Source organism: Cetorhinus maximus, chromosome 19 (genome assembly GCF_964194155.1).
Source record: "Cetorhinus maximus chromosome 19, sCetMax3.hap1.1, whole genome shotgun sequence".
Classification (NCBI taxonomy): domain Eukaryota; kingdom Metazoa; phylum Chordata; class Chondrichthyes; order Lamniformes; family Cetorhinidae; genus Cetorhinus; species Cetorhinus maximus.
In genome coordinates this window covers 47,323,161-47,395,249 of record NC_135897.1, presented here as the reverse complement: position 1 = coordinate 47,395,249, position 72,089 = coordinate 47,323,161, and the positions used below count along the sequence as shown (strand labels likewise).

The window sequence follows — 72,089 nt, the reverse complement described above, 5'->3', positions numbered from 1 at the left end:
TATTGGCTCACAAAGGACCTTAACTGCAATTCACTCAAAACTTGGCACAGAAGGAGAATTTGCTGCCCTTTGTAAATTACAGCCATTCTCATTTTCATCCTACCATATCAAACTTTTGATCAAGTACCCCATTAAATATGGCAAACTACAAGCACTAAGTATGCTTCCAAAACAAGGAATCTTAAAATAAAGAGGTATTATCAGATATATTTTCTTCTAGTCACTAATATGAGCAAAAAAGTCAATGCAGAAAGAATAATGCAAGAAAGTTAGTTTTCCTGTTATATACTTGTACCATTGCAGTTTGGGTACCACCAACATCACTCAGCTCCAGATCTCATTTCAGCCTTGGTGAAAACATGGACACAAGAGTTGAATTCCAGAAACGAGGTGAGAGCGACTACCCTTGACATCAAGCAGCATTCGACACATTGTGGAAACAAGAAGCCTTAGTAAAATTGAAATCAATGAAGATTAGGAGGATAACTTTCCACTGGTTGGACTCATACCTAGCTTAAAGGAAGACTGTCGTACTTGTTGGAGGCCAATCACCTCAGCCCCAGGACATCACAGCAGAAGTTCTCAGGGCAGTGCCCTAGGCCCAACAATCTTCCAATGTTTCATAAATAACCTTCACCATTATGTCAGAAGGGAGGATGTTTGCTGTTGATTGTACAATATTCAGCTCCATTCACAATTCCTCAGATAATGAAGCAGTCCATACAGGTATGCAGTAAAACCTGGATAACATCCAGACTTGGCTGATAGGCGGCACGTAAAATTCAAGCCACCTAAGTGCCAGGCAATGACTATCTCCAACAAGAAGGAGGCTAACCATCTCCTCATAACATTCAATGTCATTATCTACCTACCATCAACATCTGGGGAGGGGGTCACGATTGACTAGTTAATTAAATACTGTTGCTACTGGAGTAGGTCAGATTTTGTATATTCTCCATCAAATAGCTCACTTCATCCTCCCCAGTGCCTCTCCACTACCTACATTGCACAAGTTAGGAGTTTGAGAGAATAAAAAATCAATCAGGAAGCTCAACATCATACAGGACAAAGCAAGATGCTTAATTCTCACTTCATCCAATAGCCTAAACATCCACTATTGGTGTACTGTGGCTACAATGTATACAATCTACAATCTGCACTGCAAAAGGCTTCTTTAGCAGCAAATCCAAGACACGCAACTTCCACCCCCTGGAAAGACAATGACAGCAAGTCACATAGAAACATAGAAAATAGGAGCAGGAGTAGGTCATTCGGCCCTTCGGGCATGCTCCACGATTCAATATGATCATGGCTGACCTTCTAGCTCAATGCTGTACTCCCGTGATCTCCCCATACCCCTTGACACCTTTAGAGTTCAGAAATCTAGTTAGTTCTTAAATATATTCAGTGACTTGGCCTCCACAGCCTTCTGTGTTTGAGTACTCCAGACGTTCACCACCCTCTGGGTGGTTTCTCCTCATCTCAGCCCTGAATAGACTACCCCGTATCCTGAGACTGTGACCCCTTGTTCTAGACCCTCTAGCCAGAGGAAATATCATCCTTACACCCAGTCTGCCCATCACTGTCAGAATTTTATATGTTTCAATGAGACCCCCTCTCATTCTTCTAATGAATATAGGCCTAGTTGGCCCAATCTCTCCTCATACGACAATCTTGCCATCCCAGGAATCAGTCTGCTGAGCATTCGCTGCACTCCCTCTATGGCAAGTATATACTTTCTTAGGTAAGGAGACGATAAGTGTGAAGTTATCCACTTCGGTGGGAAAAACAGAATGGCAGAGTATTATTTAAATGATGATAGATTGGGAAATATTGATATACAAAGAGACCTGGGTGTCCTTGTATACCAATCATTGAAAGCAAGCATGCATGCAGCAAGCAGTTAAGATGGCAAATGGTGTGTTGGCCTTAAATTGCGAGAGGACTTGAGTACAGGAGCAAGGATGTCTTACTCCAGCTGTACAGGACCTTGGTGAGACCACACCTGGAGTATTGTGTGCATTGGAGAGTGCGGTGGTTCAAGACGAAGGTCCATCACCACTTTCTTAGGGCCTATTATGGACAGACAATTAATGCTGTCTTTGCTAGCCATGTTCACATGCTTAAGATGATTATCATTTTCTTTAAATTTCCCTTTTGACTTTTACTAACAATCAGAAAAAATATACTTATATAACAATTATGATTAATCAGAAACCACAATGTCCTTTAAACAGATACATAAAAGGAATTGTTTTTTTTAGAGAAATATATTCTTGGCAAAGTAAATTAGAAAAAAGAAGAGTATGTAAGTTCACAGAAACAAAGTCTGATGAGCAAACGTTTTGTGAGAACACCAACCGTTTTACTGTGTTAAATTAAATGATAAATGACCTGGATTTTCCAATTGCTTTTATTTTAACACTGGCGCCAACACATTAAAATAATGGGTCACTGCAAGCATTAAAGTAATGTTGATCGAAAATTCCTTGTCAATATCACTTACTAAGCTATTTTACAAACATTTTAATACAGAGTAGCATCACATTGAGTACAATGTGTGCACCTTTATATTGTAATCACCCACATGCTGTTCCTTATTTGCATACATTCAATTGGGTGTGTTCTTCAGTCAGTCACGTATAGTTCCCCCTTAGCCCAGGCTTGTTTTACTGCCTGTAGAGCTTGTTTTTTGAGAAAAGAATATCAGTTCAACCTGAAGGATTAAAGTTTTGCTTTTGAATTGAAAATCTATTTCTTAACCCTTCTGCTACTGAACTTAAAAATATATAAAACCTACCATCGCATATAATGGTCTGGAATATATTAATGCTCTTTGTTGCTAAAATGTTCCATTGTCTAATGGCTCAGTGGGTGACAGATCAGCAAGACCTTGGGTTTGATCCCAGGCTGTGCTAAATTAGCTGATCTCACTTAGAGTAGTAGTGACAACTTGCTAATTGATGCACCTTGGCTGAAAAAGGACAAAAAGCCAGGCAGCTTTCCTATTCCTGACCACTATCCAGTCAACCCTGCTACAAATTGCTTATTTATGAATGCCAAGCAGGGTAGGATGAGGTTTGGCCGTTGGTACCACACCTCCCCTCACCACCACACCACACCACCCCCACCCCCCCAACCCCTGCCATACTACCCATTGGAGCGGCCAATGCTGCTCAGCATTTAGGGTCATAGCTCAGACATCAGGAATGATCACTTGGATGAAATACCAGAAGGTTGTTAGCATTGAAGAAACTGTACCTCATCATGAAGCAGTGCCCTGCTTTTGATCTCTGTGCTGCACCGTTTCCATTGAGAATGAGTGGGGGGAGGGGATTGTTGGGGTCTAGTTGTGAGATCAAAGTTGGAACGTACCACTTAACATCATCTTGCCATTTGAGGCCCACCTGCTGCTATTTTTGAGCAGGCCTTGATATAGGCAGCCAGCAATCCCATTGAAAACATGCAAGAGCCTCATTAGCCAGGCAAATTGGCCATTTTTGTCTGAGAATGCTACAGTGCCCTACAGTAGGTGACCTGCCCATTTCTTTCCAACTGAAAACACTCACAATCCACGTTCCTTAAAGGGATCATTGGATGCTGTATGTGGAGACTTAGGTGGGGATTTTGAGTAGCCGAATAAGCATCATTGCTGTTCCTGAGACCAAAAGATCTTCAACAAATTTATTATTTGCTCTTCCTACAAATTGCTAAAAATCCCCTCAGCTGTTAACTTCGCTGTCTATCATGCTTTTCCCTTCGCTCTTCCACATCCATCAGCTTGGCCCTACCCTATAATTAGCTGCTGCCAAATTGGCTTTGCAGATGGGCCACTGGATTTCCTGCTCCATAATGGCAGCTTGCCACTTCCATGGAAATGATTCGGGACTCCTACAAGCTACTTCAGGCATGCATCACAGTTGGTCAACCCTCTGCCTGCCCAAAATTTACATTGCTTCAAAGTGGCCCCCAGGACAGGAGAAAATGAAGGCAACAAAACAGGGGAATGTTCACAGCTACACATCTTGCTTCACTTGCAAGGTTAACTGTAGAAAACAATATTGTTTGAATTACTTTTAGCGTAATTTTAAAATTATTCTTTCACAGGATGTGGGGGTCGTTGGCAAGGCTATAATTTATTGTCCATTATTAATTGCCCTTGAGAAGGTGCTGGTGAGCTGCCTTCTTGAAACGTTGCTGTCCTTGATGTGTAGGTACACCCACAGTGCTGTCAAGAAGGGAGTTTTAGGATTTTGACCAGTAACAGTGAAGGAATGCCGATATAGTTCTAAGTTAGGATGTTGTGTGGCTTAATGGATGGGAACTTGCAAGTGGTGGTGTTTCCATGATTCTGTTGCCCTTGTCCTTCTAGGTGGTAGACATTGTGGGTTTGGAAGGTGTTGCTGAAGGAGCCTTGTTGAATTGCTGTAGTGCATCTTGTAGATGGTACACATTACTGCCACTGTGCATTGATGTTGGAAGGAGTGAATATTTAAGGTGTGGATAGGATGCCAATCAAGCAGGCTGCATTGTCCTGGATAGTGCTGAGCTTGTTGACTGTTGTTGGAGCTGCACTCTTTCAGGAAGGTGGAGAATATTCCATTGCACTTCTGACCTGTACCTCGTAGATGGTGGACAGGCTTTGGGGAGTCAGGAGGTAAGTTACTCTCCACAGAATTTCCAGCCCCTGACCTGCTTTTGTAGCCACAGTATTTATATGGCTAGTCCAGTTCAGTTTCTGGTCAATGGTAATCCCCAGTGTTATAGACTTGATTTTCCAGACAGGTTTCTCATAAGAAACAGTGAACTTTATTTACAGGGCTTCAGCAGCAGTTACATGCTTCCATCAAGATCCACAACTAGGCACAAAAAACACCCCTAAGGTTCCCCGTGCTTAGGGCTGATTCATTCATGCTGGCATGTGATACTCCACAGTACAACAAGTCTTAAATCTACAGTCACTACATTCCTTAAAGCTACAGTTACTACACCCAGGATGTTGATCGTGGTGGGTAATGCCACTGAATATCAAGGGCTGATGTTGGATTCTCTATTGTCAGAGATTGTCAATGCCTGGCGATTGTGTGGAGTGAATGTTACTTGCCACTTATCAGCCCAAGCCTGAATGTTGTTCAGGTCTTGCTGCATATGGACACGGACTGCTTCAGTATCTGAGGCATAGTGAATGGTACTGAACACTGCGCAATCATCAACGAACATCCCCACTTCAGACCTTATAATGGAAGGAAGGTCATTGTTGAAGCAACTAAAGATGGTTGGGCCTAGGATACAACCCTGAAGAACTCCTGCAGTGATGTCCTGGGACTGAGATGATTGCCCTCCCACAATCATCTTCTTCTGTGCTACATATGACTCCAAGCAGTGAAGAATTTTCCTAGGTCCCCTTTGATGTCACATTCAGTCAAATGCTGCACTGATTCAAAGGCAGTCACTCTCATCTCACCTCTTGAGTTCAGCCCTTTTGCCCATGTTTGGACCAAGGCTATAATGAGATCAGGAGCTGGGTGGCATTGGCAGAATCCAAACAGAGCAGACAGGAAACAGAGAGTAGAAATAAATGGGTCTTTTTCGGAGTGGCAGGCCGTGACTAGTGGTGTACCACAGGGAGCAGTGCTCGGGCCCCAGCTATTCACAATATATATCAATGATTTGGATGAGGGAACCAAATGTAATATTTCCAAGTTTACTGACGACACAAAACCTGGTGGGAATGTGAGTGATGAGGAGGGTGTTAAGAGGTTTCAAGGCGATTTAGACAGGTTGAGTGAGTGAGCAAATACATGGCAGATGCAGTACAATGTGGATAAGTGTGAAGTTATTCACTTAGGTAGGAAAAACAGAATGGCAGAGTATTATTTAAATGGTGATGTACAAAGGGGCCTGGGTATCCTTGTCCACCAATCATTGAAAGCAAGCGTGCAGATGCTGTAAGCAGTTAAGATGGCAAATGGGTGTTGGCCTTCATTGCAAGAGGGCTTGAGCACAGGAGCAAGGATGTCTTACTGCAGCTGTACAGGGCCTTGGTGAGACCACACCTGGAGCATTGTGTGCAGTTTTGGTCTCCTTACCTAAGAAAGGATATACTTTCCATAGAGGAAGTGCAGCAAAGGTTCACAAGACTGATTTCTGGGATGGCAGGATTGTCATATGAGGAGAGATTGGGCCAACTTCACTGGAGTTCAGAAGAATCAGAGGAGATCTCATTGGAACGTATAAAATTCTGACAGGGATGGACAGACTGGGTGCAGGGATATTTCCTCTGGCTGGGTGGCCTAGGATAAGGGGTCACAGTCTCAGGATACAGAGTAGACCATTTAAGACTGAGATGAGGAGAAACTTCTTCACTCAGAGGACAGTGAACCTATGGAATTCTCTGCCACAGAGGGCTGAGGAGGCCAAGTCACTCAATATATTTAAAAAGGAAATAGATTTCTGGAGTTTAAAGGTGTCAAGGGGTATGGGGAGAGCACGGGAGTATGGTGTTGAGATAGGGGATCAGCCATGATTACACTGAATGGTGGAGCAGGCTCGAAAGGCTGAATGACCTACTCCTGCTCCTATTTTCTATGTTTCTATATTTCTACATTAGGACCACTGTCTTAATTTAAAAAAAACATTCTAAGGTAGCAATCAGAACTAATTGCAATGACAGGCCATTTAGAGATCAAAGAACTGAGTCCCACTTTACCTGCTATTCACCGTGCCTCCAGTTACCTGATATGGAACATCAGTGGAGGGCTGATGTAGAAGGCTATGACCCAGGCGGTTTTGACTTCCTGACTAAAAGAAGGCAGCATCTAGTAGAAACTCAGTAAAATGGATAACGTAAAATAAATTCTATTCACATCCTGTGTGATGCACAGAAGTTGAAGTTTGTGATTAAAGGATTGGTAGATTAGTGCAAAAACCATGGAACTGCACTTGTTCTTCAAACTTATTGAACAGACCCCTGGGAGTTGGATAGTTCCAAATTAGGTCCAGACAAGGTTCACCAACCAATGAGTGAAGAAGCAAAGATTTTCCAATGTGCAACAGCAGAGACAGACCAATACTGATTTCAGCAAGACCACCTGTGAAACACATGGAAATGAGATCATACACTGGTTCAAGTACATACCACAGAATCCCAGATGTAAATGTATTTGCATGACTAGTAATGAAAATCAAAGGGAGTTGATGTACATGAAAACATTTGCATAAGAGTTTCCTAAAAACAAAGTTTGCTTTCAAATAAGAATATAAATAACCTTCAATTTTAATGAAACAACCTGTGAATCACAGCTGTTGAGCTGTTTCACTCTGACTGAATTATTCATTGCCTTGATCTCATGGAATTGTAGTAAAATATAGCATTCTATGCAAATCAAGTGCGAGAATTGTCAGACTTTACAGTTTAACTGTAACTGATGATACATGGTATGAATGTCCAATATTATTTAAATTTGATAATGACACTGCAAAGAATAATTTCTTTTCCACTGAGGTGAGTAAGCATCAGTGCTAGACTATACATTATGCAGACATACTGGAATCATCTATATAAACCTGACATTGCTTAAGTTTAGCCCCCTCAAGGTGCTCTTTGCAATCCTGTTTATTTTGCAATAATTGTGGAGAAAATTTTTCTCCATATATTTTCACAATGTTTACAGGAAAAATAGAGAAAAAACATTCTTCCAATGTTATGACAAACAGCCTTTAGGTTTTTAATTTTTTTTTGCTGCTTTCTTTATCGAGCTGTTGTGTTTCTTTGTACATGTAACAGCAAATTTTCACAGCTCAGTGACACTGATCAATAAATGAATTGCAAAAAGTTTCACTTTCTATTTTTATCTTAAGAAATTTGGTTTATCCAGAAGTTTTGTGAATCAGTTAATTCCCAACTTGCGACTGGGATAAAGTTTAAAGTTAATTAATAAACAATCATAGTCATTTTTGGAATTCATGCCACCCTCAGTCCCTTTCCCTTCACTGTACTGGAATGTAATTCATCTCTTTTTGGTCCCAAAACTGAAGGTTTTTTCTGCATTTGTCTTTGGGCACTGTTATGTTTTTATAATGATATAAAGGCACCAATCACTCATAAAGGATTGTGTAACCATGTTGTGGGCTCATCCATTTAAACTAGGCACATGAAAACATATATATTTATGGATAGAAAGCTTGAAGACATCAGCAGCAAGGCTATGTGCCCTGTGCTCTGCTTAAAAGCAAAAGTGAAACTGAGGCTGGATCACATAACACACTTCCCTTCTCGTGAGGACATGCTGCCATCCCTTAAAGGCATATTTAAACAGGTGCTTCAGGTACAGTTTATTTGTAGTCACTCCACATTGTTTAAGGACAGCAGTCTCTTCGCTGTCGTTTAAACATGGGTTAATTTTTCCAGACAAATTTTAATCATTTATACTCTCCTTACTTTGTGTTTCCATAGTTGGGACTACCAACATCATTGATGGAGGGAACAATACTGAACAATCACCCAATAAGGGCTCCTGCTTCTTAAACAGATAGTATTAAATAGGCAAGGATTACTTACACTTTAAATAAAACTTTTAGGATTGATCCTGGTGGTGGATGGGGTATTAATATTAGGTAAGATATTTGGGTGTCACCATGAGGCATGTTGAGTCCCCAGTGTTGCTCATAACAAATGAAGTGGCAATTGGAAAATAGGCATGTTCCCTTGGGAGGGAGACAAAAATCAGAACGGAATTTGAAACAAAAGCTGGACTTTCCTGTGGGCTTTGGAATCCCAATGCCAGAACCAAATGGAGCTCAAATCGAGAGTCTACAGTAGCCAGCAGTGGACCCAGAATGGTGATTTTACCAAAGGCAGCCTCCTAATTGGCCACCTCCAGGCACACCATCCAATTAAGGACAGTGGGTGGGCTCCTGATGTTGATGGCCCAATCAAAGGGTTGGCAGCTTTGAAGTTTGGAAGAGATGGTCACTGCTGAGGTAGGCAGGAGACTGAGAGGGGTGCTCAAATCTGCGTCACACAGATAATTTGAAATTAAAAAAATCAGGTGGCTGAGTGCAGTAGGCCCTGCCATCGGGAGGAGGTGTTGTGGGGTGGGGGTTGGAGTGGGGTAAAGCCCTCCAATGGAGGAGCATTGAGGCGGTGGGGGTTGCCTTTTCTCCCCACAGTTCCCTTTTTGGGCAATGGTGCCACTGGCAGGCTCCAAATATGAATGGGGGGTGGGGTGGGTTTGGGGGGGAGCGGTGCTCTGCCACTGGCAAAATGCTAGCAGCCCTAATTTGGCCTGTAGTTGCAGCCTTAAATTCTTAAATTGGCTGCTCACCCTTATAGGGTGAGCAGCCAATCCGGCACACAGCCCTTCACTGGAAAACTTTCCTGGCAGTGGGACTGCATCAGTGAGCCATCCCAATGTGGGTTCCTCACATTTTAGTTGCCCCACCTCTTCTGAGCTCCTGTCACCCAGGGGCCAGTAAAATTCAACCCATGGAAACATAGAAAGGTTTATGGTATAGAAAGAAGATCTTCAGCCTTTCATGGCCGTGTCTGCTGAAAAAGGCCTTTACAACCTAATCTCACCTTCCAGCTCTTGGTCCAAAGCTCTGTAGTGCTTCAAGAGTGCATCAAAGTATTTTCAAGTAGGTTAAGGATTGTTAAAAATTCATTCAGGGGATGGCGGCTTCGCTGGCTGGATGAGCATTTATTGCCCATCCCTAGTTGCCCTTGAGAAGGTGGTGGTGAGGTGCCTTCTTGAACCACTGCAGTCCATGTGGTGTAGGCACACCCTCAGTGCTGTTAGGAAGGGAGTTCCAGCATTTTGACCCAGCGACAGTGAATGAACGATATATTTCCAAGTCAGGATGGTGAGTTACTTGGAGGGGAACATCCAGGTGGTGGTGTTCCCATCTATCTGCTGCCCTTGTCCTTCCAGATGGTAGTGGTCGTGGGTTTGGAAGGTGCTGTCAAAGGAGCCTTAGCGAATTTCTGCAGGGCATCTTGTAGATGGTCACACTGCTGGTCCTGTGCGTCAGTGGTGGAGGGAGTGAATGTTTGTGGATGTGGTGCCAATCAAGTGGGCTGCTTTGTCCTGGTCTGTGTCGACCTTCTTGAGTGTTGTGGGAGCTGCACTCATCCAGGCAAGTGGGGAGTATTCCATCACACTCCTGACTTGTGCCTTGAAGATGGAGGACAGGCTTTGGGGGGTCACGAGTTGAGTTACTCGTCGCAAAATTCCTAGCCTCTGACCTGCTCTTGTAGCCACAGTATTTATATGGTTAGTCCAGTTCAGTTTCTGATCAATGGTAACCCCCAGGACATTGATAGTGGAGGATTTAGTCATGGTAATGCCATTGAACAACAAGGGGCGATGGTTGGATTCTATATTGTTGGAGATGGTCATTGCTGGCACTTGTGTGGAACGAATGTTACTTGCCACTTGTCAGCTCAAGACTGGATATTGTCCAGGTCTTGTTGCATTTGGACATGGACTGCTTCAGTATCTGAGGAGTCGCAAATGGTGCTGAACATTGTGCAATCATCAATGAACATCCCCACTTCTGATCTTATGATGGGAGGAAGGCCATTGATGAAACAGCTGAAGATGGCTAGGCCTAGGACACTACCCTGAGGAACTCCTGCGGTGATGTCCTGGAGCTGAGATGACTGACCTCCAGCAACCACAACCATCTTCCTTTGTGCTAGGTATGACTTAATTCCTTATAAAAACAAACATTTTCTTCAAGTACTTAATCCTTTATAAAACAAGTGTTTTTATTCATAGCTGCAGCTATCAATCAAACCATGAACTTACAGGCCCACACTGTGGTAATGCTAGGCTGTGGACGCGGTCAAAATAGCAGAAATAATACAATAATGATAGCACTCAGGCTTATGTAAACAACAGCTAGTGAAATTTTAAGTTCTGATTTTTTTCAACTGTAGGCTGGCTGATTTTTTTTCAAAATTTAAAGGGCAAAGAATTTAAATGACTTCTCAGCTTGACAGTTCCATAGAGCTTATCCATTTTGTACACGCATTCATGTCTACTCTTAACAATCCCAAAGGGCACCCAACCTCTCCCAAAGGGGTAGCCATATAATCATATAAATACTGTGGCTACAAGAGCAGGTCAGAGGCTAAGAATCCTTTTTTAAAATTCATTTTACAGATTTGGGCTTCGCTGGCTAGGCCAGCATTTATTGCCTATCCCTAATCGCCCTTGAGAAGGTGGTGGTGAGCTGCCTTCTTGAACATCTGCAGTTTGATCTATCTTTATCCTTTTCCTTAACTACCCCCTAGACTCCTTCCTGACTTTAGATTCCTTACATTTGGCTTCATCAGCTCCCATTTCTCATTCTATCTTAGTTTCATCCTAAATTTATCTGTTTTCACTTTCCTCCAAGTCCTCCTCCATCCCTGGACCCTAATGAAGACATCTTGGAGGAGGACAATATTCCTGAGGATGCACTGTAAAACATTCCATCCTTCTCGGGCACCAGTACAGACATTGATTCTCCATGTAGCATAGACAGGTAGATGTGTCTGCACGTGGTGAAACACCCAGCATGAGTGAACAATAGCCGGTTCTGGTGGCAGAGTCATCCCAGGAGAGAGCTTGCTAGTGGGAAAGATTTTCCCCCATCTCTGTTCAGCAGGCCTGACCTGATGCCTTTGAAAGAAAAATGTAGAGATGCAACCTCCTTATATATGAACTAGATCCAAGAAACTGACTTGACCTGAATAGCAAGCGTGCTTAGTATGGTCTCCTACCAGCAGCCCTCTCATTTGCTGTCTTCTAATATGCCAAGCTGCTGTTTGGTTGCTGAGGCTGTTGCTCCTTTTCTCTACTCTTCTCCCATCAACATTAAGCTAGCCACAAAAGCATCCATGATAAGCAGATAAACTTTAGTGAGAGCACATGAGTTGCCTATTCCTCCTTGCTGTTTAGCATTGTGCGCAGACTCACTGGCGGGCAATCTAGTGCACTCTTCTTCAACTCAGTCATCAGTCTTCTTCAACATGCTGGGCCCTGAAAATCAGTAGCGGTGCCCTCTGGAGCAGGGCCAGACTGAGAGTTCATCCTCAGGCAAGTGGGCCACTCGGCCCTTCGAGCCTGCTCTGACATTCCATAAGATCATGGCTGATCTGATTGTAACCTCAACCCACATTCCCGCCTACCCTTAGTAATTTATCACCCCGTTGCTTGTGAAAATTCTATCTACCTCTGCCTTAAAAATATTCAAAGACCCTGTTTCCACTGCCTTTTGAGGAAGAGAGTTCCAAAGACTCACAACCCTCTGAAAGAAAAAAATTCTCCTCATCTTTGTCCTAAATGGGTGACCCCTTATTTTTAAACAGTGGCCCCAGTACTAGATTCTCCCAAAAGAGGAAACATCCTCTCCACATCGACCCTGTCAAGAATATTCAGGGTCTTATATGTTTCAATCATATGTTTCAGTCACCTCTAACTCTTCTAAACTCCAGCAGTTACCTGGTTTTAGAGTGGAGAATTTAACTTGCCCACATTATTTATAAAGTATAAACCAATCCAGATAAAAGAACCTTTATTCTGTCACACTGTTCATGAATAAACATGCATCATATCCTTGTTGAAGAACTGAAGGGTGGAATATTACATAGAATTGCATAGCAGGTACACAGCACAGACCATTCAAACACAAAAACAAAATACTGCTGGAAATCTGAAATAAAAACAGAAAATACTAGAAATACTCAGCAAGTCAGGCAGCATCTATGGAGAGAAACAGAGTTATTGTTTCGGGTCAAAAACCTTTCTTGTTTCTGCTGGTGTTTATGCTCCAGATGAGCTTCCTCCCAAGCTACTTCACCTCACCCTATCAGCATACCCCTCTATTCCTTTCTCCCTCATGTATTATCTAACTTCTCCTTAATTGCATTTTGATATTAAATTGTGTAATTATTGTTTGTGGCTTGCATTGACAACAATAGCCTGGGTTAGAAATAATCCTTACATTATATTTCTAAAGTGTGCAGTGATGGATTTCTTTCATTGCTGATTTTTACCTAAGTTAAATGTCTCACCTTTAGTGATGTGATGACAACGCCACAGGATGAAAGATCCTATGGATCTCAGATTTCTGATGTAAGAATTTAGACTAATCCTTGATTGTGCTCACAAAGTTTGCTGGTTTGGAAATTGTAGGCTGACAATGCCTGGTTTCCCACCTATTATTTCAATGAACAAAAACTTAACTACTACTGGCTTGTTTCCCAACCAATGCTCTTTGGAAGTATTTCTTGCGGGAAACAGCTGATTGGGAAGTCAGTTAACAACTGCTTCTCCGCAATTCAGGAACAATTGATTTTAAGATCACCCAGAAGAGTCTTGTGCACCTCATTGTGCTTCAATGGCTAGATTTGATCCTAAGTGGCCTTCCCCTTGTGTGATAGCAGCAGTGCTCTAGCCTTCACCTCCTGCTCCATAGTGTATGCTTAATTGCTGCTTTCCTGGAACTCCCCACCCTTTTCTAGCCCTACCCTCTTCTCTCTCCTCAGTCAAATTGTTATTTCTAAACTCCTTCAATTCTTCCAACTCTCTGCCACACTGGAAAGCATAACCAGTGTGGAAAGTACAAGAGGAAGAAGAGACTGTTGATGATGAAACACCATCAGGATCTGCATATGGTGACCAACTGTGCATGAGTGGCCTACAGCCATGGTAAGGGGAAAGCATGACCATCACAGCCAGGTTGTGCAGATTCTGTTGCAGAGTTCTTAGATGAGGACTTTGATAGGTGGCATACAGAAAAGGACTGCTGGGTATGCACAAAGAAATGTTTTGGTGTATTGGCAGGCCTACCAGAAAGCCAGCTGTGACTTTCGAGTACTATGGAAGAGACTGTCACCAACTTGACACAGGCCTTTAAGCAGAACTTGGAGCCCATTTTTTCCAGTGTGGAGGTGGCGGCCAGCTCCATGAGAACATGTGCTTCACTAGGACAGGCAAAGGTGCACAGATGACAAGTGCTGAGGAATGCACAAGGGTGATTAGTTGACTTATGTATGGAATATTTGATGGTTTGTTTGATAAAGTTGGTTTGGAATCATTGTTTTGTGGTTGCTTTTATTTCAGCTTTGTGGCCAAGAGAATGCTGGTCAATGATGGTCAGTGACAGAAGAAAAAGGACTGCTGTTGAATGGAGGATTTGGTTAGTGTTCATTGGTATCACAGACAGGTAACTGGATTGCAGACGGTCCAGCAGGGAAGGGATGTGGTTGCCTCATTCTCCTCAGTAACTCGCCGTATGCCTTGGTGGCAGGGGTTGTGACCTAATGAAGGTGAGGTTGTGTAGGATACAGCAGACCATGATGAATTGTGACACACACTCTGAAGAGTACTACAGGGCTCCTCCAAAATGGTGCAGGGAGTGGAAGCATTGCTTAAGCACCTCAATGGCCTGCTCAATATTTGGTGTGGCAGTATGATTCTTATTATATGCATACTGTTCACGTGTGTTGGGGTTGCACCCCAGAGTCATCCACCAGGTGGTTAGCAGATAATCCTTGTCACCCAGTAACCACCCCAGGGTTTGATGTAGTGGCTCAAATACTGATGGTACAGCAAACTGGTGCAGAATAATAGCACCATTGAAGATGCCAGGATACTGGACATTCACTTCTAAGTATGTATTGAGCATGATCACACAGCAACTACACATTCATTGAGTGGCTGCGGTACATCGCTGAATTTAGATGTGGCGCCTGCAAAGCCACGTGGGCGGTCGATGCCACCTGCACAATGCAGAAGCCCACTATCTTGACGAAGCCACATGTACACTCTGCCTGCTTCTCTCTGGCCAGAGGGAGTGAAATATACTCCCCTCTCCTGGCATAGTGTCAGTAGACAGCAAATTGAGGGATGTTAGTGATCTCTCCTTCTCCAGGCTGGAAGGACCGCAAAACAAAGAAGTTCATGGTCTTCTTCATATCCACCGGCAACGCCATCCTCACCCTGCTCTGAGGCTGCAAGTCTCTCTGCAATAGGTGGTAGATTTTAGTGAACACCTCCTTAGTGAAACAAAAACAGAATTACCTGGAAAAACTCAGCAGGTCTGGCAGCATCGGCGGAGAAGAGTTGACGTTTCGAGTCCTCATGACCCTTCAACAGCACTGAGTAATATTAGGAGAGGGGTGAAATATAAGCTGGTTTAAGGTGGGGGGGTGGGGGGAGACCTTAAACCAGCTTATATTTCACCCCTCTCCTAATATTACTTAGTTCTGTTGAAGGGTCATGAGGACTCGAAACGTCAACTCTTTTCTTCTCCACCGATGCTGCCACTTATATTTCACCCCTCTCCTAATATTACTCAGTTCTGTTGAAGGGTCATGAGGACTCGAAACGTCAGCTCTTTTCTTCTCCGCTGATGCTGCCAGACCTGCTGGGTTTTTCCAGGTAATTCTGTTTTTGTTTTGGATTTCCAGCATCCGCAGTTTTTTGTTTTAACCTCCTTAGTGAAATGGAAATTTTGCACCATAGCCTCGCTGAAGATCCTGGGAGAATAAGGTCTCCTTCTGAGAGATCTTCTCTGCCTCCTCCTCCTCTTGTGTTGCTTCTGCTCAATCTCCCTCTAGGCCAAGGGTGATGGTAACTAGAGTATTCGTGACTGGGAGCAAGTGGTCTGAAGTCAGAACCAAGGCCTTCACCATGTGCAACAGCACTCTCTGCAGACATTCCCAACTTTAAACAGCAGTAGAAAATTCACAGCATTTCTACAAACTCAGCAACAGCCAGTAGAAATCAATCAGCAACTGATTTGGAAATAGTTGATGATCCCTTTAAATAGCACTGCTGGTGGGGTCTTTCCTGCTGCTGAACACATGTTCAGCTGTTTCTGTTTAAGAGAAGGCATTAGTTGGAGCATTGAGGTCAAAACTAGCACTGCTGGCCTCCTCAGGATTAAACAATGACCAATATCACGAACTGCCTACTCTACTTACTTCCAGGGCATGCTCCTACTGTCCGCACTGATGCCCTCAACAAGATGACGCCCAACTCAGGTTTCATTGGAAGTGTGCATGTGCACATTGACACCATTTTGCACTCAAAACGACATCCATAGTGCCTAAAATGCGGGTGTGATAGAGCCAAATTTTGTGGCCTTTGTGATGCATTCAATGTTAAGTGCAGCTTTCTCCATCATACCTTCTTCCAACTTCACATCATGCCCCCTCCTTCCATTCTATTTTTCACTTCTCATACTGAAACCCTAGTCCGTGCCTTTGTCACTCAACAATCAAAAAGAAAATTGGGTAGCCTATAAAAGGCTACTGCTTCATTATCATTCATTTTGCACGACTGCCCCATACCAACCTCACCCCTTTATTTTGTTTAGAAGAATTGCTGGGTACTGAATAATGGATGACAATGAATATTTTCCTCTGACTACAACCAATTTGCTGATACTTTCACTGACACATTTGTAAGTCATTATCATGTTGTTTGCCCATTATATATCTGTGAAAGAGTGTGATTCCTGATCAAAGTTGCAAAGAATAAAAGAGCACACTGCCACCTGGTGAAATATTGCAGTGGTTCTCTGGCTGTTGTTGGCTTGGAATTTATGATTATAAATTCCAGTTATACAGACACACGTGTGTAAAAACGATACCAATACTCCACATTGAAAACTGGAATTTATATACTGTTACGATCTCTGTGGAGACCGTTAATGTTTAAAGAGGAATTTGAAATCCCTGTTATCTACTGAAAGAATGAAACTACAAGATTTCACAGTTTAAAATTCTCAGCTGAACCTTCCCTTTTGCACCATGACTGCCCCCCAGAAAGTCTTTGGCTACTTATAAGGTTCTTGAAGCTTATCCACTTTCTTGGGATCAACTCCAAACTTTTCCACAACTGCCTTGTAAGATCTGAGACTTTTGAACTCAAGCCTGAACTTCACTTGCAATTCCTGCGTAGGGAACAAACAGAAAATTAGAAACACTGCTGGTTTCTAATAGCTCTATTCCTCCTGGTCCACAGCTGTTCCACAGATCTTAGCAAATTCTTTGCCTTCTGAACTAAGGTCTTACACACCAACCTGGGTGCATCTAGCTCCAAGCCCAAAAGCCATCTGGCTTCTCCAAGCTTGTTTTTGCGAGAAAAACAGATAAATCCCACACAAAACAGCAGTTCCCTGCAACGTGGCATACCTAGGATGTTCAAAACAAAAATTTAAACTAATTACCTTTTATCTTCAAAAGAACACTTTGATTCTGTGTACCACATGAATAATCTAAAACTTAATGGAGTTAAGTCCTTTTTCCAGACTTACTGATTCCTTGTTTTATTTCTAAATCATTGATTTTGATAATCAACCTGAAATAGTAACTCTCTCCTCAGATGCTGCCTGACCTGCTGAGTAATTCCAGTATTTCCTGTTTTCAGATTTCCAGCACTTTTTGCCATTGCAGTATTTTGCTTTTATATTGATTTACCTACTCTTGTTTAGGGAGGGCACATTGATTCTTCCCTCCATGCAGTCAGGATACTACCTTGTGCTCAATTATTTATATCCATTCTTTATGGTTCTCACAGCTTAACAACTGAAGGACTTACTGGTATACTTTTCTGGGTCTCCTTTTTAACACTTCTACACCTTCATTTATTCATTCCGGTGAGCTTCCCTTTTCTTCATGGGATTTTTTCCCCAACTACACAACCTTGCATTCATTTGGCATTAAGCACTGAAAAAGGTCTGTGTCTGAGGTACAATCAAGCAAAAGCTGAAGGAAAAACAAGCCAAAGAAAGAGATACTAAGTAAGTGAGTCTTAAGAGGCTAGGAGGTAGAGGGGTTTAGGAAAGGAGTGCCAGGAGCTTCAGATCCAAGCAGCTGAAGGGAAGGACTGGTGGTATAAAAGGTGATCACATCTGATCAGGATCACAGATACTGTCAAGAGTTACAAGCAGTTTATTGAGGAACAACAGTGCAAATATAACACAATCAGAACAGGATACCCGACCTGTAACACCAAGGATGGACTAGAGGTCCCGGATCGAATGCACGGAAGTATGAGGCGAGGTGGTTTGATCTCTGTAGCTCGTGATAACAACTTTTCCCCCTTCAGCTCAGTCTCAAATTGGTGGAGCTATCAAGCCAAAACTAGCATGGACCCACCTCCAGGCAGCCTTCCCCTGTCTGACATGATTGTTCCACCTCAGCTGCCATTTATGAATTTTATTTTTGATAGCTAGTGAATGACTCAATTACACTTCCTATCCAATTCCAGAATACAGGTACCCAAGGTCAAACTCCTGTTCCAGCCCCAGACAAGTGTCATGTCCTTGCTGATCTCTTGTAAGCACATCTTGCTACCTTCTCTCAGTTTGTTTTAGATATGTTGACATAAAGCTCCATCTTATCTGGCTCAGGCATGCCTACACAAAGGCCTATGCCTAGTTGTGTCCTTGACGTGATAACAGGCACGTGAAAAAACCCTAATCTTTCTTGGCTGTGCTGTTCTGAGTCAGCTCTGCCAGGCTGCTTAAAGACTTGAGACTTAAGGGCTCTTTCAAAGCATGCAATTAATTTAGGATTTGATGAGACTGTTAGACCACCTTTTCTTACAGCTACATTCCATTGTTGGGAGTAACAACAGATTCTGATAGCACTGAAATAAATATGTTGAAATATAAAAAATTCAAAGTATTTTAAATCTGTTCACCTGTTTTCTTAGTTTATAACAATCCAATTACCAGGTTGGTTGGACATAAAGGAACACTTGCAGCTATTAATGAAGGTGGCAGTTGAATTGAGTGTAGACATTATAGTCACCTGAGGCTAAAATTACTTGAGTCAATTTCATTGTGCTCATGGTAACTGGAAACAGGAGAAAATTAAAATCACTAGGAAACTTCTGTGGCAGTTTAAAGCTTGAAAATCTTTCACCAGAGGAAATGGCTGTAGCTTTAAGTCATATGGTCCAGATTCAAACCCAACAAGATGGTTATATACCAAGGCTTTATGAAACTTAGGCAAACCAGAATGTACCGACTCCCTACTTTGTAGTAATATGCTCATCTGCAAATCCTACACATTCTAGGCCTTACCTTTCCCTACCTCTTTCACTTTTCAATAAGAGGTATTCCACACCACAGATCATTCATGAATCAAAATGTTTTGGTAAGAAAACAGGTGCAAGATCTGACTGAAGAATATTGTCACAAAAATAGACTGCTCCAAATGGAAATTCTGCCATGAAGCTCAAAGCAAAAAGACTGTACAACTTACAGAGTTTCAAGGAAGGGAGCAGAAATTTATCTGGCTTTCATGAGTGCAGTGAATTGAAAATATAAAAGTAATTTGTCCTGTGTCAATTGCAATCTAGCACATTTATTTTCACTGCCTACACTGAACCAGTATATTTGAAGAAAATATGTATTCTTTGACTACCAAAGAAAGTGACCCCATCTTGACCCCACTCAACTTCTTGCAAATCACAGAATACACAAGCTTTTTAAAATTTTTATTTTTCTGTAAAAATGTATGACCACATGCAGACTAAAAACCAGTCTAACAAAGTAATCACCACAGTTTTAACAAATGAACTCATACTTAAATATACCCAGTGTCCATTTTCATTGTATAAAAATAAGGTATATTTCTACAGCAATCTTTCAAATTCTGTAGAATAGAGAAAAACTCTGCATACACAAATTTGTCCATGGTTAACTGTACACTGTCAAATAAAGTAATTTTTATACTTCTGAAAATGTGCAAATTCTTTTCCATTAGTTTTTCCATTAATGATCTTTGCATAAACCAAATAACTTTGTTTTTAAACAAACCCTTTATAAAAAAGCATCATTTACAAGTCAATATACTACACATTTAACGTAATTAGATTTAGGCATTATTGTTAAATTAGCTCTTAGCATTTACCGACGATGCCTGCTGTGTCCTGAGTGACCACTGCTGTGATGTTTGCTTTTGTGGGATCTTTCATAAGAGCGTGATCGCTCATGCCTATCCCTATGGTGCTCTTTCTCATGCCGTCGTTTCTTCACAAGATCACAACGGTCCCTGGATTTACTACGGCTACGTGATCTACTGTGGGATTTCTTCCTCTTGTGACCATGCCTAATAGAAATTTTTGTTTCCTCACTGCGATGAGATTTTGACTTGATGTGTGGTGATGTGTGATTGTGACGTCGACGAGGGGACACACTGTGACTGTGGGACCTGCTCCTTGACCGGGAACTGTATGTCCCGGATCTGCTTCTTCTATTGTAACTAAAAGAAATAAAAAAATCAAAATTAAACCAATGCAAAACAAAATCCCAGCACCAACAAAAATGTCCAGAGTTGGTTTTGACAAGAGGGAAGAGGAATCATTTGAGAGCAAGTGCAAACACTGCCAGAATTTCTATTATGTCCTTTGTAGCAATATAAATGAGCCTCAATGCTCTCAGAATGGAGAATGAGGATAGGGGACAGGTAGCTTCCTGATCACCATCCATGCTCACATTTCAGGTGAATATCAGCTAAGTGTTGCCAAGAATGGAGCGGTGATTCTCCTGCAACAGATTGTTCTGCAAACACTTTCCACCTATGTTCATATGAAAATGGCCATTTGAGCAAAAATATCAAAGGTCAGTGCCTGTAGAAAACTACCCAAGCATGACTCATGGTTTTCAAGAGAACAAGGTTAAAACTGAAAGAGGGTTAATGAGGGGGGGTGGAAAGCTACACATTTTGGAAACAGTTATTTTGTCAGAACAGAGTAATAGAACAGGGACAAAATCCACAAGGACATGGTATATTTGGTTACTTCTCCAATTTGATATCCATGTTTATTATTTGATCAACAAGAAAATTAATAATTCAGAATAAAGTACTGCTATTCAGGGTATGATATTATTGTTGTTGTGCTACTAGATCAGTAATCATGAGGTCTGACTAATGATCAGGAGATATGATCTCACCACAGCAACTGGGGAATTTAAATTCAATAAAATAAGAATTTGGAATAAAGTGCTAATATCAGTAATGGTGACTTTGGAACTAATGATTGTCATCAAAACCCATCTGGTTCACTAATATCCTTTGAGGGGAAAGAAATCTGCTACCCTTATTTGGCCTGCTTATATGGACCCATAACAATGCAGCTGACTCTGAGCCTAGCAAACCACTGCTGTATTCAAGGCAGTGACCCACCACCACCTTCTCAAGAGCAATTAGGATGGTCAGTGAATATCGGCCTTGCCAGCTTACCTGTGAAGGAATAAAAACTTGGCTAATGGCATGATAATAAAATGATAAAATCTAGTAATGCCCCATCTTACTTTGAACAGATTAGAATTCCAATGCACACTCCCAATATATTAAGAATCTTATATATATGCATGCACATTCATTGCACTTTGCGCTAACCTTTCCCATTATAACTTCCTATGTCTTCATTTATAATGAGGTTTTATCTGTGTATCCTAATTATACAATCTGACCATTGGGTCCAAAGAATTGCTCACTATTTTCTGAACAGTTCTTAAGCTACCTGTTTTGCTCAGTAACTTTAATTTCTAATGCTCAAAACAAGTTTTAAAAATATGTTTGTGAATATTCAAATTGATATTTATCTATCAAATTGTCTTTTGATGTATTCAGAATCTTGCATAACTCTGAATTTGGATTTTGCAGTTCACCTGGAAGCAGCAGTGTCAGTCAAATGCATTGATGGCATTGTTTTTAAAAAGATCTAGCACTTTCTGCTCTAACTTTCCTGATAATCCGAAAAAGGGGCAGCTTGAGTTAAAATTTAGCTTTTAATTAAAGAGGCTGTATCCTTGCATGTTAAGAAGAAAAGTGAACAAAATGACAAGCGTTCTGGTCACAACTTCTACATCTTTAGTTTCCTAAAAACTTGGGAGGCAAGAGAGTTTAGGAGATAGAAAAGAGATACGTATAGGAGAAGGACTTGTAAACAAAATTTCAGAAGGAAACAGAAAGGGAGTTTAGAAAAGAAGGACAAGGGAGCCTCTTTAACTCCCACCCAAATGCAGCTTGCAGTCATTATATTCTTTTCCTGCCACAATATAATACCGCCCACCAGTCCTATTTAAAATGAAAAAAAAAATAACAAGGGCACAAATACAGAAGCATGAAGACAGGTTGGACATCAATTGTGAGCAATGCTACAGGAGATCAACTCAATATGTGGTGTACTTTTCTTGTCCACATTTTCCACTAAATATGACAGAAATCTATAATAGAAGTTAGCTATAACTTCATTGTTATTACACCATCTTGCTGGTTGAGATAATGCCGTATTACCATTGCCAGGAGGCTGCAAATAGAGCAACAAGCTTACATTAATAATGGAAGTTTTAAAAATAGGAACAGAATACACAACTTCAAATTAAGGACCAAAATACACCTATGCAATTATCTCCACTTCTGATGGCTATACATAGCCTCGACTTCATATACACCAAGAACAGGGTGAGTGAATACATTTTTATATAAAATTGAACACTAAAAATCAAATCATAGTACATACCAGAGAATCAAAATACACTGCTTCATGCATTTTAGGTCCCATTTCTTAACTTACAATTATGTTAATGACAATATATGTTCGACTTTGATGAGTTAGTCCAATGTTACAGGCTATAATCTTTTATGCCCACTAATCGGACACTTCAATACTTACTGTCTTCGTGGCGAACGGGACCGTGACCTTGTTCCTGACCTTGAATGGCTGACACTCCTACTGTTTCGGTTTTGTTTACTTTCTTTCCTTAACCTATAGATTTTGGAAGACAAAATTTTAATATTATGCTGTGAGATAATTTGAGTGGCGGTACCTCAATGACCATAATCAAGAATTTTCAAGCACAAAGGAAAAGTTTGCAGGATTACAGGGAAAATAAAGGAGTGGGGGGGGCGGTGGCACTAACCGATTAGGTCTTTCAAAGAGCCAGCACAGATGCAAATGGCCACATCTCCCCTGCAAGATTGAGATTTTTTTCGACTTTGGGATAGACCTTAAACCCCTGAGAGAACAGCTTCCAAATAAATTGAAGTACTTAATTACTAACCCATTGTAAGGACTTTTAGAGTTCAACTGGCGGTCTTCTGGTTCCTTTTTGATAGCTTTAGGGTTCTGAATTCCAGGAGTCTTGTCTTCTGTTTTAGCTTCTCTGGGAGAGCCTAAAACAATAAAAAAATCCTCTTTCAGAATTTGAAGTACCAAATATTTTAGACAGTACTTTAACTGAGGGATAGTTAGCTGTACACTTAACTTCAAATGCAAAAATGAGTCAAGTACCTTAGTTACAATTCATCATTTACTTCAATTATTAAGCTTAAACTTTCAGCCAAATACACACCCATAACTTTAAGTCACAAAGAGCTACTCTGTGTCAGATCAATGGACAATCTTGTGACTGGGTGATTGGCCTGCCAGTATTTACTATGCAGAGCTTGGACATCTAATGTACACCTGTCCAAAGACAGTGGCAGCCTTCTGTCTTGTAAGACCACGGTTTATGCAGTGGTGGTTAACTGTTAAGCCTTGTTTTCAGCATTGTGAAAATGCTCTGTAGCAAAACTGGTCTCCCTTCTCCAGGGTGTAAGCCTGGGCAAAATTCATGGAGACCCTCTGACATTTGGCTGCCCAAATGTCAGAGTCCCCATCTTGACCTCCCTGGTTCACCCAAAGAAATGCAAAACACAACATCTGGCACCGGTTTGGTTGCAGGAGTTGCCAGAAAGGTGACATATTTCGATATCAGCCCGCCTTTGGGCTCCACTCAATTTTTTGACAAGGTTACTCTCTCAGCCTTCAACTTTGCTGACATATTCACAAGGCAGTGGAGCTATGTGTCCATAGCTGGATGATTGGTTCATGAGTGACAGGGCATGTCCACATGCTGGCGGGCCTGAACGCTGCCTCCTCGGAGTTCCTCTGACGCTATAGCCTAGGGCCATGAGGGACCCAGTTTCCGTGTGTCATCATGAGAAGGCAGAGGTCCTGTCCATGGAGAGGCTGCGTAACAACAGGCAGACACATACACTTGGCTCTCTTTTTTGCATTGCTGCTAGCCAGTGATGTAGGCTGAAAATGAGAAGCAAACTAGCACACAAAAGCAGAAAACAGAGTTAGTTGCTTTCTGCTCTGGCTTTCCACTGAAGACAATTGACACTAAAATATACCATTAATTTCATATACTTACATGGTTTAGAACCTGGAGAGAAGCCTCCCAAAGTGGAAAGAGCAGGAGTTCCATCAGGGTTCAGTCCTTTAGCTTTCAATTTAGCTTCTTGTAATGCAACTTTCCTCTTTTCTACTTCTTTCTCCATATGCTCATAGTTGGGCTGTTAAAGACACACAGTTTCTCTTGAAATGCAGCAAATCAAAAGCTACCAGATATAGTACTACACATTGGATACCCAATGTTTAACCAATTAAGGCATTTTAGCAATCCTAAATGAATATTTAAATATTTGTCTAACTGACCTTCTTTCGAGTATAAAGTTTCAAAGTGGTGATGCAGATATCCTGGATTTCCTCCTCTTTTGCGCCAAAAAGGACAAACCAATGAGGGCGATTTGGTAAAACAATCTGAAGATGTAAAGAAAAAAAAAGAAGCTAAGCAATACAAAGTACATAATTCCATGCAAAACTGAATTACGAGTGTCTATTAATTAGTGAATAATACAGCTAGCTAAATTATTAGTTGCCAGCCATGTGGATACCCACTCACCTTGGATTTTCCCTCATCTTGGAACTGCATCATAGAGAATCATCTAGATTTATCAAGCTTCCAGCTAGAAGGCATTAAGACCCAAAAAAGGTACTACTTTGCCTCCCAATTAGCATGCAGCAAAATATCAGAGCATTTCATCAGGCACTCATTAAATCAGATGGCAAAATTAGAGAGATAGCACTATTTCGAATTATCGCAGACTGATTATAAAGTTAAGCAGTCAAAAAAACTTGGGAGAAGAATAAATTACAAGTACTTCCAGATACTTTTTCTTTTAATCAATCACTCTCCACTCACTTGTAAAGCTCTAGCCGCAAGGTAGATGCAAGCACAGGCTATAGTTTCTGGCTTAAACCGGACAAATACACTTGTGCGAAGGCTGTCATTCATGTAATTCCTGAAAGACATTAGAAACAAGAGTTATTAGAAGTTAATTAATTCCAAGTACATATACTAAGAAAGGAGACTCAAAACATTGTTCTTTTTTCATAGTTGAAACAATATGCCCTCTGATATCTTCAGCACAGACCTCCAAAATTTCTAATAGTAAAGACATCATTTGAAATGTGGAATGCACAATATATTAAGTCACATTTCAAATGTATAAATACACTTGCACAAGATGATTATATGTAATTTTCCAAAACATCCAGCTGAAATTCTCTAGCAGCTTTTAAGGAAAAGCAATACCCAAAGTAAGCTAAACAGACACTGATTCCCAAAGAGGATACATGCAGACCCCATTCCAGAAATTGAGTAATAGATTTTTAAAAAGAGAAAGTACATAATTTATGCCCACTCTGGCACTCTCTGGCTTGCCAACAGATCAATGAATTACATCTACAAAATGTCCGGAAGTTTTAGTCAACATTATGTTCATTACTTTTTGGAGATATATTATGGCACTACAAAAATCACATTTTTCTCAAGTTTCTACAGTGGATAAGGCATCATGAAAGACAGCAGGGCACCATGCAGAGCACAAACGTATCATGGTCATCCTCAGTATGGGCCAGAGGCAAATCAAGTAATGTAACCAGTCTCTCCAACACAAGAAAAAAAGAGTTGCAGTGCTCTTACTCTATGTGCCTAATAGAAGGGTGGAAAAAAGTGTCAGAGCTCAGTTGTGACCATGAGCTGAACAGCCATTATGATTTTACTGCACAACTTCACATATCAAAACTGGCCACCTAGCCTTAGCACCTGTGGAACAATACTCAAGCATGGGTTACTGGCTTCATGGAAAGTCAGGAGAGAAAAGAAAGGATATAGTATTTCCAAGTATGCCTCTACATCACAACTGGTAGTCAGGCTGACAAGACCAATGTTTGTGGCCATGTTAGCTGTATTAAAGGATTACATCTAAAATAACAGTCTTTCTCAAATGGCGATTGTATTTCCAGAACTCTCATTTCAGATTTCATGCATCTGTCATCACTGGTTTTTAAAATCTCAATTGTCAGGTGAGGAATCAAAGTTTAAAAAAAAAAATCAAGTTGACAGCCTTCATTATGTTTTAACTCTGTCATCCTCAATTTGTCAAAACCCACCATAGTTGGGGAAAAAATGGATGTTACCAAAAGGGTTTTCAGTTAATCATGAATTTTTGTTGCAGATATTGCACCAATCTAGAAAGAACTACAGGATTAGAAATGTCTCCCATTATCTCTCCAAAACCATGCTAGCATACAAGGGTATTCCATTTTAATATTCTACTGACAGATCTTTTGTAATAGTTCAACAGAAGCTCTGTGGTACAGCAACATATGTAAAGTGACCAGTTTTACCTAATATTTAAAACTACAATTTGAAACGAGGTTCATTTTATTGACAATGTTATTCACAAAGTTCAGCCAGCAGCAAAAAAAAAATTTTTAATTAAATTAACACTTCACTCACTCGAGCTTCTAAAATATCAAGTTTTCCCTTTCAGGCAGGGAACAGAATTGCTAGGCCTAATTTGAATGACTTGTAGTCTCAGCTGCAACCACTGCAATTACTTTAGGCATAAAGTAGAATGGGTAGGGATGCTGAACGTTTGAGCCACTGAAGCAAACAACATTTTTCAGCAGAACATTTTCAAAGCTGGAGTAACTCCTAGTTTTGGTCTGGTATCACCATATACAGAAATATACAGAAGGGGGAGGCTTATTGAACAAGAAAGTTCTGCTTCCAATGCATCTACACTTAAGCCTGTGGAGCACTTAGTCCTACGCAGCACAAACCCATTCCTTACACTTCACATTGTCTCAGCATGGGTTTTCCCTTAAAGCTTTCACTGCATTGGCTGCAATCTGCTGTGCTCAGTGCAAGCAGTCTTATCAGCATCCACCACTCAATATTCACAATGAGCAATGATCACAGCTGCAAGCTGAATTTATATGTATTTTTTTTTCAAAGGAAGCTTGTTAAACTGATGCAATTTAAACTGGCTCCATGTAGCTTGACTTGAGAAAGTGCACCTGGCCATGATCAATTTCAATTATGAACTAAGATTTAACTTTCAAGTATTAACCATAACTTATATTGTTTGCATTGTCCATTTATGGTAGCAGATGATTTCACGAGTAAACCCCATCCTACAAGAGTACACCCTTGATTAACTGGGATCAACCACACAAAGTTCAGATTCTCAACCCATTACCCACTCTACTGTTTAGAAGAGAAAGTGTAGCAGCAGAAACAAAGGCTCTCATTAAGTAGAGATTGAGAATGTTGTTCACAAGCCTGCACTCTGCATACTACATCCAACTCTAATTCTGCCGGAAGAACTGTATGCAATACGAGAAACAGAATTAGCAAGTTAACATACATGGAACTAGTTCAAGATGCAACTCACCAACTAAACAAATTAAGTGACTTAAAGGTGAGACTTGAATTAAAAAATTGGGAGCAGTTATATTAGGATAATTCATTCTTTAGATTTTCATAACCACATCTGCTTCCCCAACCCCTAACCAAACTCAAGCAGTGAGCTAAAGTTATATCCATACAGGAAGCATCCAGAGAATTTTTGGCTGGAAGGTCTAGTCAAGGTTAGATTGAAGCCTGTAAAACAGGTCTAAGACCCTCGGTAGTGTGTTGCAAAATCTTTCCATTTGCTCCAGTAATGTTAAATATTTAGAGCAGTGTAGCAATTGGTGTGATTTAGTTCCTTCTCTTCACCATGCTTTAAAAATTCACATTCTAAAACTTAAGTCAACTAGAAACATTAGACATATAATCTAAGTTATTGAGAGTACACATGTTGAACATCCATTTTCAGAAATCAATACAAATCCTTCAAAACCCCGCCAGAACTAGATGATGTTGCCAGATGTTTTGTGACCACTTCAGTGAATAGCTGTCTCGGATGAGAGCTTGCACTGGATTGGCTGAAGAGGCAGCCAATCAAAGGCCATCCTGAGGTCATGTAGTTGAGAAGCAGTTCAGAGGGCAGAGTTCTTTGAGTTCTATGACTTACCATCATGGACTACCCTTTAATTAAAAAGAGTAGAAAAAAGAACAAAGTTAAATTGAGTTCTCCTTTATGACAGTGTACAAATAAGCCATGAAAACAGTATACAGAAATTGCAGTACCATGTTCAAAGAATTTACAGTACAAATGTACACCATTTAAAAACTGAGCTGTTACACTGAATTGTCTGTACTTGTTTCTGTATGGATACAATTATAAAAGTTAGAATGCCAAATGCCAACTTTTAGCTTATTGAATTTTAGGTCTACTATATATATATTAAACACATCATTTCATTTCAGATACAGTTTCCTTGGCTTTACATAGTCAGTCATGAAGAAGAAACTTACCAGGCTGTTTGGACAAGTGTTTGATTCCGTTCACAGTCGAGCACTTGAAGATACATAAAAATTATCTAGGGAGAAAAAATAGGTTGTGTTATTTTTAACAACTTAATAATTTCCAGTTCTACACAGGTAAAATGCAACCATCTACAGACTTACCTTGTGTGGATGCTTTACGTGAACGCAAAATCCCAATTCCTTCAATACTCGTCTTTCTGCTTTGATCACTTGGTTTTTGGTATTAATGTAGTTTTGATCAAGTATCAGTGGTGTTGGGGTCCTGGTTTAAAAAAATCAAAACTATTTGCAAGTCTAAAACAGAAACACTCAAAAATTAGTTTGCTCTTCTAATTCTCTATAAAGGACTTTTTCCCCTTCCAACCAACCAGAAGAAACTCCTGTAACTGCCTCCAAAGCCTTGGTCTTGTGCTGTCCATTTCAACTGAAAATTATACAGCAAATATGCTGAAGAACCTGTTTAGCAGTTACCACCAGTTATGAAGGAAATAATATTCTAGAATAGTAGAACCTATCCAAGAAAATAAGGCTATTAAAATAGATAGATGGTTAGCAATTTCTGCAGAAGTTTACTGAACACTATACAACATAACTAAACTTCAAAAGCTAAATCATGTGCATTTTCTCAATACTCATTTTAACCAACACCATACCCTATTATGCTACAATAAAGACCAAAATTCCGAAAGCCTGACAATTAAGATGTAATTTAAATGCGCAAAATGTACAGAACGTCATTCTGAATGGTAATCTCTTCACATGACTATAAAATGCTTTTGTCCGTTCTTCTGATGCCAATCTGCTCACAAAGCCACACAGCTAAAAGTCTTTTTTTCCAATGTTGTCATCTTAAATCACAGAAAAAAATTCTGTAAAACAATTAAAATTTAGAATAATCTCATAGCTGATTTATTTGATGTGTAAATGGTCTACTGCATTATTTAAAACATTTCAAAGTACCTGAGAAAATCAACTGTTTTTATTTTGATTCAAGGCCAAGCATTTGCAAGTCTTTAAAAAAGACATTCTCCAAATAAAAACAAGTAACTGTACAAAAGTTAAGTTTCAACTCACCTACAATGTACTACCTCTGCCCCGCCATATCCAAATTTATGTTATAGAGATGTACTCATTGCCTCTTAAGACTGAATGCCATTGCCTCCAAGTATGGTTTTCAAAGTTAATTCAGTATTGATAAAGTGAACTCAGCTCCCGACTTATTGGAGCAGTACAGTAGCCATGGACCAAAATGGCTTACTACAGACATTTTAATGGCAGCTTTAGAAAGTATATTTGTATTTTTATTTATAACTTACTCCTCAAATCAATAGGGCTTGTAAGCGTTGAATGCCAGATTTAAATATACAGTAATTCGACAAGCTTAAATGCAGTACTTGCGGCAAAGCTTGCAAGATTAATTGGAGGACTTAAATATATCATAGATCTGAGCTCAATTTCTTAGGGCTTAACAAATCAAGTCTGTTCCAACACCTACTTTTTATACCTGTCTTACTAGCTCCATTGAAGGTATTTTTTTACTGACATTGCCCATCTCAATAACATTAGTTTTAACAAGTTATTTCCTGTGGATGGGCATGACTACCCTAATATATTGGCAATTTCATTTGTTCTATTCTACCAAGGCTAACTTCTAATTACAAGTCTGTAACGCTGCTTACCAACCTCCTACTTCTAAATGGGGTGATGCATTTGCAGATGTTTCCTTTTGCAGGACTTAAATTAATTCACATGCCCTGAAATGTATTCTTCGGTAAGCACTGGAATGTTTTAACTCGGTGATAAACTGATCTTTGAATTAAAGTCAATCTTAATTCAACAGTTCAATGCTCAATGCATCTAAATTGACTTGTGCTTAAAAGTTAGTATACTATGAAGAATAATCAACAGCTGTATAACATTAGCAGATTTCAAGTCAGTATTATCCTTTTCCTTACAGGGGGCACCTTAAAGTGATTATGAAACATTACAGGTAGTAAAAATACAAGTTATTTTATAAATTTATGCTCAAAATCTACATGAAGTTACAGTATCAAGACGGCATTTAGAAGAGCACTCGGAAAAATTACTAAACAGAAAGCCACTAGAAAGATTACTTACATTAGCAAGTTAAAAATCCGAGGGTTATAAGCCTGCGCTCCTTGAAATACGTGTGTTTTGCTAACAGCAAATTCCAGTACCCACATAATATACCCTTTTCTTATCCTAGCCACATTATAACCCATACACTTCTGCATTACATAATACAACTCTACAGAACGCTTCCTGCATTCCTGAACTGTAGACTGATCTTTTCCCAGTTGAACTTTGCTGGGGCCAACAATAGGCAGATGTTAAAAATGCACCCAATTCACTATATAGCAAGTTCAAAGGAAAGCAGAGTCTAGTGCTCACAAGAACACTTGTCCAAAATATGTTTCTAACTGCTAAAACCATTAACTACAATGAACTGCTACTCATTTGACTAATCTGGAGATGAATTATTTTCTCTTCAATGGAATTTAATTCATTTGTTAATTTTTTTTAAAATTATAATTCAGTGAAAAGCAATCTCAAATTGATTTTACATTTAGTCACATTATTGACAATATTCTTTGGATTTTGGGAATTGTCTAAATTTGTTTCAAAATACTTATTTACTGAATTTTAAATTCATGAAATTAAACATTTTAAACAGTTAAGTGCACTAATAATTTTAAGATACAAGATGTTAAATGTGGTGTCAATACCCTTTAGAATTTTGTACCTTTTAAACTGAATGGTTTATCTAGAAAATTGCGTTTCAACAGTTGAACATTTAAACACAGGTTAGTATGATTAATGTACAGCACAAGCAATTTCCCCAAGCAGCATTTCCACTTTTACATATTTACCAGTCATCCAGCATGGACCAGATACTCCCAGATTTCCATTAGCAATCTGCTCAATTGATCAGCTTCCCTTATTCTTTCTCGACAATATAAAATTATCTTTAATTGAAAGTTGAGGCGATCTCTACCTATGTGCAATATTGAGAAATATAGACCAGCAGTTCTGTGGTTAAACTCTAGTCTGAGTATTTGCTACAAGTGGACTTAACAGGGAAAGCAAGTACAAGGAAAAACAAAAATATTGGCCTGGATGGGTTACTGCTTCCGATTAAACTGCTGAAAAATGAACATGGATAAGGAAGAGAAAAGGATTTGGTTTAGCTGGCAGTTGTCTCCATGGTCAGCAATCCATCAAAACTCATTTGCTTCAAGACGAACTGACTCATTATTGAGGGATTATAGGGTTATCACTAATGAAATCGCTCCCCAGAAAGAGTTGACACTTTATTTGGGGTGGGGGGCATGGAAGAGGAGAATTAAAGCAAGTGAGAAATATCAAAAACTCATCACAAGCATGTAGAATATGTTTTAAAATAAATTTTAGGTAACAATTGCACATTCATGTATCTACTTGTCAATATAATGATCCACATTATTTTAGAAAAATATTTTAAGAGCTTGTTTTGTGTTACCTGTGTGAACTCTTCCCATTATAAATAACTGGGATGTACATTTTATAATGGAAACTGCCCATGTAAAGTTGCTATGCAGTAATTACACCTTTCCACAGCTGGTGGCACTTACACCAGAGTTTTACATTTCCTTATGCCCCAAGCTGGACTGCAAATGATCTCCAGTACTACAACTTACACCTTCTCCACTTCTTAAAACTGGACATTCTGTCTAGTATATTAAAAAACTAAAGCTACGATACCTAAAATTACATCTACACACTTATCCAAGCCCTCAAACCTTTTCCTAATGACTAAACACTTCCTGCAAAATGTCTTGGGAAATCAAACATTAAAAATGCAATTATTACTTACTAAAATGCTATTTATAGTGTGTTGGATTAAAAGCATGAAGCTATTTTTCTTGATACTATGCAATAACTTCTTTGTCTCTATGCAGTGACATAATTAAAATCTTCAGCTATAAGCAACACATTTGAATAAAACTATTTTAGTGCAAGACACTTGACCAACTGATTAGCCACAATAACTATTTTGTCAATGAATATTGTGATGTTAGATTCACTGGAAAAATAATCTTCAAATATTTAATGTAACATGATGTTGTGCTTCCAATTTTGATTCTGACCTGAACTAACTTAAGGTGTTTCAATTCTCATCCTAACGCCACATTTTTATACCATTTTCTGACATTAGTGTCAAGGTCACAGGTTGAGCTTTTCCTACCCCAATACTAAGTTACCTCACTGTCCCTTCGACTTGCTGCTAATTCAGGCATTAGCTGATTATTTCAGATGTTGCTGGTTTACCAATTTGTAGGTCTGCTTGTTTGGAAAAAGCTGTTGCTAGCCCTGTTTCCTCATTGATGCAGTTAGAATTTATGAAGTATTGGAGGTTCAGTACCAAGAACAAATCTTTCCAAGACACCAGGACAATGAAAATCGATTCAGCAAATTCAGGTATCCAAAAAACACACCACGGCATGAGCAATTGGGATTTATGGCTGAACAGTCTTATTATAGTTCAGACACGCCTAGAAAGTATGGGTGCATTTACAGGAGTTTGGTGCCAATGTAAAGTAGTTCCAGCTGTGAACTGTAAACTCCTGCAGCATAAAAATATCCTAACCGATTCTGGATTAAAGCAGAATGTGGTGCTCCTCCAAAGAATCTCATTCTCTCCTTATTCCAGTGTCAGTTCCAGAAAGACTCCGAATTGAACATCAACTGCAGGGTCAATGTGCAGTAAAACTACTTCGCATCAGCACTGCAGTAATGGAGCAATTGTAACCTAAAGACATACATTTTTATAGCAATTAGCCATCTAATTCCTATGAAGTGTAGAAACTGTTTTGTGTAAACAGCCATTTCAAACCACAATGAGATGAACAGCCAGAACCAACTGTTCAGTATGGTGTTGGTGAAGGAGAAGCATGGCACAAGAGAGAACTCCCGAACAAAATAAGGTTGGAAACATTAGGTGTTTGATAAATATCCCACTGAACTGTTAGAGGAACTTGTGTGAAATGAGATTCGCAATTACCTGAGCCTAAAGGTGGACTTCAGTTGAACATCTCATCAAAAAGGCAACAGCTGACAATGCAGCAGTCCCTCAAAATCACACTGAAGCATTAGCCTTGATTGCACACAAGCCCTACAAGAGGTCTTGAACTTAGATTTTTCACTCAGAGGCAAAGTTTTAATTTGAACCAAAGTCTTATCTTGTGATTTCAAATCAGCTTTCAGCTGGCATTGATAAATATCCAAGCCAACATAGAAAGGGCAGTTACAAATTTTCTTTTTGAAAAACTGAACATTGCTACTCAGGATTTGTCACCCCAAACACAATCCACCTGTTATATTTTGGACAATTTTAACCACTATTTCTAAAAAGAGAACTTATAAAAGAGAGAATTTCTATCCTATAATCAGATAGCAAAACAAACCCATTTACTTAAGTGCAAAAGCTGGGGCACGTTTATCATTAAAACAGAATTGGCAATTCCTCAATTTACTACAAAATTCTATCCTTACTTTCAAAAAACCATGTACTAAAACTTAAGCAATGTGTAAAATAAACATTTTGGTCTATTTCCAACAATACTTCACTCAACTCAGCTTTTCAAAGGCCCTATTACAAATTTTTTTTTTTACAAATTTGATTCTTTACAAGCTTCAAGTTTCTGAAGAAACATACTAACCTCCCTGTCATTTAGAGTAGATATTTATAAAAAAAAAAGCCAAGGCAAAAAATGTGATGGTACCACCTGGACAGCAAAGACAAAAAGCTGAGAGCCAAGTACAGGAGTTCCTAGGTTTTAATGGTGCTGTGCCCAACCTTCCAAAGCCCCCGATTCCAGTGACCCGTTCAAAGAGCACTGGTTCTCCATCGGGATCAAACGGCACTTCTTATTTTCACTGTTGCCATGTCGACAGCTTCATCTTTACGTACCATTCCACATCACCCAGTCTTTGGTAAATGTAGTTGGTCGCTGTTAGGTTGGTTGCAAGGGAAAAAAGAATAAAAGTCAATATTGCATTTTAACTTCATGCACAATAGTAAAAACGATCACAGTAAGAAGCAACCCGAATTTCACATTCAAATTGTAGTATTCAAGATTAATCATTCTCTATGATTTTTTTGAATCTATCGTAAATCCTGTGAAATTATGGTTCATATTTTTCCTTTTTTGACAAAAGAATTCTTGATGCATCAGTAAGTCACAAAATGTGGAGAAAAATGGGTTAAGTTTCTCTCCCTCCCCAAGTGAAACAATGGGTAACCTTAGAATTTAAAATTCTGTAGATTAAATAAAAATTAATTAGCCTTTCAATTTTAACTATGCAAGAAATTGCTTGTCCCATTATCTTTCTTACACAATTCTACAGCTCACCAATTAAGTAAAAAATTTACTAGCTTCAATTAAGAAGCAGTTGATGGTATACGAACAATACAAATTCACACAATACAGCATTAGAATGCAATTGCAATTTCTTACAGCTCTTCAAACTTTAGGAAGTCAATATTTGTAAATTATTTCTTGGTTTTCTGCTATATATGCAGACTGGCAATGTGGTAATGTGTTTGGAGCAGCTTTAAATAGACAGGTCTGACACACTTCTATACACAGATTCATACTGCCATTTATCTAGTTACGTGTTGCCTTGTGCCAGTGTTTCCAGACTGCCTTCTTCTGAGATGGGAAAGAGCATCACAATGCTGCGCCATGACTCGAACACTCCAGTGAGCTCCAGAATGCCATTAGTTCCTTTTACGTAACTCTCATCTACTTGGCTAACTCAAATTCTAGACTCTGGTCAGCACTTTTGCAAGCTAACTTAAAAGGAACTTTTATATTTGGTGCTATAGTTTGGGTCACAAGAGACCAATGTCTGTGTGTTCCCTCCTTGCACTTACATTGTTGGCAGAACCGTGGAACCACATTTTAGATTGGAACTGTTTCTACTATACAAGGAGAGTGCAATCTACAGAAGGAAAACCAGCCTCCCTTCAACAGCAATACTCCTGCATAGCGCTAAAAGCATAGTTAAACCTGATCACAACAGAATCGCCCTGAAGAGTCATACGGACTCGAAATGTTAACTTTTTTTTCCCTCTCCATAGATGCTGTTAGACCTGCTGAGTTTTTCCAGCATTTTCTGTTTTTGTTTCACAACAGAACAAAGTTCATTAATAACAGCGATATCATTCTTACCTATCTTATTTCACAGTATTATGATAAAGGAGAAATCTCTCCTTTGATCTTAAATTGATGTCTTACAGCTATCAATTTAACAATACAACTCAAACATATTATGACTCCCTAGCTAATCTTAACTGCTCTATTTTAGCTTATTGTATGTTTAAAATTAATGTTTTGCTGCCAAAACTAAATTCAAAGTTATAAAATTCCCTCTCATCAGATCAACTTGACTAATTTTTTTAAGCTCATTCCCTATCCAAATTTTATGTTCTTAAAGATGACTCACCCTGGGGTACAGGATTACTTGTGATAGGAGATCGCTTGCACCATATAAAAGTGGCTATTCTTCATCCACAAGCTTAGGCAATGAGCGTTAGCAGGCTACTTGGTCACAATCTTAACGTCAGCCACCCCCCTCCCCCCAGAATATATTCCGCAGGAGTCATTGAGCAGTAATGGATTCTTCCTGTTCATCCTTCCCCAACACACTGGGTCACTGTAACCAAGTATAGCACCTGTGATACTAAGATCTGCTAACTCAGTGCAGGCCAAGAATTGAACTTGGGACCATCCTGGTCTGTATGTTTCATTAAATCACTGTTTTCCCCACTCAGCCAACAGTGAAGACCAGATGCAACCCATTAGTAAGACTCCTGAAAGCTTGGGCATGTTAAGGAATGCTTTTTGCATATCAGCAAACACTGGAATTGAAGAAAAAGGCTTACCTTTTGCCTCTTAGCTGGCGCAAATGGTGGAATACGTTTATCACATCTCTCACACGACGAGGTGCTTCTTCAATTTTTGATGCAAGATTGATACAAGCCATTGCAACAATCTGGAAAAATAATCATTTTGATTACCAGCTGATCTCCCGTGCTGTTAGTAATCCATGGTCAGTGGATTATTTTGTAACAGGGACATGCAGCAGAAAAAACGGTATTGGTGTAACCTCTAGTCTGATCTTTTTAGGCTACACCCTGAAGTTAAAGGCAAATTGATCTTTTGGATATCCAGAGATCAGATAGTGAATTTTTGCTGTAAGAATATCACAATGTTATTTTTTAAACATTACACTAATTTTCCCATGTGACCAGAGTGTGGGACACATCCCAAAATTTGAAAGGTACACGAACCAATCTCATGTGGCATTGCATTGATGTGAAGCTGAAGCGCAGTTAGAGGCCAAGAGATAACTGGATCAGAATTTGCTTAATAACTAGGCCCCAAAATAGCATATTAGAGTGCGATAAACGGATATATGAATAGAAGCATTTTACTGCTGAAGCCAGTGCTTAGTTCAACATTAGAAATTGGAAAAACAAATAATCCCTCCCCCCCTTAAAGGGCGGAAACCAAAATTTGTTCAAACCTACCACTGTCACAGTAAAGACCACCTGATGGCAGAGTAACCTAACTATTCTAAGTAGGTTTCAAGGTTAATGGTGACCTATAATTGAGGTATTTTATGATTACAAAGTAGTTATATGATCACAATGATTACAGCATAAAAGAGGCCATTCAGCCCACTGAGTCTGCAACAGCTCTGTACAAGAGCAATTCAACTAACCCCACACCCTTGCCTTTCCCCTGCAATCATGTGCTTTCATCTTCAGGTGCTTATCTAATTCCTTTTAAAAGCCACAATTGAATCTATCTTATTTTATCTCCTCTGTTGAGAGGCCAGAACAAGAGGGCATAAACTTTAAAATTAACCTCAGGCATTCAAGGGTGATTTCAGGAAGCACTTCTTTACACAAAGGGTCATCGAAATGTGGAACTTATTTTCAATCCTCCAAGACGCCATGAGCGGGCATCAATTGAAAATTACAAAAATGAAATTAAACTTTGTTGGGCAAGGGCACTGAGGTTAGGGAATCAAGGCAGGTAGGAGTTCAGAAACAGATCAGACTTGATGTAATTGAATGGGGCTGCATGGCTCACACCCGTTGTTACACAAATTTAGTGGTAGAACCAGAAATTCCTAAATATACTGCACTACATTTAAGTTACCGCGAAAATACAATCCAACTCCACAAGTTTTACAAATAAGTTGGAAGTGTGGAACCCTGGTGCTAATAGAGGGAGTTAGAAACTGAACTCCAGCCCGGGCGCTCAGGGAGTGGCGACAGGCGAAACGTAGACACTCGCCAGGAGGCCGCTTCCATTTTGAATGAATCATCCGCCCGGCGCGGCCTCCATTTCCAACAAGCCTTGCCGGGCCCGGGACAAAATGAGCGGATTAAAGCCAACCACCGCGCAAACAGGCCCACGCAGGGCGGGCGGATCCGCCGAGAGGATTTCATCCCCCAACCCCCTCTCCAAATAACCCCGACCGCCCGCGGGACTCACCTCGAAACTGTGTTTGACGAAGGACTTGGAGAAGAAGAAGCGCTGGAACAGGACCTGGGCCGTAGCCATGGCCACCTGCGGGACAGAGAAGACGGGAGAGTTTGAGTAAGACTTGAAGCCGGGGATAAGCACGGCCTCGCCGGCCCTCCAACCCGAGGCCCAGGGCCCGCCGATACTCACCTGCGGTAAGCGCAGCAAGATCCCGGCCGACTGAATCAATTCACAGCCCAGGATCCGCAGGTCGGTCTCCACCTCCAGGTCCAGGCCATCCTGCATGGACGGGGTAGGTGAGAGCTTCTCCTCAGGGATGAGGGAGTTATCGATGGTGAGGAAGACAGCCGAGTAAACCTTGTCTCCGATGAGAATCCCCTCGCTCGCCGCCATTTTGTCTCAAACAAAAAAAATAAAATGGGAAAAAAAGGAGCAGGCGCGGCGCAGGCGCGGTGCGCACCACCCAACTCCTCCCACAGCTACGTACTGTATTAATCCTCGTCACAATATAGATCCTCTCAAAAACATCCCAAAAGCAGCGAAGAGAACTCGTCAAAATCCGCTCAAACAGTGTCGAAATACCGCTATCGCGATTTTATTTTTTCCCATGCATTCCAAGCTTCGCTTGCGTGAAGTGACGATGATAGTTTCGCAATTGCGACGGGGAAATGCCGTGACGTAATTTCTGGAAAGACTTTAACCTCTTCACACCACCCCGGCTCCGCGGAGGGAGCGATGCCCGGAACTCATTTCGTCTTCGGGCGGGGGAAGAGCGCGCCCCGCCACTGACGTCAGCAGGAGCCCCTCCTTTGTGACGCAGGCGCGGAGTTTGACGCAGGGTGACCAATGCCAATTGTGCGGCGAGGAAACACTGCTTTCCTATTGGCTGACTGGCATTGACATGACACGAACACGTGTTTTCCTGGAATGCAGAGACTGTTTCCCCGCGGGCTGTGTTTGTCTTATTGAAACTACAATTTCCCGTCGCGTAGGAAGGCATCAGCTCAACCAGAAAAACAAGCAAAAGTAGTCACTAAAAAAAATCAAGAGCAACATTAGCAGTGTTTTAGTCGATTTATTCTTGTAATAATCCTCATGAATTAATATTTTGTAAACGAAGATTTGAGTCAAGTTGAAATCAGGAGTCATTACAATTAATTATGGGGCAACTGATTATTTTCTTAGAAATTGGCCAATTTTTCCACGCTGAAAGCATAAAATGCTCAACAGGTCAGGCAACATTTGCAGGGAATCGTGTTCCTGATCTTCAGCCACCCAGAGCAGGAGACAATTCAGAAGACATTCATGTGGGCCTGTATCTGAGCCTGGCTTAAGGCGCTCATCCACAAGCCAAGGTTTGGTGTGGCCTGTGGGTTTGGTCATTCTGTCTTCCTGCCTTACTTTTGCAGCCTTGTCCATGCCCAGATGGTCCTGGAGAAGGGGGACATGTTGTCCACTGGTTTGAGTGAAGCCTTCTGAACAGACAGACACCACACGCTTTTCCAGGGCCACTTGGCCTATCAGCAGCGTTTCCAGATTGGCAGCTGCCTGACTGCGGTAACAAGTAGTTACAAATTTAGTTAATCCATCTGAAACATCCTAAAGTACCCTCATTTCAGCATTTAAATGTTCCTTAAAAAACTTACAGGGGTTTGCTTCTATTAATCACTCTGAAAAAGAATTTACTTAGATCAAATTTATATTTTACTAGTTTAATCTATGCTGTTTTGTTCTTCCCTAGCAATTTAATTTGAATATTCTGATATACCTATCCAATTGCCATAAATGCTTTCATATCTCTGCAGTATTACCTATCAGACACTTCCTTTTCAGACTGGAATGTGCAGGTTTTACCAGTCTGTCTTCATAACTCAGGTTTTTGATCCTCGGGATCAACCTTGTGGCTCTGCACGGCATCGAGGGCTTGAATGTCTCCTTTGTGCTCTCTGCAGTTGCAGATGAATGCCAATACAACAACTTGCTTTCATATAGCAATTTTAAAGTGGTAAAATGTCCCTAGGTGCTTCACAGGAGTGTAATCAGACAAAAATGTGTGAGTTGCCAATACTGAGGAAGACCACTGAGTAAACCTTGTCTTTGATCAGGATCCCTTCACTCGAGGTTGATGTCGCCATTTTGTCTCAAACAAAAACTATAAAATGAGGAAAATGGTCAGGGAGCGGCATTTGTGCACTACATAGCACCCAACACCTCCCAAAAAAGTGTGTTGTATCAGTGCCTGTCACAACAGAGTCTAGAGAACCTCCCAAAAAATACTCTAAACTGGCACTGAACTTGTTAATCAACCTCGAATGGTACCTAAATACCGGTATAGCGATTTTACATTTTCCAAAGCCTCCAAAGTGAAATGACAATATGAGTTTCACAAATACTAAGGGGAAATGTTCTGATATAGGGTTCAACAGGTGGATGGTGTTTGAAAATTACAAGGCCGAATGGCATGCTGTCTTCCTAACCCCATACTTGGTGTTGGCCGTTTTGGGGGAGGCGCGTTCAGGGCCCAGTAAGGCTGCCCACCCTTACGAGGTGGACAGGTAATTAGGCTCATTGAGAGCCTTGTTATTAAGGATCATTTAAGGAGGCTGACTGGAATTTTCCAGCCTGCTTCCAGTATGCAGCGCAACAAGTTCTGCCTGGAGGTGGGAACCCAGATGAAGGCTGCGGTGCCAGTTCTCCTAGCAGACCCACAGGATTCCTAGCTGTCTGAGTGGTGGTGCAGCCATAGAGGCCACCCTGTAAAAGGGCTGTCCCTCCCCCGCCTCCCTCACTGCAGTGGTCTGACTGCCTTTTCTGTTTTCTATTTAACGCTTTTAAAATGTGGCTGAGAGAGTGCCTTCTTGTTGAGGTGCCCTCCCGGTTGCTTACGTTGTACTGCAGCTGGGTGCTTAAGCTGGAAGGCCTCTCATTGATCCACCGTTTCCAAGAGTCCACCCACCTCCCTTAAATGGATGAGGAAACCTGTCTCCATGCCAATTAAAGATTCACCCATGTGAAAATTTAATCAGTTTCCCATCAGAGGTGGACTTCGGATGGAAAAACTGTCCCGACTCCTGTTTCCCGCTTCCGTGGGCAAAATTCGACCCATCATTTCTGGAAATACTCCAACCTCTTCACCCACACCTCCCTGCTCCACGGAGCAAGCAAAGCCCAGAAATAATTTTTTTGTCACATAGTGAAAGCACTTGGGACTGACATCACTATGAATTGCTCTTTTGTGATGTGTTGACAACAACTTGCATTGATATATAGCAATTTTATTGTAATAAAACATGCCAGGAACGTAATCAGACAAAAGAAGATTAACACTGAATCAAAGGGGGGACATTCAAACAGGTGACGGAAAACTTGGCCTAAGAGGTAGGTTTTAAGGAGCATCTTAAAAGGGGAAAGAGAGGTGGATAATTAGGATGGCAATTTTAGAGTTCAGGGCCTAGATTGCTAAAGGCATGGCCACCAATGCTGGATGAAGGAAATTGGAGATGCACAAGAAGCCAGAATTAGAGGAACGCTGAGATCTCAGAGGGCTGTGGAGCTGGAGGAGTTTGAAATAGTCAAGAGGTACAGTTGGAGTAGGTGCATGATTTCCTTGACATTTCCTACTGTTTGGTGTTGTTTATTGCTGCCCTACACTGGTTGGACAAATTTAGAGCTAAATTTATGAATGTATCAAGATTTCTTTAAGCTTCCTCCTATCATGAAGCATTTTGTTGTCAATTTTTCTTTCCTGTGGGCAGTGTTTTATACTTGCCTGCATTAAACTTCATCTGCCATTGGTCTGTCCGTATATTTTATCCAATTAATTCTGTAATTTCTGAACTGCCTGTCGTAATTCCACCTGTTTAGTATCATTTTTAAATATGGCCAATTTGCATTGAGTTTTTAAATTCAGATCCTTGATGTAAGTTAGAAACTATAGTGATTCAAATGCCTGAGGCACCTTACTCCGTACCACCCCTTTCCCATCCCACCAACATTGACTCCTCATCATTGATTAGATTGTTTCAAATGCATTGGAAGTGAGACAAATGCGTCTGTAGCTGTCTGATTTTCGAATATGGGCGCTATGTAAGCCATTTCCCAAATATACTCCATTATCCAATGACCCGCTCTCTGAAAGCGCCAGTGCAGACTCGATGGGCCAAATGGCCTTCTTCTGTGCTGTACTATTCTGATTCTCAAATAATTGTTAATGGCTCATGAATCTCACTGATCTCCCTTAAGATTTCTGATTTATTCCTGGTGATTTATTTGTTTTGATTCCCTATAGTCTGTCTGTGACTTCCATCTCATTTAAATTAAGGTCACTGATTATAATTTAGCTACTGTTGTTGGGGAGGGAATGTTGCTCATGTCTTTCTTTGTAAATACTTGAAAAAATTGATCATTCACAATCTATATCTTAGGGAACACTTTGTGTCCACAAAATCTTAATTTCTGTTATCACTCTATTTGTCATCACAGCTGTGTGTCAACTTTTTCACATTATAATTTCTTATGCCTTCATTTATAATGGAAATTGTCCAAATACTGTCCTCTGGTCATGCTGTAATCACATAATCTGGCCACTAGGTGACTTTTCCCACTAGTCACTGAAAATGCTTTCTGGAAATACTCCATGGCCTGAATTTTTTGCTCGTCGGGCACGTGCAATCGGTGGGCCCAGGAGCGGACGGGAAATGGACCCCCGACTGCGATCGGCCAGCGTGAAACGCACGCTGAGAAAGGCTCAGCACTGCCGTTGGGGGTGGGAAGAGGGCGGGCGCTGACGTCACTGCAGGCGCAGGTGGGCGCTTCCAGTGAGCGCCCTGAAGGCAAGCAGATGCATCAGGGAGCTGCAGACCTCCACAGAATAAACGAAACAACAAAAATGCTGCAAAATATGTCCATGCAGCACAATCAAGCACCTGAAAGCATATCTTATAAAAAACCAGACCCCAGATATCTCTTATTATTTTATTTCCCCACGGAGATTTCATCCCACCCTGGTTTGAGGTTTGAGCAAAAATGTAAAGGCCGATTGGCCCGTCCGCCAACCGTAAAAGTGGACGGGTCGTGAAAAATTGCTTTCAATTGCCTCCTTAATAGGCTTAATTACCTGTTTAATTGTTTGCGGGCGCGCTTCCGGCTGCTGTGCATGCCTGCCGAGTGAGATATCACACAAATGCGCGATGACGTTGGGACACTCGCACTATTTCGTGGCCAGACGTGTCGGGCACGTGCCTGCCCATGGGACGTAAAATTCTGGTCCATATTTAATGAAAAGTTCCTGATCTTGCACTACATCTAGAGGAGACATGAGCAGGAAGCATAGTATTCTGTTCTTCTTCCTGCTCTTTATTAATTGTCAATGAACCACATGTTGAAACTCCCAGGTCACTCCTACTGAAAGTGACATAAAATGATCCTTTGTTGCACAGGCCCAAGGCACAAAATTCCAGATTCAGTCTGTTTATAGACAAAACAATAATAGATATGAAACACAAGTTTAATATAGAAAAACACAGACATGACAATTACTATCTAACTAATCCTTAAGCTTTTGAAATTCTTTATTGTTATGCTTATCGTTATTATGCTATACTCGACACATTTCAACCATTTTCCCACATCTCTGAATAAGTTACTTAAAATAAGAGAATGCATCTTTTGCCTTTTACCTTTGATCTTTCGCAACACAATCTCCAACTCTGCTTCAGATCCTGCCCCTGCTCCACAGAAAACCATCACCAGCAACCAGATAACAACAGATGCAATTTTTACTTATACACCTCTAAGTAGAACTGATGAAACTCCTCGCAGGTATAGTTTCAGAAAGTCAAGTTGGAATTTTGTCCAAGTGGCGGGGGTCTTGAGCACATGCCCAAAATCCAGGGGCAACCCCCCCCTCAGCTGTTTGTGGGACCCAGAGCCACATTTTTCAGCCATCCAGGAACTAATTAGTTGCTGTGTCAGCGCTCCATCCTATCTAAGATCGGAGGCCAACCCCAAGCGCTGCCTCCCAATTAGGGAGGGTTTGGGGGTGGGCGGGGGAGGTGCAGTGACCAGATGGAAGTGGTGTCCGCTGCTCAGACTCTACCTTGAAGAAGAGCAGGCCACCGTTGCAACCAAGCAGCTGGGGTCTAGGGTGGATGGGGCATTGGGGCAATTTGGCAGGCTCTGGAAAAGGAATTGGGGTGGGTGGTTAGTGAGGGCAGAACGGATGGTTGCCACGGGCACAGCCATTGTCGCCAAGGGACCCTTCTGTGGGTCACAGAGTGTGATTAGGAGGACCCCCAAGCCTACAGGGAGACTGCCAAGGTTCACCAGGCGGTCTCCCCGCCCGGTGGAGGGCCCACCTGTCGATGGTGAAATGCCAGAGACAGTGGGAAGAGGCCCTTACTTGGCCACATAAGTGGCTCAATTGACCCTTGGGCAAGAGGGCCATCCCCCAACACTGGTAAAATGGCAGCAGGAAGACAAAGGGCATTCCATCCCCCAACTGCCTTCACCATTTTAAGGGACTGTCTGCCTCCCAGGCCATCCCTAGAGGGCTGGTAAAATTAAGATTCTGCAACTCACAGGAAAAGGCATGTGTGTTGAAATGGAAAGAAAAAGCTGGTATTTAATTCACACAAGGGAAAAAGTAGTTTGGAATGGGGAGTGACAAACAGACAATTTAAATTGTCTGGATGCTGGTGATGGTTTTTAGGAACACATAGGAGTGGGAATAGGCCGTCTGGCCTGTCAAACCTGCTCCACCATTTAATTAGACCATGGCTGATCATCTACCTCAACACCACTTACCCATGCCATCTCCATATCCCTTAATGTCTATAATTTCTGTCTTGAACATGCTCAATAATTGAGCTTCCACAACCCTCTGGGATAGAGAATTCCACTCTTAGTGAAGAAATTCTTCCTCATCTCAGTTTTAAATGGCCTTCCTCTTAGTGTGAGAATAATTCTGATAATTATTTCGGGAATATTTAGACAATAGTGATAATGTTCACCTTGGATGAGAATGATAAACTGGATTGGCTACTCGTTATAGTCCCTAGAACAGAAAGGGAAATTTGATGGTATGTATAATGAACAGTCAATGGACGGACAACAATCACCAGCTATCCACCCAAACCCAAAGTGAAAATTATCCTTAATGAGAGTGCAGTAATCCTCAGATTCACCCATGAGAGATGCCACAGGCGGTTTGTTACTGTATCCATATTTATAAATCTATATTATTATAGCTCCCATGGCCTTACTTGCAATAAGCTGAAGGGTATGGATCCTTCAACCCAGTATCCACCCTGGAGCATGACATTACATCAGACCTCTTTCCCTCTTCATGACCAAGACAATAATAATCACTTAATGGAGTAAGTCAGCATAGCATGAAGATATACCAAACAATTAGGAAAGCAAATGATATGTTAGCTTTATTGCAAGGGGGTTAGAATACAAGAGTAAGGAAATCTTCCTGCAATTATACAGGGCTTTGGTGAGACCATACTGGGAGTACCATGTACAGTTTTACTCTCCTTACATGAGGAAGGACATACTTGGCAGAATGCATCTAAAGTTCACTAGATTGATTCCAGGGATGAGAAGATTGCCTTATGAAGAGTGTTTGAGTGGAATGGGCCTATACACTCTGGAGTTTAGAAGAATGAGAGGGGGTGCCCTTGAAACATATACAATTCTTAGAGAGATTCACAGGGTAGATGCTGTGAGATTGTTTCACCTGGCTGGAATTAGGCGGTCATAATCTCAGGGTAATGAGTTGTCCACTCAAGTCAGAGTTAAGAAATTTCTTCACCCAGAGGGTTGTGAATTTTTGGAATTTTCTACCCCCCAGCGGAGTGTAGGTATTCAGTCAATGAGTATATTCAAGACTGAGATCAATAGATTTAATGAAATCAAGTGATATGAGAGAGTGTGGGAAAATGGAGTTAACGTAAAAGATCAGCCATGATCTTAGTAAATCGCAGAGCAGGCTGGAGGGATCACATGACCTGCTCCTATTTCTTATGGTATAAAACAATTGCATATTTTCCTGTATGACTCTTAATTTCCATAAATAACAAAGCATGATTATACATATACATATTCTCTGTTAATATAATATCCAAAATGAGCACAGCCTTCTCTTTCTTAACACTGTGCTTACTTTGAGTGATTCTAGCACTTGTCCTACATGAAACGTTTGGACCAATCTCAGGAGAAGTGTCTGGTTGCTCCTCTGCTGCAAACAATTATTGGGACTGGAATGTCATTTCTGTCATGGCAGCTTGCTCCTTGGAAAGAGGTACCAACACCTGCATCTGTGGGACCTGTGCCTGGACACTTGGTGTCTCCCATGTCCACTGGCACGATGCTCCGCGAGTGAAGGCTAAAGGTCTCGTATATTCTTCTCTCCCGAGAAACAACTTTAAGCAGGTCAGTTCCAGATATCCTTAGCTCAATGGGCTTTGGATCGCTGTTCCCACTGATTTTCTTTTATTCTTTCATGGGATGTGAGCAATGCCAGCAAGACCAGCATTTGTTGCCCATCCCTAATTGCCCTTGAGAAGGTGGTGGTGAGCTGCTGCAGTCCAGGTGTGTAGGTACACACACAGTGCTGTTAGAAAGGGAGTTCCAGGATTTTGACCCAGCGACAGTGAAGGAACGGTGATATATTTCCAAGTCAGGATTGTGTGTGGCTTGGAGGGGAACTTGCAAGTGGTGGTGTTCTCATGAGTCTGCTGCCCTTGTTCTTCGAGGTGGTAGTGGGTGCAGGTTTGGAAGGTGCTGCCGAAGGAGCCTTGGTGAGTTGCTTCAGTGCATCTTGTAGATGGTAAACACTGCTGCCATTGTGCATTGTGGTGGAGGGAGTGAACGTTTTGTCCTGGATGGTGTTGAGCTTCTTGAGTGTTATTGGAGCTGCATTGATTCAGGCAAGTGGGAAGAATTCCATTGCACACCTGACTTGTACCTTGTAGATGGTGGACAGGTTTTGGGGAATCAGGAGGTGAGTTACTTGTTGTGGAATTTCTAGCCTCTGACCTGCTCTTGTAGCCACAGTATTTATATGGCTAGTCTGGTTCAGTTTCTGGTCAACAGTAACCCCCAGGATGTTGGTAGTGGGGGATTCAGTGATGGTAATGCCGTTAAACGTCAAGGTGAGATGGTTAGATTCTATCTTGTTGTCGATGCTCATTCCTTGGCAGTTGCTCATCAGAGGGATGGTTTGGCTTATGTTAATGATCAGATCCTGAAACCTTGATAGACAGGAAGCTGCATCCCAACTGCCAAGGTGTGGAAAATGATATTTTCTATTCTGCTATTGTCTATCCTGTCTCCTATTGCCATCAGAGGAACAGTCTGAGTTTCCATAGAGGTGGGGGCCTGAGTGGTTGCTGCTACATCTTAGATGGGGATCTGCTGCAGATTTCAATGAAGTGGCCACAGGCTTCATTGATAACTGCAGTGAAGAAGTAGTTTCCCCAATGTGGAAAATGAGGGCTGTTGACTTTAGAATCATGTTTGTCAGTTGCTGCATATCCTTGATTACAATACTGACCTCAGAACAGGCACAAAGGTGTGATATTCCTTGGGCATGTTTCTTTTATGTGAGTACCCATGCTGTACTCAGCTGAAGCCATGGGCAGCCTTCTTCATTGGTTCTGTGGGAAATTGGCACCTCCCCACCCACTCTCCACCTCTCTGGCTCCCTTGTGCTCTTAATCAATACCACATCCTCACCAACATCTTTGTGAGATTTTAACGCTCTGCCTCCGGTGGGATTTTAGGTGGGGGGGGTGGGGTGTTTGAAATTGAAGGAACAGGATTCCTTCCGGGTTCCCCCAATAATGCAGGCAAGGCCTCGGATGGGAAGCCCCCCCCCCCTTGCCCCAATTGGTGCCCTTCAGGGCCATTTCACGCCCAGCCTCAATTTGTAGGCTGGTGAAAGGATCGACCTGGTGTGGGGGAAGCTTGAAAATCAATGGTTAGATCCTGGTGCGAAGGGTTGGGGTGCCTCCATCAGATGCCCCCTTCTGACTGGGGGAACCACACCCCCCCCACCCCCTTAAGGTCTAGTGGCCTCTGGACCTCCCCAGCCTCTCCCTTGACATGCTGGCCACCCCCTTCAAACCCTCACTCAGGCCTTTACTCCCCTCCTGGCCTTAGGACCCTTAAAGTTACCTTGGCCTCTGCTCCCCAGACTGAGGCTGCAATGGGCAAAATTTTCGGGTCGGCGAGCGGGGGACGGGGTCCACTCGCCGACGCATAAAATGACGCGTGGTGACATCGGGCGTGCGTCTCGACATCACCACGCGTCATTTAGATTGTTAGTTCGGTGGGTGTGTAGCCAATTCGGCTGTGTGCCCACCGAACTGTCAAAGGCCTATTAAGGCCTGTTAAAAGGTAGTTAACATAATTAACCGGGCTGCCCCTCCAACCTTTAGGTTGGCAGGCAGGCGAAGAGCCCAGGCAGCCTTCGCATTTTTCATGAAACCTCATCCACGGGCTTCAGGGAGATCTCTGCGCTCTTTTGCGCGTATGTGTAAAAGAGCGCAGGGGATCACTCAGGGAATCCCCCCCACCGCCTGCACAGGGAGCATTCAGCGCTTCCAGCTGCGCGTCACACTGGGCGGGCCTTAATTGGCCCGTCCACATAAAATGGCGGCGTGGCCTCGGTCTGGGGCGCCAATCGGGTTCACGCCCGCCCCCACATAACCCCCCCGATAGGGGGATATTTCTGCCCAATGTCTTCCAGAACTTCCTCTACTGTCCACTGCAGTGCTGCAGCTGCAGGGATTCGAGAGCTACCAGCCAATCATATTGGCTGGCAGATCTCTCAGGCAGGGCTTCCTCCCAAGTGAGGGGTGGAAGTTCCGCCTGCAGCTAATTGATGCTTATTTGAGAGTAAATTGGCTGTGGGGCAGACAGTGTTGGCGGGGATGTGTTCCTTGCCGACTCTTTGGATAGCAGGAAGGGAGACCCTGCCATCTGAAAAATTCAGGCCCATGTAATTTTCCTGGGCAGAAATATCTGAGTAGCTATGTGGGGAAACCATGTGTTAGAAGTGGTGAGATTAAGGGGATAATAGCAGAGGATCAAGGGGTGGGATATCAGTACAGAAATTCAGGATTGGATTTTGCCTTGACTTCCCATCCATCGTCATCATCCTCTTTTCCTCTGTCATCCTCAATGCCCACAAGGCAAAAGCTCAATTTTCTTTCTCTCCATCATCTTTGTCCTTCTGTTCTGGCCCTTGTTGGTGTGGCTGGGTTTTACAGAAAGGAGGGTACAAGTTAATATGACCCGTTTGGGATCAAGGAGACAGTGAAGGGGTTGAAACTTGTGGGATAAGTTGCTTACAGGAATGCCGCAGCAATTCTGTAAGTGTGAATATGATATACATTTCTTCTTATATGAAAGATAGTACATTAACTTTATGTCGTCTATCTGTATATGATATGACACATTTACATTTTTATACTTTGTCCTCTCAGTACATTAAGGACCTTTTCATGTTTCCTTTCCATGGCGAGATCAGCTGCTGTTTCATTCCACTTTGTTTTGGCTAGCAAATCGGCCCCATTACTAATCAGTAGCTGTACAACATGACAGTGGCCATTCTCTGCTGCCAGATGTAAGGGAGTTTTATCCATCCAGTTTCTGGCATGGATATCGGCACCAAGCTCAATTAGAGCCCTAGTCATTGTCACGTGACCTCGGAAAGCAGCTCGGTGCAGAGGTGTCATCTGCAGTACATCTCTGCTGTCAATAAAAGCACCACATTGCAACAATAAACCAGCAGCAACTGTTCCACTATCTGCAGCTCTGTGCAGAGGCGTGAGCTGGTTTCTATCTGAAGCATCCATTGTGGCATTTTGTTTTAGCAGCAGCTGTAAGATCTAGAGGAAGATAAGCAAAGAAATAACCGTTGACTATACATAATGTTACCAGGTGTTTCTTAGAAAACATAGATCATATATATCTTAACAGCTGACACTCAAGCACTCCCTAATGCAGATGATCAACCAGAAAAATACTTAAGTATTTATGATGAGAGCACTGAACAGCCGAGATACTCGTTTCTGAAATAAGAGGGGGTGATTGGGGAATGATATTTTAGGGTGTCCTTTGTGTGGTAACTACTGCATAATATTTGGTATGTTGGCTTTGAAAGATCGTCTTAATCTTAAAGGCTGAAGATCATTCTTTATGAGCCACCTAAGGCCATAATTTCTACACTTAACAAAAATATTTTTAAATTTGTGCAAGTCTCACAAAGTTCCTTTCATTTACCAAATATCTAATTGGAATCTACAATTTGCAAGAAAGTGAGGAAGATGGCAGTCAATTTTTCAGCACATTTTTTAATGTTGGTCTCTCATTACTAATTACTCAAAAGATTAACAGTTCCTTTGTAATGGGAATGCAGCAATCAGAATGTAAAATACAGTCCATGAAACTTTTCACTCTTTAGGTGATATTTAAGGTACATTACTGTTGAGAGGAACAATACCTCACCCATTTGTTTCTGGTGATTATATAATCTGAAGTGCCTGATTCCTGCAGGAATTAATGATGACACAGCACCATAGCCAGGCACAACAGGAAAATAAAGCTAGGACTCTACTGCCAGCATCTCAGCCCCTGAATGAGGTGCTGCTCTACGTCTATATTCTCAACAGCAAATATATTGGGTGGTTTCCTGAAAAAGAGCACTGACTGATGTCAGACTGGGTTTTGGGTTTGCTGCTAATGTTGCCATCTTTTATGGGGTTGGTTTAGATTTCAGAAAGTTCTGCAGCTTTTCTGTTGCCAAGATGTTAGTTTTACTTATTGTTCATAAAAAAGAAACAAAACGTATTTACATTTCTGAACTGAGATGAACAGCTGCATGAAGGAATACAGGTATAGGCTCGATGTGTGAGTCATTGCACTCAACATGATGTTCAGTAGGACACTGTGAAACTATGCAGTTATTGAAAAAATGCAAATGCTGGAAATCCGAAATAGAAATAAAGATGTTGTAATAAGCAAGTGCATCAGCAGCTGTCCTTTCATAAGCGTTAGCCTGTGACAATGAGGCAACAGTATAAAATAGGCTGTGAATGAGGTAACTAGAATAGAGAACAAAAATAAAAAGAGCTCTTGAACAGCCAAGGACTAATTTTCCTGGACAGGCACTGTTTAGTGGCACTTAGGTGCAACAAGAAGTGATTTTGCCTTAATAAGTCATGGAGCACTAAGATTTCCTGGTAAGCTTGTTGTAATGAAGAAAGCCTATTTTGGGCTCTGTTGGAAATATTCTACTGGGTGTATGGTCAAGACATTTGGGTGCAATTCAGGCCTTAAAAGTAGCAACACAATTAAAGAGGAAGGCATTGGGGAGAGCTAGAAGATACATGTTCTTTTTTGCAGTGACTAGTCCAGAATTGGGTGATTAATGTTGTGTTGGGGCTGTTGGTCAAGTTCAGACTGGCTGTTGGGCAGTTGTCAAGGCTACAAACGAGAGGGTGGATGTGACAGTTGGGGGCTTGGGTGGGAGTGTGGTGGTGCCAAACACTGGCTCATGGTTTAAATGTGGAGACAGAAGTGGTATCCGTTCACCTCCTGGCTCCATATTCAGATAAGTAAATTTTAAAATCTTACCATTTTTGATGGAGGCCTTCAGTGGACTGCCTGTTTGGCTGCATGTAGACCCGATTTGCCTGAACACAACCGGCTTAGTCTTGCGCATGGAGCCTCAAACAGGAGTTAGGTCCATTATTCCCAATACGCACAAGGCCTCATGTATGAATGGGCCCCAGGCTACTCAACAAACTTTGTTCAGTTAACTCAGCGTAGGTGACAAATTGAACCTGAGCTCTTACTATTTTATATGGATCAATACACAAGTATATTCACCCACTGTGCTATCAAAAAAGGCAAAAATTTAGTTGGAAACCTATGGGATTTTTATGTTTATAGGGCCATTATCTGTAAATTAAAATAATCATTATTATTGGAGCAGAACAGAAGGAGGCCATCAGTCCCATTAGGGTGAATTTTACAGCTCTCCGACTGGCATATTTGAATGTAGCGGGCACATAAAATAAAGCGGGTGGCCAGCCTACTGTCTTCCCGCCCACCCCAACCTGTCCTCCAGATTACAGGGTGCAGGTAAGATGTCAGGCAGCCCACCCACCCTTAGACCTATTGAGGCCCTTAAGTGAACAATTAGCTCTAGCTTTGACTGGGCAGGCTGTTGTCGGGCAGGAAGGGAGGTACCTCCTTTTGAGGATCTCCTGTGCCTATTGGGGGAATCCCCCAGCAGATGGTACCCCCGCCTTTGTCACTCCCCCTGGCCTCTCAAAGCCTCCCCCCAATCCCCACTCCCACTTCGCTGGGGTCTCCCAGCCGTACTCTTACCAGACCTACCTGAAGTCTGGGAGACACCTTAGCCCGAGTTTTCACCCCTGAGTTGGGTGTGCAGAGTTGAGAAGTTTCCCAACCCCCCAAACCCAACTCAGGAGTAACTTCCCTGGACAGCTGAATTTTATTCAAGATGAGGGGTTGTGGGGAGTGGTGGCATGTGTGTGCTGGAGTCGAGCCTGCTGCCCTGGAAACAGAACAGAGGCAGTGTCACAGGGGCTGCCAAGTGCCAAGGCAGGCTATTTAAAAGGCTCGGTGACTTTGTCCTAGTCGTAATAACAGTAGTTAGGCCCTCTAGCCCTCACCCCTCACACTCGCACCCACCTCCATGCCAACCTATGGCCCTCTATCAACCCTCCATGGCCCCTTTCAGCCCCTCTGCCAATTTACAGCTAACTCATGCCAATCCATGACCCCTACTCATCCCCATGTCCCCTTATAGCCCCTCTTCCAATTTTGTGCCAATTTATGCCAACCCACGCACCCCACCAACCGTCCTTTGTCCTTACACCCTCCATGCCAACTCACCCAGTATTCATCACAGGCAGACCACAGCAGCCATGCTGAGATGTAATAAAATAAAATTCAATGTATCTATTACAGACCACTATACATAAAAAAACACTCTCATTGATAAAAGCTTATTCAATACATTAAAATCCCATCAAGTACTTAAACCCTTATAAAAACAAACATATGTATTCACAGCCCCGCATCAAAGAAAGCTAGTCCCTACATAATCTCTTTGAACTGTCAATCAAAGGTTGAATTTACAGGCCCCCCACTGTGATAATGATAGATTGTGGAAGCAGTCAAGCAACACTAATACTATAATGACAACCCTCAGGTTTATGTTAACAAACAGCTTTTGAAATTGCAAACACCAATTTTGTTTCACCTGACAGACACATCAGGCTAGTTTTTTTCAAAATTTAAAGAGCAGGAATTTAAATGACTTGACAGCTTGACAGTTTCACGGACCTTATCCGCCTTTATGCAGATTAATATGTGCTCTAAAAAATCCCAAAAAGATACTTGAACTCTCCCGAGAACCCCAATGGGTTTAGACCTTTTCCTCAAATTTGTAAATCCCACGACTCATGTTTCAGAAACCTCGGTGACGAAAATTGAAAGCAGCTGCTCTTTTAAATGTGCCATTGCCTCCATGAACCGCGCATGTGTGAAATACACTTATCCCTTACCCCCTCTTCGCCCAGTGCTGGATATGGGAGCAAGGCGTCTGGATTTGGGGCTCTGGTGCTATATTGGCTAAGGAGCGGAGCCTTTCCGTCTCCATGAAAATTTAGGCCTGTCACTTCTTTGTGGAGTGTAGTTGTAATACCAGCTGCGGCCACTACTGTCTTCTGGCGCTGCTGGGACTACAGAGCTTCTGGCCATTCCCTGAGGTGCATAAATCCCACTCTGCAACAATTAAGGCCATCGCCAGCATATTATGACTGTGGCAAAAACAAAAATACCTGGAAAAACTCAGCAGGACTGATAGCATCTGCGGAGAGGAATACAGTTGACATTTCGAGGCTGTATGACTCTTCATCAGAACTAAGGAAATAGAGAAATGAGGCGAAATATGAGCTGTTAGAGGGGGGGTGGGACAGATAGAGTTGGATAGGGGGATAGTGGTAGGTGGAGGCCAAGAAGGGATTGCCAAAGATGTCATAGACAAAAGGACAAAGGAGTGTTGATGGTGGTGATATTATCTAAGGAATGTGCTAATGGGGACATTGCGGGTAGCAAGCAGAACAAGCAAGTGGCAGATGGCCCTAGTGGGGGTGGGGTGGGGGGAAGGGATCAAAATGGGCTAAAAGGTGGAGAAAAAACAACAGATCGAAATAAATTTAAAAATAGGTGGGAAAAGAAAAAAACATTTTTTTTTAAAAAGTTATAAATTATTGGAAAAGGGGGGGATCGGAAAGGGGGTGGGGATGGAGGAGATAGTTCATGATTTGAAATTGTTGAACTCAATGTTAAGTCCAGAAGGCTGTAAAGTGCCTGGTTGGAAGATGAAGTGCTGTTCCTCCAGTTTGTGTTGAGCTTCACTGGAACATTGCAACAGGCCAAGGACGGACATGTGGGCGTGAGAGCAGGGTGGAGTGTTGAAATGGCAAGCGACAGGGAGGTCTGGGTCATGCTTGCGGACAGACCGAAGGTGTTCCGCAAAGTGGTCACCCAGTCTGCGTTTGGTCTCTCCAATGTAGAGGAAACCGCATTGGGAGCAACGAATGCAGTAGACTAAATTGAGGGAAGTGCAAGTGAAGCGCTACTTCACTTGAAAGGAGTGTTTGGGCCCTTGAGGAGGGGGGAAGTAAAGGGGCAGGTGTTGCACCTTATGCGGTTGCATGGGAAGGTAACGTAGGAGGGGGTTGAGGTATAGGGGGTTATTATTGCTGTGGGGCAGCCAGATTTCATGTCGCCAAGGTGTCAACCAACTTTTAGGTCAGTGGGGTGATGGGTAATCTGTCCTCCTCCAAAATGCAAAATCCACCCCATTGACCTTGCCAGTTCTTTGAAAGAGCTATCCAATTAATCTCACTCTCCTGCTTTTTGTCCATAGTCATGCAAATTTCTCCTTTTCTAGTAGATATCAAATCCCCTTTTCAAAGTTACTACTGAATCTACTTCCACCAACTTTTCAGGTATAAGTGCAATATCCGAGCTATTTTTTCTTGTGTGCTTCTATACAACAGCACCATCTGCAGGCCAACTGTGCTTACAAGACTCATGTTGATCCCTTTAGCCTGTGTTAATACGAGTAGGCCAATCCATGGTTGATCTGACTCAACTCTATTTACAAACTTTTGCCCTTTATCCTTTGATACCTTTACCTAACAAAATTCTGCTGATCTCACTATTGAAAAGTTGATTAAATATCCAGACATGAGAAGGAACGAGTTCCAGATTTCCAACACCCTTCATGTGAAAAAGTGTTGAATTATTTTGCTCCAAAGTTCTAATTTTAAGAATTTGCCCCCTTGTTCTGGATTTCGCCACCAGATTAAATCAATTCTCGGCATTTACCTGATCAAATTCCTTTCTCATTTTACAGCAATGATTACATCACTGCTTAATCTTTTAAACTCAAGTATGCAACCTGTTTTTGTAATTCAACCCTTTGGGCCCTGGTATCAATCTGATAAACCTGTGCTGCACCCCATTCCAATCCAACCCGCCTTTCCTGAGGTTTGATGTCTAAAACTGAACTCAGTGCTCCAGCTGGATCTGACTAAGGCCCTGTACAAATGAAGCATCATCTCATCACTATTGTACACCCACCATCTCGAGATATAGGCCAATTTCCTTTAGCCTTTTTCGAACCTGTGCATTAGCTTTTAGTGATGAATATGCTTTGCACTTTCACAGTTCCTAGTCTGTCACTCTCAGGAAGACATTCTGATTTTTCTTTCTTCCATCCAAAGTGTATAACTTTGCACTTACTTATATCAAATTCCACCTGTCACAGGGTGGAGTTGTCCATGCCTGTTGGCGTTGGGTGTGCTTGGTGGCATGAGTGGACAATATGCCGAGTAGGCCAAAAATCAGTTTCACAACATCGTGAAAGCAGTTTGCGATTGTCCGCTCAGCCTCTCGATTACGGGCCATGTTTCTTGCCATCGGATGTCGGGAACATCATCGTAATACACCTGCATGTCATTATAAAGCCAGCTCGCCAGAATCATTCCCCCTGCCCTCGCCGCTGGATCGTCCACCCATGTCGGTGTGATTGTACATCGACGTATTTCACAACAGCATATATAAGGCGTGCACTAGGTAGGCTGTATTTTGGGGGGAACTCAGAGGTGCACAGAGGGTCGCCTGTTGGAGGCATGGGGGCAAGGGCTGCCCTGTGGTTGAGGTGACTTCAGGGTGGGGGCAAGGGCTGCCCTGCGGTTGAGACGAACATGGGATGGGGGCAAGGGCAGCCCTGCAGCTGAGGCGCATTGGGAGTGCGGGGAAAGGGCTGCCCCACGGTCGAGGGACGTTGTTGCGGTGGTGGGGGGGGGGGTGGGAGCAAGAGTTCCACTGCGGTTAAAGATAGTGTACAAGCACGTGCGGGATGGGGGAGGGAAGTGGCCATGCATTAGGGAAACCTTGTATAAAGTGATCATTCCTCTGCAGTCGAGATTGTTCAGACACAGCCACATTGACATGCATGGAGTTGGGCCTCTCGCTTTTCTGCCCACTCAAGGAACGCAGAGGTATGAAAGTGCCACCGAGTGCTCCAGAACTTTTCACCCCTTGGGCATAGACTGCAATCTAATGAGCAATTTAGTGGACGGCAGAACAGTTGGATGACTGGGCACGTTGAACAATCTCCTTGTTAAAGCTGACCATGGAGCAGTCACTGGTGAAGGTGCTCACAGTCCCTTGCAATGTCATCATCCCAGTTTGGACCAGTCCCCCCCATGGTTCAAGTGGGTTAGGAGAATGCCTGCACCTGAGCTGAGGGCACAGCATGAAGTCCAGTGGGAAAAGCTGCCGCCCAATCGGTCAGGTGCAGTGGGGCGGAGGTGGCTGGTGTTTCGGGCAACCATGCAGCGCACTAATCTCTGGCCATCCAAGTGGTGGCCAGCACTCTCTGGGATGCGTTAAGGGGCCTACAGACTTAATCAGGACAGGTTCTTAGTATTCCCAGGTTAACCCATGCATAGGACTGTAGGACGAATACATCAGGAGCAGGGAACCTGGTGAACTAGCTGTATGCCCCTTGGTGTACAGAGAGTGGAGATGATGGAGAAGAAAATGGTGGAGGCGCCTGGCTGTGCAGAGGGAGGAGCAGCACCCTCAGGAAAAAGCGGGGCCTGGGGCTCCCACACACGCTGCTGAAGAGCCACATCGAGCCATTGATGGTCGGCACCTAGCGACACCCAGGGTCTATAGGCCCCGCCTTTCAATCCTGCAGATGACCGAGAACCAGTGTCACTAAAGACTGCACATGTCTAGGGAACTGGTCGGCCACATCTGCCAGTTACTGCAGGATTTGGCGCCATGGGGACATGGAGGGCATCCACTGCCAGTGGCTGTGAAAGTGACTATGGCACTTAATTTTTACACCAATGGTTCCTTTCAGGGCTCCACAGGTGACCTCTGTGGGATCTCACAAGTCTCCACCCACAAATGCATTCATGAAGTCACAGACGCCATCTTTGCGAGGGCACAACTTTGTGTATTTCACCCGGGACCAGGAAGGCCAGGATGCAAGAGCGATTGGATTTGCCCAGATCTTGGGTATTCCACAGGTGCAGGTTGCCATCGACTTCACTCACGTGGCGCTCAGATCTCCGTCACAACAAGGGATCAACTATGTCAACCGCAAGGGCTTCCATTCGCTGAATGTGCAGCTGGTGTGCAACCACCACAAACACATCCTGCAGGTCTGCACACAGTTTCCAGGGAGTGTCCATGATTCCTACGCTCTCAGTCGGTCACAGATCCCTGGGGTGTTCCAGGGTCCACAGAGGCTGCAGGGATTGGCTCTTCGGGGACAAGGGCTACCCGCAGAGGCTGTGGCTGCTGATACCTGTACGGCGGCCTCAGGCTTCAGCAGAGCGAAGGTATAACGAGGCTCATGCTGCAACCCACAACTTGGTGGTGCAAACCATTGGGATGTTGAAAATGAGGCTCCAGTGCCTGGACGAGTCTGGTGGAGCCCTGCAATACAGTCCGCAGAGGGTGTCACGCATCATTGTTGTCTGTTGCACCCTTTATAACCTGGCGCTGCAACAGGGAGAGGAGCTGGCTGAGGAGGAGATGCAGGAGCTCGAGGTCTCCTCTGATGAGAAGGATGTCGACGGTGATGAGGGTGAGGAGGTCCTCGGAGGCGATGATGAAGGCGATGAGGCTCTCGCACTGGCCAGACGGGGAAGGCTCGCTCGGGAGGCCTTCATAGCTGCTAGATTTGTGGAGGATGATGACGACATGCAGTGAGGAGACACCATAGATCCTCACATTACATTTGTGAAAGTTTGACTCCAGTCTGGCTTATGGCATCACACATACCCTCTGTGATAATGCTCCTGTCATGGAGATGCAGTGGAGGCCCTAACAGTCACTTGATCATAGGAGGATGATGATGACATGCAGTGAGGACACTCCATAGATCTTCACATAGCCTCTGAGAATGTCTGACTCCTATCTGGCCAAGGGCCGCTTACTTGCGCTCTGTGATCAGGGTCACATCATAGAGACACAGCCATGAAACTTTAAAATCGGATCCTTTGTCCGCCTTCAGCATCTGAGCCCTTCAGGACCACAGCAGCATTGGTCACAGATGCTGACCAGCCAGACCTTAAAGGTGCTGAGAGCACACAGGGAGAATGATGGAGCTCGGTGATGCCTGCCCACTACATTCTGGCAGCAATGACAAGCACCGTTGAGGTGCAGGCATCACTAATATGTCCAGGGATATGAGGCCAGACCATCACTGTGGTCTGAAGGCTGCAGAGAGCACAGGGAAGAGGCCCTGGACTGAGACACCTTCCTTTATCTTGTGCAGAAAGATTTCACATCTGAGTGACAAGAACACTGCTCATCAGAACAAGGAGCCATAGGCAGGGAGACATCCTTGGGAGTTTATTTACAATAGTGAACAGTATATACAAGTGATTAACACCCATGCCCAGGCTGTGCTGCTACATCTTCTTAACATTGCTAACCCTGCTGCTACATCTTGGTGCTCTCCGGACATCCACAGCAGAGGTGGAAGCAGCCTGCTAACTGCTACGCCCAGTCTGTGATGAAATTGGCAGGCGTCCTCTGGAGGACTGTGACTTAGAGGGCCCTGGCCTGCTTTCGGGCTCCTGATGTGTGGTAGTGGCACTCCTTGGCCTATGTTGCTGGAGCTGTTGAGCTTACAGGAAGAGGGGTTTGGATGGGCTGGACACTCCTGGAGACACCTGGATGGATGGCCTAGGGAGGGGGCGCGGATACACCTGCTGATCCTCCTCCCTGTGGGTGTCCAAGGGTCCCTGGCTGACTCCTTGAGTAAAAGGGGAAGCTGGAATGAGATCGAGCTGACCCACACCCCTCTCTTGTACACACTGTTGGACGCCAACTATGGTGTCGGTGATGGAGTTCAGCCTGTGCAGCAGTGCAGGAGCGACGTCCTGGACCAAGGTCTCCATGATGGCTGCCATCCTATCAGGGTTGAACGTGGTGCGTTGGTATGCTGGCGCTATCACCTCAGCCCGAAGGCGGACGGACTCCTCCATCGTGCCTTGCAATCTGCAGAGTGCAGCGGACATCCCTTCCTGATGTTCCCGAGCTTGCCTTTGCAGCTCCAGCAACATGACCAAATCCAGAGGCTCATCATCTGACTTGGACTTAGCCAATTTCTGGCCTCCAGCAGTCCTCCAAGTGCCAGACAGCTGAGAAGTCCCTGCCGCTGCCTGCAGTGGATCAGAGTGTGTGATGTGCTCACCAGATTGTGATCCCGAGGCTACTCTGAAGCCAGTTCCTACCAAGGTGTGTGTCTCTGCGCTGGTGGAGGGTGTGGGTGAACACTGTGATGGCTCTTCAGGGAGGGTTTCAACGGATTCCTCTTCTGAGCTTCCCTCAGGGCTTGATTGGAGGTTCTGGGTCATGGACTCTCTTGGCTGTTTCCCAGACGTGCCTGCGAAAATAAGGAGAGATAATTAGTGCATGGCAGTGGCCTGTGAAACAGGACACATCACTCATGGCATGGTTTTCTGATAGATGTTGCACTGCTGGATCCTCATTTGGTAGAGCACCACTGACCACACTGTCAGCACAGGAATGGTCCAGATCCTCGCCAGCCAGCTAGATGGCTCTGTTTTCAAAGTCTGTGAGAACCTTTATTTCAGGCATTCCCCCACCAGCCTGTGACTTCTCCCCCTTGTTGTGTGCCAGCTTGTCCTGCATGAATAGGGATGGAGAGAGTGTAAGCAGGACACCTGACAGGCCAGATGATAAGTTTGCCTGGCATGTGTGGGTGGTGAGTGGTCCCATGGATGGGATGAGGACAATGAAGGTGAGTGTAAGTGAGTGAATGATCCCTTGAACTGGCAGTGAGTGAGGGCCCTGTGGATGTGTGATGGTTTTGTGAGTTGAAAATGATGAGAAGAGTGACTTACTGGAGGGGATCATTCATCCTCTTGCGGCACTGGGTGGCTGTCCTCTTTTGCAGGGTGTTGACGCTGACCACCGCTGCCACCGCCTCCCAAGCCGTATTATTGATGTTGTTGCCCATCCTGTGGCTAGAGCGGAGGTAGAGGATATCACGGCGGGCCTCCACTGGGTCCAAATTGTGCTCAAGGGACTCGTCATTGAACCTGGGGGCTGCAGTCTTCTTGTCTTTCAGGGCCATGTCGTCTGTGCAGCAGTCGTGGGCTAGAAGCACTGAGAGGTGTGTGCGTGGCTGCACTTTATGGTACCCGGCGTGATGAAGCGGCAAGGTGATGGCATGGTGGGCGAAAGAGAGCTCCCCCACCATGGAAATGGCGTATTTCCCGGGAATGCATAATTAAAGTGGTGGGTTTGGGGTGATACGGCATGAAAAGCCGCCATTGTGGCTGGTGGGTAAAACATCATTCTGGGACGATTCCACCCACAGTTTTGTTCATTCACTTAGTCTGCCTATGTCCTTTTTTATTTATGTTCCTATCTACACAACTTAGTCTGTTTCCTAACTTCATGTTATTTGCAAACTGGGATATACAACTCTTTATTCCTTCAACCAATTAATTGATATATAAGTGTGAAAAGATGAGGCACCGGTACAGATTCCTGAGGAGCACCAATTGTCACATCGCACTAATCAGAGAATAGCCATTTCTGTCTTCTACCTCTGACCCATGTCACAAAGTTACCTCCAATTCCATGCACTTACATTTTTGTTGATAACCTCTCATGCTTTGTGGAAGTCCACACATACTACAACCATAGAGACTCTTGTATATCCATCACGTTCAGGACCTCCTCACAAAATGCAACACTTTCAACTCAAAGAACGGATTCGACCACCCCTCCAACCCGCTGCCACCCCACCATCCCCAACAAGCAGTGGGATCTGGGGCGGGTGGGAGCAGAAGGTATGGTGAGAGTTAAAAAATTGGTTTCCTGACATTGGGAAATGAGGCCGGGATCTTCCCCTGCCCAACTTCCATGGAAGGCTGATGGCATGTCGACTTTCCCGCTGAAGATTGTCAGGAACCCATTTTGCAGGAGTATTGGATATTTTGAGGGGGATTGGGTGCGGGCGGGGCGAGAGGGTCGGATATACGGGGGCTGTGGTGGGGGTCGGATATCGGGGTGTGTGTGGGGGGAGTCAGACGTCGGGAGGGTGGGATGGTGGGGGGGGCGGGGTCAAGCATCGGGACGGGGAGGAGGTGTTGGACATTCGGGGGAGGTGGGGGGGGTTGGACATTCGGGGGAGGGTGGAGGGTTGGACTAGTCCCCTGCAGGGATCGGTCTGGGTCTTTACAATAGTTACCCAGAAGTTAGAAAAGGGTTTAATTCTTCTAACTTTTTCTGAGTAACTATTGGTGTAACCCTGTCGGAACCATTCGATGTTTACATTCAGATGGTTCCAAGTGCAAGGCAATTGCCCAGAGGAAGTTTGTACTTCTGGGCAATTGCTGTGCAAATGCTTACCTGTAAAGCTCCAAGAGGGACTCCCTAGCACATTTTTGGGGTACCCCCCCCCCCCCCATCTGACGCTGGGGAGCTTGGAAGTTAAGGCCTGTTATCTTCTTGCATTTAGTAATGAGGCCTTATGGTGGGTGTTAACTTACAAGGAAACAGAGTAGATCTGAAATTCGCATTTGGGGATACGTTTTGAAATTGATTGGTAGCTGTTGCATTTCAAAGGAGTTTCAACAGTGTAAAGGACATTTGCATTTTATAGGTGATTTATAAGTAAACAGGGGCACTTTCGATTTTATTGATCCAAAATAGAGGTAAAATAGGAACATGAAAGGTTTTGACATTTGGGAACCTGAGTTTTCAAATAAATATTTAAAGACAATGGAGAGCTAAGATGAAAGGGGTGAAGATATATTTATGAAAATTGGGTTTTAGCTTTAGAAGTTGCTGTAGGGGGAGTCCTATTGAAGGCCAACTCTGGTGTTTTGGAGTGTGCTGAAAAGCTGTGAAAATCTTTTAATTGAAGAAAGCAACTCAGTTTTGGGCCAGGAGGATATTTGTCCTGAGAAGCAGTTCATGTTAACTCTTCCTTTGGAAAACCCACATTAGCGTGGATTGTACTTCTATTTAAAGTGAAAGCAATTTCTCGGTTTGGGTAATATTTCCTGGATTTTCTAGTTGAGAATCTATAAGGGCTATTGCCAAGAATATAGTTTTATTGTGCACCTTCGATAAAGCATTTTGGGGGTTATTTTGTAAGATTTTTTTCTCTAACTGTGTATCTTTTATCTTTTAAGTTTTATTTTTCTTTTCTTTTAATGAACATTTTAATTTTTCAAGTTTTAAAAGTTATCATTGGAGCCCTGTGCTTTTGTGTTCAGTAGCTTTCCCTCCTCATTTCTACAATACAGAGATAAAACAAATTACCATCAGCCGAGGCGGATTTCAATCTGAGACCTGGCTTGCTCAGCATTAACATCAGCTACGGTCGTAACAATGCACAGGCGTGTATTAGGCGGAGGAAGATCCATCCTTTGACCCCAGGATGCCCTTCACCTGGAAGGGATGGAGTGCACGTGACCATTACAACAGCTATCAGCAAGAATGAATCCAGGAGACTTCCAATTAGTGCAAGGTAACATATACTTACAAGTGCCCAAACTATATACAATGATAGTACACCCATGCCACTAGTGCTCATTCAAAACTCCTTCATTTTCCTAACTCTACCACTTCATCTGGGTGCATTCCCCACATCCACAGAAGAGGTGGAGGCAGCCTGCTGACTGCTATACCCTCTTGTCTGTGATGACTTTGGCAGGCATCCTCTGGAGGCCCGAAGTCTAGGGGGCCACAGCCTACTTTGGGTCTCCTGCTCAGGATCAGTTGCACCCTCCATGGCCTGAGCAGCTGGAGCCAATGGGGTCACAGGCAGAGGGGATTGGGAACATGTGGACACCCTTGGAGTGTCCTGGGTGGATGCTCCCGAGGTGTCCACCTGGTGCTCCTCCTCACTTTGTGTGATCGAGGGCCCTTCCCTGACTCCTTGAGGAGAAGGGGCACCTGGAGGGTGGTCAAGGTGCCCCACTCCCCTCTCAGCTAGCCACTGCCGAAAAGCACCCATGGCTAGAGCGATGGAGTGCAAGTCCGAGCACAGATCCTTCTGGATCTGGGTCTTCATGGTGTCCGGCATCCTCCCCATGGAGACTTCCATATGCTCACATACTGCAGCCATGACATCAGAGAGCACGCAGGCGGACTCCTCAGTCTCTCGTACCACTTTGTTGAGGGCCTCTGACAGCTCTGACTGAACTTCACCTACATCTCTTTGATACTCCAATATCTTTTCTAGGGCTTCTCCAGGGGCCTTTTTTAATCATTCATCCATGGGATGGCTGGGCCAATATTTATTGCCCATCCCTAATTGCCCTTGAGAAGGTGGTGGTGAGCTGCCATCTCGAACCGCTGCAGTCCATGTGGTGTAGGTACACCCACAGTGCTGTTAGGAAGGGAGCTCCAGGATTTTGACCCTGCAACAGTAAAGGAATGGCAATATATTTTCAAGTCAGGATGCTGAGTGATTTGGAGGCGAACTTCTAGGTGGCGGCATTCCCATCTATCTCCTGCCCTTGTCTTTCAAGATGATAACGGTTGTGGGATTAGAAGGTGCTGTCTAAGGAGCCTTGATGAATTCCTGCAGTGCATCTTGTAAATGGTATTCACTGCTGCTACTGTGCGTTGGTGGTGAAGGGAGTGAATGTTTGTGGATGTGGTGCCAATCAAGCGGGCTGCTTTGACCTGGATGGTGTCAAGCTTCTTAAGTGTTGTTGGAGCTGCACTCATCCAGGCAAATGGGGAGTATTGCATCATACTCCTGACTTGTGCCTTGTAGATGGTCGACAGGCTTTGGGGAGTCAGGGGGTAAGTTACTTGTCGCAGGATTCCTAGCCTCTGACCTGCTCTTGTAACCACAGTATTTATATGGCTAGTCCAGTTCAGTTTCTGGTCAATGGTAACACCTAGGATGTTGATAGGGGATTCAGTGATGGTAATGCCATTAAACATCAAGGGGCGATAGTTAGATTCTCTCTTGTTGCAGATGGTCATTACCTGATACTTGTGTGGCACGAATGTTACTTGCCACTTATCAGCCCAAGGCTGGATATTGTCCAGGTCTTGCTGCATTTGGACATGGACTGCTTCAGTATCTGAGGAGTCGCGGGTGGTGCTGAATATTCTGTAACCTTCTGCAAACATCCCCACTTCTGACCTTATGATGGAGTGAAGGTCATTGATGAAGCAGCTGAAGATGTTTGGGGCGAGGACACTACCCTGAGGAACTCCTGCAGTCATGTCCTGGAGCTAAGATGACCGACCTCCAACAACCACAACCGTCTTCCTTTGTGCTAGGTAGAACTCCAACCAGCGGAGAGTTTTCCCCCTGATTCCTAGTGACACCAGTTTTGCTCGGGCCCCTTGATGCCATACTTGGTCAAATGTGGCATCGATGTCAAGGGCAGTCGCTCTTAACTCACCCCTGGAGTTCAGCTCTTTTGTCCATGTCTGAGCCAAGGCTGTAATGAGGTCAGGATCTGAGTGGCCCTGGCGAAACCCAAACTGGGCATCAGAGGGCAGGTTATTGTTAAGCAAGTGCCACTTGATAGCATTGTTGATGACCCCTTCCATTACTTTACTGATGACCGAGAGTAGACTGATGGGGCTGTAATTGGCCGGGTTGGATTTGTCCTGCTTTTTGTGTACAGGACATACCTGGGCAATTTTCAACCCAGCTGGGTAGATGCCAGTGTTGTAGCTGTACTGGAACAGCTTAGCTCAGGTGGGGTGGGGGGGGGGGGGGTGGAAGTTCTGGAGCACAGGTCTTCAGTACTATTGCCGGAATATTGTCAGGGCCCATAATCTTTGCAGTATCCAGTGCCTTCAGCCATTTCTCGATATCGCATGGAGTGAATGGAATTGGCTGAAGACTGGCATCTGTGATTCTGGGGATCTCCAGAGGAGGCCGAGATGGATCATCCACTTGGCACTTCTGGCTGAAGATTGTAGCAAATGCTGCAGCCTTATCTTTTGCATGGATATGTTGGGCTACTCCATCATTGACGATGGGGATATTTGTGCAGCCTCCTCCTCCAGTGCTTTGTTTAATTGTCCACCATCATTCACGACTGGATGTGGCAGGACTGCAGAGCTTAGATCTGATCCGTTGGTTGTGGGATCGCTTAGCTCTGTCTATCACTTGCTGCTTATGCTGTTTGGCACGCAAGTAGCCCTGTGTTATAGCTTCACCAGGTTGACACCTCATTTGTAGGTATGCCTGGAGCTGCTCTTGGCATGCCCTCCTGCACTCCCTGGCTTGATGGTAATGGTAGAGTGGGGGAAATGCCGAGCCATGAGGTTACAGATTGTGTTCAAGTACAATTCTGCTGCTGCTGATGGCCCACAGTGCCTCATGGATACCCATTCTTGAGTTGCTAGATTTGTTTGAAATCTATCCCATTTAGCACGTTGGTAGTGCCACACAACACAATGGAGAGCATTCTTAATGTGAAGATGGGACTTCGTCTCCACAACGACTGTGCAATGGTCACTCCTGTTGATACTGTCATGGACAGATGCATTTGCGGCAGGAAGGTTGGTGAGGATGAGGTCAAGTATGTTTTTCTCTCTTGTTGGTTCCTTCACCACCTGCCTCAGACCCAGTCTAGCAGCTATGTCATTTAGGACTTGGCCAGCTTGGTCAGTGGTGGTGCTACTGAGCCACTCTTGGTGATGGATATTGAAGTCCACCACCCAGAGTGCATTCTGCTCCCTCGCCACCCTCAGTGCTTCCTCCAAGTGGCGATCAACATGGAGAAGTACTGATTCATCAGGGAGAGCGGTATGTAGTAATCACAGAATCGCAGAATCACAGAATCACAGTGCAGAAGAGGCCCTTTGGCCCATCGAGTCTGCACCGACACATGAGAAACACCTGACCTACCTACCTAATCCCATTTACCAGCACTTGGCCCATAGCCTTGAATGTTATGACGTGCCAAGTGCTCATCCAGGTACTTTTTAAAGGATGTGAGGCAACCCGCCTCCATCACCCTCCCAGGCAGTGCATTCCAGACCGTCACCACCCTCTGGGTAAAAAAGTTTTTCCTCACATCTCCCCTAAACCTCCTACCCCTCACCTTGAACTTATGTCCCCTCGTGACTGACCCTTCAACTAAGGGGAACAGCTGCTCCCTATCTACCTTGTCCATGCCCCTCATAATCTTGTACACCTTGATCAGGTCGCCCCTCAGTCTTCTCTGCTCCAACGAAAACAACCCAAGTCTATCCAACCGCTCTTCATAACTTAAATATTTCATCCCAGGCAACATCCTGGTGAATCTCCTCTGCACCCCCTCCAGTGCAATCACATCCTTCCTATAATGTGGCGACCAGAACTGCACACAGTACTCCAGCTCCGAGGTTCTATACAACTCCAACATGAACTCCCTACTTTTGTAATCTATGCCTCGATTGATAAAGGCAAGTGTCCCATATGCCTTTTTCACCACCCCACTAACATGCCCCTCCGCCTTCAGAGATCTATGGACACACATGCCAAGGTCCCTTTGTTCCTCAGAACTTCCTAGTGTCATGCCGTTCATTGAATACTTCCTTGTCAAATTACTCCTTCCAAAGTGTATCACCTCACACTTTTCAGGGTTAAATTCCATCTGCCACTTAACTGCCCATTTGACCATCCCGTCTATATCTTCATGTAGCCCAAGACACTCAACCTCACTGTTAACCACCAGGCCAATCTTTGTGTCACCCGCAAACTTACTAATCCTACCCCCCACATAGTCATTTGTGTCGTTTATATAAATGACAAATAATAGGGGACCCAGCATAGGTCCCTGTGGTACACCACTGGACACTGGCTTCCAGTCACTAAAGCAGCCTTCTGTCATCACCCTCTGTCTCCTACAACTGAGCCAATTTTGAATCCACCTTATCAAATTACCCTGTATCCCATGTGCATTTGCCTTCTTTATAGGCCTCCCATGTGGGACCTTGACAAAGGCTTTGCTGAAATCCATATAAACTACATCAGCAGGAGGTTTGCTTGCCCATATTTGATCTGATGCCATGAGACAGCCACCCCTGCTGGTGGGAGAGGACATATTCAGGGATGGTGATGGTGGTGTTTGGGACATTATTTGTAAGATATGATTCCATGAGGATGACTATGTCAGGCTGTTGCTTGACTAGCTTGTGAGACAGCTCTCCCAATTTTGGCACTAGTCCCCAGATATTAGTAAGGAGGCCTTTTCAGGGTCAACAGAGCTGAGATTGCTGTTGTCGTTTCCCATGCCTAGGTCGATGCTGGGTGGTCTGTCTGCTTTAATTACTTTTTTGTGACTTTGTAGTTGTTTGATACAACTGAGTGGCTTGCTAGGCTGTTTAAAAGTCAACCACAGGGCTGTGGATCTGGAGACACATGTAGGCCAGACCAGGTAAGGACAACAGTTTTCTTTCCCTAAAGGACATTAGTAAACCAGATGGGTTTTTTTCACCAATTGACAATGGTTTTGACTTTTAATTCCAGATTTTTATTTAATTCAAATTCCACCATCCACCATTGTATGGGATTCGAACCCAGGTCCGCAGAGCATTACCCTGGGTCTCTGGGTTACCAGTCCAGCGACAGTACCACTATGCCATTGCTTCCCCCATATATGAGTGATGATGTGAGTTTGAAGTGAGTAGAAGTTTCACTTATCCCAGTGGAGCAGATGAGATCATTCATCTATTTCCTGCACTGCAGGGCTGTCCTCTTTTGGACCCCACGGACGCTGACCACCTTGGCATCCTCCTCCCAGGCCGCTGTGGTCAGACAAATGGGCTTCCTGCTGCCATCCCTTGGAAAGAGGATGTCCTGCCTTTCCTCGATGGCCTGGAGGAGATTCGCCAGGGAGGCATCGCTGAAGCGTGGGCCTGGAGCTTTCTGCCTCCTCATAGACATTTCTGTCACCTAAAGTCCTGGTGTGATGAATGAATAGCTGTCCAGGTGCCTTTTAAATATGGTGCCTGGACATGCTGGTGGGGCACGCGACTTCCTGCCCACACCACCACGAAACTCGATGTGAACTTCATGGCTGCGCAATTAATGAGGAGAGCAGCGCACAATTCAGCGTGCTCTCCCACCCTGCTCTACAGCTAAAGTCACTCCTTCCTGGCCCTGCCATGGGCACATTAAATTAGTTTCATTCACTAAACTTGAGATAAAGTCAACCCTACGAGTAAATCTTTAAAAATATTTTCAACATGGAACTTGAGAATTATTCCTTTCTCGCTCACCGATTTCCAGTCCAGAATGTGAAGGTCTTTCATTTCTGGTGTGATTTACTACATGTGGAATTGTACTTAGGAACAGTTTGAGGTTCCCCTATACTTTAACCAAATATACAGCATAATATTAACGTGATGTAGTAACGCTCTGTAAATACATACATTTTCTCCCTCTCCACTCTCTATCCCAAAGATGATCATTCACACTGCAGTATACTTCTAGGGGGTACAGGAGCTTTCTTCTCCATTGCCAGACAACTCACAGATTTTTCAGTTACATATCTTCTTACCTCTATGCTTCCACTTGCGGCAGCTTTGTGCAGAGCAGTTTGATTATGTTCATCCCTGGCATCTATATCTGCTCCTTTCTTCAATAAACAGTCAATGACTCTGATATTTCCAGCCTCAACCGCTATTTGAAGCGGTGTCATACCATTGTCTGTCTTCTCATCTAGTGCAGACCCCACCGTCAACAGCAGTTCAATGAGGTCTATATGCCCATTCAAGCAGGCCCAGTGTAATGGAGTCCACCTATTGTTATCCTTAACGTCTGCAGAGGCTCCATATTTTAGTAGTAGCTGAGCAGTACTTAAATAACCATTAGCTGCACTGCAGTGAAGTGGGCTTGCTCCACAGCGAGTCTGGGGCTCAAGAAGGGCTCCACGGTGTAAGAGATAATCCACTGTATCGGTGTGTCCATTATAAGCAGCCCTGTGAATTGCAGTGTAATGATATTTACTCCTGCTGTTGATAGCTGCACGCCTATGAAGAAGATACTTGGTCAAAGGAATATTTCCACAGAATGCAGCATGGTGGAGAGGAGTCCAGCCCAAATGATCCTTGCAATCATCATTCAAAACTGGAGTCCTGCGACAATTAGAAAAATATCATTATTTGTTGTGACAGTCACGATACCCAAGTAGTATGTAAATTTTATGGGCAGAATTTTCCCCCCGATGGGGGGGAAGTTGAAGAGCGCGCGTGTGGAGGCGCGCCTCCGATCGGTGCCCGCAATCGGGGGCGCACCGCCATTTTACGTGGGCGGGCCAATTAAGGCCCACCCAGCATGATGTCCGCACGGAAGCGCAATGTGCTCCCTGTGCATGCGGGGGTGGGTGGGAATTCCCTAAACCTGACAGTGTGCTCTTTCGCGCAAACACACGAAAGAGCGCACTCATTTCCCTGAGGCTAAGTGCTGCCTCAGGGAGACCGGCTGCACATTGAAAAATATTAAAAATAGAAAAAATAAAATTCCCTGACATGTCCCCTCATGTGACACTGTCACATGAGTTGGGACATGTCCATAACTTTTAAAAACACTTTGATTAAATTTTTAAAAACCTACATGAAACCTCATCCCACCCGTGGATGAGGTTTCATGCTTTTTCTAATGCCCGCCTGGGCTCCTGGCCTCCCCGCCAACCTTAAGGTTGGACAGGCAGGTCCATTAATTACTTCAATGACTCTGTCAATGGCCTCAATTGGCCATAGGCAGGTTGGCGGGCGCACAGCTGATTTTGTTGAGCCCCCACCTACCTGAAAATTTAAATGGGGTGCGGTGATGTCGGGAGTTCTGCCCGACATCACCGCGTGTCATTTTACGCGTCAGAGAGCAGGCCCTCCCCCCACTCGCCGACGGGAAAATCCTGGCTTACATGTTAAGAGTAACTTGAATACATAAAAATGTCTGTCATCTCTAGGCAAAGATAACAAATACATTCCATAAGCGATAAATTCTAATCTATGAGTGCAAATCCAAGTAGTGCATACTGGCTCAATAACAATGAACTGCAATTAATATTCCCCAACATTAATAATATCAATCTTATGTAGAGTTAGAGAATTGCATTTGTTCATGGTCATAGCTTTTTTATATAGATACAGAATGAAATTGTGGTAATGGTTAACAGAGTAGTTTCATTCATTGTCCTGCCATTGAGCCTTTCCTAAGAGGAAAGTCACAAGTCCAGTATCTTGTTTACTTTTTGAGTTAGGTGAGAATGATGAATGGGAATTGAATTCGGTTATCCCCTTTGGGAGCCTAACATCCTGATATGTTTCTATTAAGAAATTTAGCTACTGTAGTTACTTTTCTCCTTTTGATTGAATATGTTCTTTGACATTGTGTAGAGTTCATGATCAGCACTTCAGTAATATATTATCTATTTAAGAGGAGTGCAACATACTTGGAATTCACAGTTGTTTGAGCAGGAAGTTGGCTTTGAACTGCTTCCGGATTTCCTTCCTGGTTTGCAACAGGCAGCATCTCTACTTTTTCCCTAGATACCAGTGTTGTGGAAGGGCAGACAGGGATGCATCTTCCCTGCTGAGGTTGATTCACATCCACAGGTTTAATGTTCACGTTTGTTCTCGTTGTGCTGAAGGAAGAAATGGAATCGTGTAAATCCATCCATTTCCACGTTATTTCTGAAAGAGCTGACATGGTGGATTCTGAAAAATAAATAATAAAATTATCACATTAGGATCAGTTTTAATAAGATTTAATAAAACTCTGGGCACCTTTAAAGCATGAAATGAGAGATTGATTAAATGGGGTAGACAGTCTATTTCTGCAATTTCAAATCATCAAGTCTTAAATATGTAGATTACACATGCTGCTCTGAGATGAAACTTTTATTGAACATTTGAGGATAGATTTATGGAAGATACCTTAAAGATGTAACTTTATAATAGTCCATTCATGCCTGTCAAGCGTATGCAAGCCTAGAAAGGTAGCATCATAAAACAGAGGAAATCTTAAAGTTGCCATGTTAGAAGACCATGAATTGTTGTGATGTAATTGTCAGTTGTTGTTGGAAGTAAAACACCAGATGAGCAAGTTGATAAACGAGTGCTTTGAAAATAAGATGACACGTGTCCTAGAATGAATTGTACAGTGAATAGCTTGAATGTGCTCCACTTGAAGTCTGCTGAACCCAGGTTTTTTTTTGGGAGGGGTGTTGTTCAGCATATCATCATCGTGGGTTGAGTGCCATTCATAATTACTGCCACCTCTTTAGTGCTTAATTTCTAATGGCAATAATTATTTTTATGGTGTTTTTTTCTGATGCAGTGACTGAA

The 72,089-nt window shown here is 43.2% G+C and overlaps 1 protein-coding gene across 1 annotated transcript; it reads right to left on the bottom strand.

Moving 5' to 3' along the window:
- Window positions 1–19,495: 19,495 nt before the first annotated feature.
- On the bottom strand, window positions 19,496–38,679 carry ccnl1a (cyclin L1a). The gene is made up of 11 exons (XM_078563805.1): window positions 38,325–38,679; window positions 38,145–38,219; window positions 36,521–36,630; window positions 28,714–28,834; window positions 28,561–28,625; window positions 25,051–25,150; window positions 24,504–24,608; window positions 24,220–24,361; window positions 23,083–23,194; window positions 22,695–22,787; window positions 19,496–20,275 (listed from the first exon to the last, which is right to left on the bottom strand). The coding sequence occupies exons 1-11, from the start codon at window positions 38,526–38,528 to the stop codon at window positions 19,921–19,923; spliced, it is 1,482 nt and encodes a 493-aa protein (XP_078419931.1). The 5' UTR covers window positions 38,529–38,679; the 3' UTR covers window positions 19,496–19,920.
- Between the last annotated feature and the right edge of the window lie 33,410 nt (window positions 38,680–72,089).

Coding starts and splice junctions, on each gene's coding strand:
- ccnl1a (XM_078563805.1), bottom strand. CDS start 38,528: ATGGCGGCGAGCGAGGGGATTCTCATCGGAGACAAGGTTTACTCGGCT. Junction 28,626..28,713: donor ACGTAAAGCATCCACACAAG/GTAAGTCTGTAG, acceptor TTTTCTCCCTAG/ATAATTTTTATGTATCTTCA. Junction 20,276..22,694: donor TCCCGTTCGCCACGAAGACA/GTAAGTATTGAA, acceptor TATTTCTTTTAG/TTACAATAGAAGAAGCAGAT.